At 51.7% G+C, this 69,553-nt stretch overlaps 2 protein-coding genes and 3 long non-coding RNA genes across 6 annotated transcripts; 4 read left to right on the plus strand and 1 right to left on the minus strand.

Moving 5' to 3' along the window:
• The first annotated feature begins 9,462 nt into the window (after positions 1 to 9,462).
• On the plus strand, positions 9,463 to 15,639 carry LOC138843041 (uncharacterized). Its single transcript, XR_007915885.2, has 3 exons — positions 9,463 to 9,587; positions 13,638 to 13,848; positions 15,076 to 15,639. It is a non-coding gene; the product is annotated as an uncharacterized lncRNA (long non-coding RNA).
• A 1,423-nt stretch (positions 15,640 to 17,062) lies between these two features.
• LOC138842973 (UL16-binding protein 2-like) lies at positions 17,063 to 22,736 on the plus strand. Its single transcript, XM_017340553.3, has 4 exons — positions 17,063 to 17,188; positions 20,053 to 20,310; positions 20,692 to 20,967; positions 22,161 to 22,736. Exons 1-4 carry the CDS (start codon positions 17,101 to 17,103, stop codon positions 22,199 to 22,201), a joined length of 663 nt encoding a protein of 220 aa, XP_017196042.1. The 5' UTR covers positions 17,063 to 17,100; the 3' UTR covers positions 22,202 to 22,736.
• Positions 22,737 to 24,174: 1,438 nt separating this feature from the next.
• On the plus strand, positions 24,175 to 31,160 carry LOC138849569 (UL16-binding protein 2-like). 2 transcript variants are annotated; one of them, XM_070073422.1, is made up of 5 exons: positions 24,175 to 24,271; positions 27,138 to 27,395; positions 27,784 to 28,059; positions 28,877 to 29,008; positions 29,816 to 31,160. In XM_070073422.1, the coding sequence occupies exons 1-4, from the start codon at positions 24,184 to 24,186 to the stop codon at positions 28,999 to 29,001; spliced, it is 747 nt and encodes a 248-aa protein (XP_069929523.1). In that variant the 5' UTR covers positions 24,175 to 24,183; the 3' UTR covers positions 29,002 to 29,008; positions 29,816 to 31,160. The 2 variants fall into 2 exon arrangements, 1 of the variants encoding a protein (XP_069929523.1); XR_011388457.1 differs by lacking the exon at positions 24,175 to 24,271 and adding an exon at positions 25,135 to 25,370.
• Positions 31,161 to 34,375: 3,215 nt separating this feature from the next.
• On the plus strand, positions 34,376 to 38,426 carry LOC138849570 (uncharacterized). Its single transcript, XR_011388458.1, has 3 exons — positions 34,376 to 35,331; positions 36,052 to 36,152; positions 37,652 to 38,426. It is a non-coding gene; the product is annotated as an uncharacterized lncRNA (long non-coding RNA).
• Positions 38,427 to 48,183: 9,757 nt separating this feature from the next.
• Positions 48,184 to 51,158, minus strand: LOC138849777 (uncharacterized). Its single transcript, XR_011388937.1, has 3 exons — positions 50,964 to 51,158; positions 50,013 to 50,144; positions 48,184 to 49,211 (listed from the first exon to the last, which is right to left on the minus strand). It is a non-coding gene; the product is annotated as an uncharacterized lncRNA (long non-coding RNA).
• Positions 51,159 to 69,553: the final 18,395 nt, after the last annotated feature.

The following is a 69,553-nucleotide window of genomic DNA, read 5'->3' on the forward strand; positions in this document are numbered from 1 at the left end:
GGACAATTGAGACGATCGTCTCTGAGGAACACTGTGCACACAGCCTAGCGTCCCACGTGTGTGCTCTGTGGAGCCCAGAGGAGCAGAGAGGCAGAGGGGAGAGGCGATTCTCTGAAGAAATACTGGCTGAACACGTCCCAGATTGGAGGTCAGCCTTCCATATAAACGTGCAAGAAATCCAACGACCTCCAAGAGACTCCTGCAAAGACACACCACGACCAAACTGCAAGCAAAGGCAAAATCTTCAAAGCAGCGAGAGAGAAGTGGCTCCTCCCACACAAGGGAGCCCGAGTGAGCTCAGCAGCAGATTGCTGTTGGAAGCTTCAGGTCAGGAGAGGGACCCACCTGCTCAGGAGGCAAAGTGCTAGCAACCGTCCTCCAGGAATCCCACCTCTGGAAAAGCACTCCTTCCTAAGTGAGAGAGGAGTGAAGACATTCACAGGTCAACAAAGCTGAGGAAGGTCCGCCTCACTAGACTCGCCCTGCCAGGATGTGTAAGGGAGCCCAGTAAGGTGAAATAAAGGGACACTAAGTAATACGAAGCCACACGAGGAAACAAGGCTCTCAGAGAAGGTAAACACGTAAGCACTGTAAGAGTTCGTGTTGCTCTACTGTGTGTTGTAGCTCCATTTCTTGTTCTCTGCAGGATTTAAGAGGTTAACACTTTTTAAGGAAACTATTAGTAGCTCTAAAGCTGTGGTTGTTGCAACCTTGATTTGTAACTCTACATTTTGAGGTATGAAAAAGTGATCAGTAGTTGATGTTTCTGGACATACGATGTATAAATATATCATTTTGTGGTATCAATAACAAAACGATTGGAGATGGAGAAAATAGGAATGTGGTTGTAGGATCTTACTGAAGTTAAGCGGGCAAAAATTCAAACTAGAGTATTATATCTAACATGAATGAATTAAACTCTCCAATCAGCAAAGTGTCAAAAGGCAATGATAAAAACCTATGCTAGCTCCAGGAGACTTACTTAGATCCAGAGATAGAAATGGGCTGAAAATAAAGGGATATCCAATGGTGGAGCTAGAAATGTGCTGGGGATTCCAATTCAATCTTATCAAGGAGGCATGTACCAATGCCAGCGCACTTGGTAAAGTGATAAGTATAACCACATAACCGATCAAAAAGAAGGGTAAGTGTCAAAGATATTTCACAAATAAGACCAGTGTAAGCAAATAATGAAGGATAGAATTAAAAGGGAGAGAATGATCCTGCGGGGGAAGCAGGACACACAGCAGACTCATAGAATGGCAGCAGTCCTGCCTCAGAATCCACCCTTGGGGCATTGGGATCTGGATAAAAGGCCCATGAGAGTCTCACAGGCATGGAAAGCCATGACACAGTGGCAGAAACAACCTAAATGAAAGATCCTGGTGAACAAGGCCCCAGCAGAAGGAACAGGCCATCAAGGAGGGAGGCGCCTTTCTCTGAAGGGAGGAAGGAACCTCCACTGTGATATGGCCTTGACTAAAGTTCAGAGTCGGTGAACTCAAGGGGCTTCCATAGCCTAGACAGCTCATAGCAAGAGTCTCGGGTGATTGCTGACGTCATAAATAAGAGTGCCAATTGTTAAATCTACAACGGGGGTCACTGGGTACATTCTCACTACATAGGATCTCTGTCCTTAATGTGTTTTACTATGAAACTTAAAGACAACACTACTAGTCAAACAATACCTTATACCTTGTGCGGTTGTGTGAGTACAGCCTATTGAAATCCTTGCTTAGTATATACTAAGTTGATCTTCAGTATATGAAGGTAATTGAAAATGAAACTCGATGTAGGGCGGGATGGGAGAGGGAGTAGGAGAGGGGAGGCCCGCGGGAGGGAGGGAGGTTGGGGGGACACAACAATACCAAAGTTGCACTTTGTAAATTCACATTTATTAAATAAGAAAAAAGAGAATAAAAGGATAGAAACAGATACTTTGGGGGCAGGCACCTCCTGGCAATTAGGGCACTCATGTCCCTCATAAGAGGACCTGGGTGTGATGCCCCCTCCAGCTCCTGACTCCGGCTTCCTGCTAATGCAGACCCTGGGAGGCAGCAGTGATGGCTCATGTAATTGGGTTCCTGCCACTCTCGTGGGAGACCCAAACTGAGTCCAGTCCCAGCCATTGCAGGCATCTGGGGAGTAAACCAGCAGATGAGAGCACTCAGTGTGTGTCTCTCTCCTCTCCTTCTCTCTAACAAGTAAGTAAATAGATAGATAGATAGATAAATAAAACCCTAGGGAGGAGCAGGCATTTGGCCTAGGGGTTAAACCACCAATTATGATGCCCATGTCCCACACTGGAGTGCCTGGGTTTAACTCCTGGCTTCACCTCTTGATTCCAGCTTCCTGCTAATATGGATGCTAAAAGGTAGCAGGGATGGCTCAAGTGATTGGGTTCCTGCCACCCACGTGGAAGATCCAGATTGAATCCCCAGATCCTGACTTCAACCCCCTAGCTGTTGTGAGCACCCAGGTGATACCCCAGTCCCACCCTCAGACTGCTCCCCCCCTCTCTGGATATTCTACAAACAACCTTGGTTCTGGGATGTTCCCCTCCAACCTTGGCCCCTCACCCCACTGGCTACCAAGTTCTGCCTTCTCCCCAGGAGGACTCTGCCCATCCTTGGTCACTGGACACGTCCCACATCACCCAGGATATCCTGGCTACTCACTGTCTGGTGAGTGTCCAACAACTTTTTGGGATCCAGTGACTGCTGAAAACATAGATGGCCAAAGCTCAAGGTATCAACGTCAGCATAACCTAGTGCTTCCCACAGTGTCCAACACTGTGTGTCCCTCAAATAGTCCAATATCCCAGGTGGGTTTGCTCCATGTTTGTCCCACAGCCTCTTGGGAACCAAACCATGGGTCAAAGAGAGAACAAGGTCCCCTGGGTACTGATGGAGCATGAGGGGTCCACGCTGATACAAGGTGGTGTCCTTGGGGAGGGAACAGTGCTCCCACCCTGCAGTCAAGATGTTGTGTTGGCCAAAAGCAGACGGGTACCCTGATGGTCCAGCAGTTCAGCCCTGGGACAGATTTCTCTCTTTTTGATCCAGTGAAAGCCACTGGACCCTGTTCATCCTAGAGCCAAGGGGACAGGGGAAATATCACACTGAGGGACTGCCCAAGTATTCCAGATCGCACAGTCAGGTTGCTTTTACTGGCTTGAGAATCCTCTGTGTGCTGGGCCACAACCCCAGACGTCGTGACAGGTAATGGGGATATAGTGACTCCCTCAGTGTGAGTGTCTGTGTCTGTCTGTGAATGGTTCATTGATTTCCTGGTGGCTTTGTTGTGGATGGAGGCAGGGACTGCCATGGGCATTCTGTCCCTCTTCCCTTTTCCACCTCACCCCAATAAACAATGGCTGATTGGTCCCAAATCTAAGTATGTCTTTATGTCTCCAGGCCTCTTTTCTGGAACATGTGTCAACGTCTCCCACCAGGCCTTATTCTTCCTTCAAAAATGCCACCACCTGAGAAGCTTCCATCCAACTCCCCAGACCCAAACTCCCTCTCCCTCTCTCTCTCTCTCTCCCCCTCCTTCTTTCAAATAAGCAAATAAATAAATTCTTTTTTAAAAGACTCATAGAATGGCAGATTTCCTAAACAGCACTCTGGACTCAGAATCAGCCCTTAAGGCATGCAGATCCGGCTGAAAAGCTCGTGAGAGTATTTCAGGCAAGGAAAGCCAAGACACTCTGGCAAAAAAAAAAAAAAAATGACCTAAATGAAAGATCTCCACAAGTGAGATCCCAGTGGAAAGAACAGGTCATCAAAGAAGGAGGTACCTTCCTCTGAAGGAAGGAGAGAACTGCCATTCTGACTACGACCTTGCCTAAATATGATCAGAGTCGGTGAACTCAAAAGGCTTTCATAGCCTTGGATACTCATGACAAGAGCCTAGGGTGATTACTGATGCCATAAACAAGAGTGTCAATTTGTTAAGTCAACAACAGGAGTCACTCTGCACTTACTCCTCATGTAGGATCTCTGTCCTTAATGTGCTGTACAGTGTGATTTAATGATATAATTAGTACTGAAACAGTATTTTTACACTTTGTGTTTCTGTGTGGGTGCAAACTGTTGAAATCTTTACTTAATACATGCTAAACTGATCTGTATATAAAGAGAATTGAAAATGAATCTTGATGTCAATGGAAGGGGAGAGGGAGCGGGAAAGGGGAGGGTTGCGGGTGGGAGGGAATTTATGGGGGGGAAGCGATTGTACTCCATAAGCTATACTTTGGAAATATATATTCATTAAATAAAAGTTAAAAAAAAGACTTTATTTATGTATTTGAAAGAGTTACACACACACACAGAGAGAGAGAGAGAGAGAGAGGTGTCTTCCATGCTCATGGATTAGAAAAATCAACATCATCAAAATGTCCATTCTCCCAAAAACAATTTATAGATTCAATGTGATACCAATCAAAACCAAAGACATTATTCTCAAATCTGGAGAAAATGATACTGGATTTCATAGGGAGGCACAGGAGAACTTGAATAACTAAAGCAATCTTGTAAAACAAAAACAAAGCTGCAGCATCACAATACCAGATTTCAAGACATACTACAGGGCAGTTATAATCAAAACAACATGGTACTGTTACAGAAACAGATGGAAAGACCAATGGAACAGAATAGAATCACCAGAAATCAATCCAAATATCTACAGCCAACTCATATTTGATCAAGAGCTAAAACCAATTCCTGGAGCAAGGGCAGTCTATGCAATAAATGGTGCTGGGAAAACTGGATTTCCACATGCAGAACTATGAAGCAAGACCCTTACCTTACACCTTACACAAAAATCCACTCACAATGGATTAAAGATCTAAATATATGACCTGACACCATCAAATTATTAGAGAATATCAGAGAAACCACGCAAGATATAGGCACAGGCAAAGATTTCATGGAAAATCCCCAGAGGCACAGGCAATCAAAGGCAGAATTAACAACAAGGATTACATCAAATTGAGAAGTTTCTGTACTGCAAAAGAAACAGTCAGGAAAGTGAAGAGGCAACCAACAGAATGGGAAAATATTTGCAAATATGCAACTGATAAAGGATTAATAACCAGAATCTAAAATGAAATCAAGAAATTCCACAACAACAGAACAAACAACCCACTTAAGAGATGGGCCAAGGACCTAAACAGACATTTTTCAAAAGAGGAAATCCAAACAGCCAACAGACACTTGAAAAAATGTTCAGGATCACTAGCCATCGGGGAAAGGCAAATCAAAACCACAATGAGGTTTCACCTTGCCACACTTAGAATGGCTTACATACAGAAATCAACCAACAACAGATGCTGGTGAGGATGTGGGGAAAAAGGCATACTAACCCACTGATGGTGGGAATGCAAACTGGTTAAGCCACTAGGGACGACAGTTTGGAGCATCCTCAGAAACCTGAATATAGCACTACCATACAACCCAGCCATCCCACTCCTTGGAATTTACCCAAGGAAAATGAAATTGGCAAATAAAAGAGCTGTCTGCACCTCAATGTTTATTGCAGCTCAATTCACAATAGCTAAGATGTGTAACCAACCTAAATGCCCAGCAACAGTAGACTGGATAAAGTAATTATAGATATGTACTCTATACAATTATATACAGTGATGAAAAAAAGAAAAAGAAATTTGGTCATTTGCAACAAAATGGAGGAATCTGGAAAACATCATGCTCGGTACCACCACCCCCCACCCCGTCACTGGGAGACAGCTCCTTCAGGACACTCACCTGCCTGTCCCACCTGTCCTCCTGCCCACCCCCACCCCACCCCCCGTCACAGAGAGACAGCTCCTTCAGGACACTCACCTGCCTGTCCCACGTGTCCTCGTGCCCACCCCCACCACCCCCCGTCGCAGGGAGACAGCTCCTTCAGGACGCTCACCTGCCTGTCCCACCTGTCCTCGTCCCCCCCACCCCCCGTCACTGGGAGACAGCTCCTTCAGGACGCCCACCCGCCTGTCCCACGTGTCCTAGGGCTCTCCCCCCCACCCCGTCACTGGGAGACAGCTCCTTCAGGACGCCCACCCGCCTGTCCCACGTGTCCTAGGGCTCTCCCCCACCCCCGTCACTGGGAGACAGCTCCTTCAGGACGCCCACCCGCCTGTCCCACGTGTCCTAGGGCTCTCCCCCCCACCCCGTCACTGGGAGACAGCTCCTTCAGGACGCCCACCCGCCTGTCCCACGTGTCCTAGGGCTCTCCCCCACCCCCGTCACTGGGAGACAGCTCCTTCAGGACGCCCACCCGCCTGTCCCACGTGTCCTAGGGCTCTCCCCCCCCCACCCCCCGTCACTGGGAGACAGCTCCTTCAGGACGCTCACCTGCCTGTCCCACCTGTCCTCGTGCCCCCCACCCCCGTCACTGGGCGAGAGCTCCTCCAGGAATGCATTCTTCACGTGCCCACAGCACCCTCGGTGATGAAAACTGCAGTTGACCAAGTTACACATAACACAGACTGATGCTCCAATTCTGCTTTAAAAAAGAAAGTTTGTTTTTACTTACTCAAAAGGCAGCTAGCGAGAGAGAGAAACCTGCCATCCACTGGTTCACTCCCCAGATGCCAAGAACAGCCAGGACCAGCTGGACCAGGCCAGAGCCAGAATTCCATCCGAGTCTCCCATGTGGGTGGCAGGGACCCAAGTGCTTAAGCCACCGTCTGCTGACTCCCAGGTCACATCTGCAGGAAGCTGAACTGGAAACAGAGCAACCAAGACTCAGCCGGGTTCTCGGATACGGGATGCAGCCTCCCTGCACTGTGCCATGAATCCTCTGATGCCTCCCCTTGACTGCAATTGTGTCGTCCTTATCCCACTCCGGCTGAGTGCAGGCTGGGGTCCTGGGTGCAGAGGCAGCAGAGCAAATGCAGGCAGAAGGGCCGAGCACCGAGCTCCGCAGCACAGCCTTCCAGGCCGAGCAGCTCCGGGGCTTCCATCTCCTCTTGGAGGGCCGCCCACAACCCTCTTCTTGCATCTCCCCCGGAATTTCTGGCCAGGTGGGCACGGTTATGTTCACACACTGCTCAGATTCATTCAAGCTGGATTCTCTGCAAAAGCAGGGAAAATCCTTTTCCTAACGTCAGAAAGTCTTCAGGAAACTGGGCAAGCCACTCCCAGAAGGCAAAGCCAAGTTCCCGGGCACTGTCCCTGTTTCTTCCCTGTGTCCCTTTTCCTGTGAAGGCGGCTTTCAACCACTGCAAATCCCTGGCTGGTCTCCGAAGCCCAGTCTTGACCTGGCCCCCCCGACCCCGCACTGGGGATCCTTCCGGTAACTCTTCAAGACCAAGTCCTCGTCCCGTCCATTCCACAGCAGTCGCAGTGAATGAGGCTGGACCACCTCACTACAGAATTCAGAATTCCTCCTTCTGGCAACTCTTGTTATTTCTTCCTTTAGAAAACAGGCAACAACAATGACAACAAACCCACAAGCTCCATCATATGCAAACACCACCTGGGGGCATGGCCTGAGAAGGAGCAGCTTCAACAGACCTGTCTGGGAGGTTCTTGGGGGCCAGCTGCAACCTCACGTCCACTCAAGGCCACACACGGCAACTGCGCTTGAGCAGCACGAGGAAGCCAGCTCCTGGGGGGGGGGGGGGCATCTTCCAGCCTCCTGCACGTTTGCTTCCTGCCTCCCTCCTGAAACTAGCACTAGCCTACTGCTCTTTTGCTTCCCTCCCACCCCCATAATCACATTATCTTTTAAGGCACGTGGTCTTTTCTTAAGCTAGCCTGTCTAGGAGAAGAGAGCAGAAATACCCTAAATAATCCCTTCAGGGCCCAGGCATGGCCACAAAACTATTTCGGGGCTCCTTCGAGGCGGGGGCCACCTGGTCAGGGCGTGGGGACACGTGGTGGGTCCTAAAGCATCTTCCCAGGGCTGCTCGGTGTTGTTTGTTTCCTGATTACCAAAGCACCATACGTGCCTCCTGTCCAAAAATTAAAAAAAAAAAAAATTTGGGAAATTCATAGAAAACTGAAACAGCCCATAACCAGTGATTTGGAGTGGGGGGTGGGGCATGAATTCAGGACATTGACATGCAGATGCACTAGGTCTTCAACTCCCAACCCTGGTGGGCAAGTAGCCACCAGCAGTGGACCAGGCCGTGTTCGAAGGACTGTGACAGGTGACTTGAAAGTTGAAATTCTCTACAGGGTATAGCACGCCCGGCTGTCATACACTGTTGATTATTTTGTTTGGTTGTTTTAGTTACAGGGCCCGTTGTTCATAAACATAAATGCTGGTTTGTAACTGGCCGATTTATGACTTCTGTACCTCTGCTCGCTTGATGACAGCCAAGCCCACTGGACTGTGGCTCCTCCAGCCTTCTCCCAGCTACAGACACAGAATGACTCAGCCTGACCGCGACTGCAACAATGAAAAGAAAAGTTAAAAGAAAAAAACTGGCTGAGTGGCTAACCCCTTCTCACTTCTGTGCATTGCTTGGCTGCTTGCACACATGATCAAATGACAAATAAGAAGAGAGTTTGCCTGTAAAACCACCCCCACCAGCACTGCAGCTCTGGCTGTTCTCTCTGAACTTGCTCTGTGAGAAGGCAGTCCCCAGCTGGCTAATCAAGACTCCTAACTGGACCGCAAAAGTCTCGCTGTGTCTTTAGGCTGTGCACCCCAGCACAGGACCCATCAAGGCCATCTGGGGGCGTGCTCCTCATGGAGCCACCTAGGCAGGGACTGGGTGCCTTCCGCAGCTGGAGCAACTCAACTCCATCCCCGCAGAGTCATTGGCTCCTATACAGAAACAACCCAGGCGCTTTCCCACTGCCTAAAAACAGATCCCAAGCGGCCCCGCCCTTCCTCCACCTCTTTAATCTGGGCTACCAGTGAAGCAGAGGGAGTGCACAGAAGCGGCAGCCGGGCTGGGGCATTCGGGGGATCCCCCAATACCAAATTCTCCGGGTCTCGCTTCGGGTATAACACGCTGAGCAGCCAGACTTTCTTTTTTGTTGTTGTTGTTTTGAGAAGTTTGCTTTTATTCTTAATGAGTCTTTGTTTTATGAAGACGGGAAGGGGTGGGGGGCACATCTGAAGAAGAGGCTGCACCCGCAGCCTCGGGAACCCCATAACCCTAAGGGGGTGCCTGGGTGCAGTCCCTGCCACTCCCCCTGGATCGCGCTCCCTGCTGGTGAGAGCTCCAGTACCAGAGCCCCTGTGACCCTCCCGGGAGACCCACATGAGTTCTTGGTCCTGGATTCCTGGGCCAGCCCTGGCTGCTGCAGGCGCTGGGGAATGAGACAATGAATGCAAGGTCTCTGTTTCTCTGCGCGTACAATAAAAATAAACAATTCAAAAAAAAAAAGCCTTAAAAAAGCAGAGAGGAAGTGCGAGGCGAGGGCTGGCAGCGCTGGGCAGCTGAGCCCCGGGCTCTGAGTCACCACCTGTGAGCACGTCCTACAAGCCCCTTTCCTGTGCCTGGTGTGGAGAAGGCAACTCCAGGGTTCCGGTCCTGCGCAGCACTGGCTGGAGTAGGCAAGTTCATTCCTTGCTTCCGGTTTCCGCTCCACCTCTGGGACGGCACCTCGCGGCGCGGGCAGCAGGTGAGCTGGGCACTGGCGCTGCCGCACCTCCGCAGGGCGCTGGCGAGGAGAGTGGTACAGAAGCCAGCTGGCCAGAGAAATCCCCGCAAAATGTGACCTGGGGCACGAGGTGAAGCCAGAGCAATGGCAGCAGAAATCACGGGGCGTCCTGCAGCTGCAGCTGACTGAGAGCCAAGAGCTCACAGGCAGGAGCCTCTGACATAGGGACCCGGAGGGGAGCAGGCGACCAGAGTGTAGCTGTGGCTGCCTCATGTCTGTCTCATATTCACCTGCCTTATGTGCAGGTGCTGTGGGCCTGCGATTGAATCTTTACTCCCGGTGCTGGCCTCACAGAGCTAAGAGTTTATAGCAGAGGGGAAAAACAAAAACAAAAACAAAAACAAAACCACCAGGGTCACGTGCGAGTGGGATTTATTTAACAGAGAATATACACTCACACGTGCCTGTGGACCACCCCACACAGAGATACCTGTCACGCGTGGGCCCCAGTTACCTGTGGGGGGAGGGGAAGCCGGAGAGGGAGGGATTCACATGCTCCATCAGCCTCCTGTGAGATAGAGGGAGGCGCCCTAACCGAATGCCTAAATACAGTGAAATTGGGCTTGTGTGCCGCACTCTGGGGCTTCAAGGTGCCTCCAGGTGGAGTTTAATTTCCACATGGCCATCATGGTGTCTCCTGCTTCCTGGTCCTGGATGAGCCACAAGGGTGTGGTGGGAAAGTGGGCATCCTGGGCTGACAGGTGAGGGGCACAGAGACACAGTGCGGGGCAGGCAGAAACTCCAGCTCACCTGTCCCTGCCTGAGCTTCCTGCCGACTTCCCCCATTCCCAAGGCGGACAGAGACGCCATGCAAACAAATGGAGCCCAGAGTTGGCCGCCATCCTACTTTGCCTACCCCAGATGAGAACACCCGACTACTGGGTGCAACCCTGCCGTGGTGGCTTCAGGGGGAGTCCCTGCTGCCTGTGTAAGACGCGGCAGTGGGTCCTATCTTGCCTGTGGCTTCTGGTGGCCTCTAGGGATAGCAGTGGAGTCCTGTGGTTTGGGGCCTACTGTCCCTTCTCTCTTACCCAGCAGCCGCGTGGCTTACGTGGGCCAGAGGGTCAGTCCTGGAACTGCAGGTGTGAGCTGAGGGCAGGAGGTACTGCCTCAGTGCTGGTATCTCAGAGAGTGGGCCACCTGCCCCTGCAGTCGCTGAGTTCCCTCCGGCCCTGCTCTGCCAGCTGAGAATCCTGTCCATCTGTGGCTGCCGGGCCTTTCTCATGACCGAGGGAGTGAGGAGTCCGGCTCATGATGGCAGCCCTGAGGCTGGTGGTCACCGAGAGCCCATGACCAGAAGCCTCCTCTCTCCCAGGGCCCAGTCTCAAACCAGGAGTCACACTCAAATGGTATGCATGTCCCTGCTGCGAGTGTCACGGGACACTGGGAGCCCATGTCCTGATTCTCCATTAGGAATAGCCCTGGGGGCTGGTGCTGTGGTGCAGTGCATTAAGCCGCCAACTGCAGTGCCAGCATCCATATGGGCGCTAGTTCAAGTCCCGGCTGCTCCACTTCCGATCCAACTCCCTGCTAATGTGCCTGGGAGAGCAGTGGAGGATGGCCCAAGTACTTGGGTCCCTGCCCCATCTGCGGCCATTTGGGGAATGAGCCAGTGAGCCAGTGGATGGAAGATCTTTCCCTTTCCCTCTCTCTGTAACTCTGCCTTTAAAAAAAGGAATCACCATGAAATCCACACAGGATCTTTTGCCACCACAAATGCCTGCTGTTTTGAGTGGTCCTGAGTCAGGGCCACAGTAGCCAATGCAGCCTCACTCACTCATTCATGTACTCTCTCTGACTGCTTCTGTGCTACAAAACCAGAGGTGAGTGGATGTCAGTAGGACAACAAGGCTTGCAAAGTCTAAGAAATTTATAGAAACTTCTAGGGACCAGGGTGGGATCAAACATGAGAGAAGATAGAACACTAGTGTAGTGTCAGAGGTATTGGGTTTTTAAATGTACTATCCAGGTTATGGGGGAGGCAGTGCCCAACACTGCACGTGGCCTGCCTAGCAGGGCAGCCCTGATGCCCTGATGCTGCAAGTGGCTCACTTAAAGACTATTCATTCCTTTTTTTTTTTAAGATTTTATTTATATATTCAAAAGTCAGAGAGTTACACAGAGAGAAGTGAGGCAGAGAGAGAAAGGTCTTCTATCCACTGGTTCACTCTCCAATTGGCCGCAAAGGCTGGAGTTGAGCCAATCCGAAGCCAGGAGCCAGGAGCTTCTTCTGGGTCTCCCACAGGGGTGCAGGGGCCCAAGGACTTGGGCCATCTTCTACTGCTTTTCCAGGCCATAGCAGAGAGCTGGATCAGAAGAGCAGCAGCCAGGACTAGAACTGGCGCCCATATGGGATGCCGGTGCTTCAGGCCAGGGCGTTAACCCACTGCGCCACAGTGCCGGCCCTAAGACTGTTCATTCCTAATACAACTGCATGGAATGTGAACTGGCCATTGTGTGGGGTACTGACCCAGAAAAACTCCTGTGAGTAGAACCTGGACCAGGTGTCCACTCACTACCTGGCCACACTTGTACCACAAAATTACAAGGCAGCCACAAAACTGCTTCAGATACTTGGGTGTTATTAATCAATATACTATGCATTATATGAATGTCTAGGTGTTGTATTTTCTTTTAAATTTTTATTTATTTATTTTCATTTACTTGAATAACACAGAAAGAGAGAGGGAAAGAGAGAGATCTTCCATTCGCTGGTTCACTCCCCACAACAGCCAGGGCTGAGCCAGGCCAAAGCAAGGAGCCTAGAATTCTGTTTGGTCTCCCTTGTGGGAGCCAAGACTCAACTACTTGAGCCATCACCTGCTGCCTCCCCAGGTGCACAATAGCAGGAAGCCAGAATGCAAAGCTGAGCCAGAATTCAGCCCCAGGCCCTCCAATGTGGGGTGTGGGCGCTCCAAGCCACAGCTTAACCACTACTTCAAACACCCACTTTCCTGGGGTATTTTCTACTTTGCCACTGGTTAGCCAAGCAAATGGCCGTCCACCCCCTGAGAAGGGCCACCAGTGTCACTGCCCTTGCCATGGGGTTGAAGGGCCCTTCCTGGAGGGAACGTGACCTCTCCCCTCAAGTTGTGGGGTCTGGGTCAGAGCCATGGCTGAAGTCTGGAAACTGGACACAAGGATTTCAGAATTCTTGCTGGGGCGGCTGCATTTCAGCCTCCTGAGTGCTGGCCCTCGTGTTTTGTGGGTTTTGTTGTAATGATTTAGTCAGGCAGTTCCAGGTTGGCTGCACATCTGGTTTGCTGCTAGGTCCCCACAGCATTGTAATCACAGCACCTTCCTTAGTTCCGGCAGCTCGGCACGTGCACTTGGGATCTCTCGAGTCAGGATTCTTCACCCCCATTACCACTGGGAGCCCACTTTGGGGACACCTTCTGCTATGGCCAGTCCCAGGCGTGAGCAGGAGGCATGGCTGTGGCTCTGATGATGCGGGCGCTTTTCTCTGTTTGCTTGGTGAACCTGTGTCCCGTGGAGCAGAGGCCTGGACATTTCCTTGCACTTTTGTTTTATTTCCACCCTGGCACGTGTGCTTCTCTCAACATTTTGTTCCCTCCCTGAACAACCTACCATGGAGGTTCTGAGTTGTCCAGTGCATGTAGTATGGGACATCGCCTCCTGAGCTTCCAAGAGTTGTACTAGTACCACATCAGCATCAGTGTCCAAGGGACTGAACTGTATCCTGCACCTGGAACTCTCCCTCATCCAACTCTGATTGCACCCTGACCCTGTCCCACGATGATCCAGCACCCTCCAGGGCAACCCCACACACTCCCAGCTTCCAGCAATCTGTGTGGGCTGCATCTGCAGACCCTCTGCCATCCAGGCCTGGCACCTCCCCAACAGGGCCATGGGCTAGGGGATAGGAAGAGTGATGGTGGAGCCATATCTGAAGAGTGAGGTTTCTTTGTGGGCAGAGGCAAAAGGAGGAGCATTTGATTGATGAAGAGATGAGCCCAGGGAACTGTCAGCTTTTTGACCCCTGTCTTTTAGTAGGATTTTCTGCTGTCACAGAGCTGGTGACAGCTCTTTGACCCAGACACCAGAAAGTGGACAGAGGTTCATCCTGGGGCCAGCTGGATGAAGACGACCTGGGAGAATGACAGGCAGCTGACTGAGTTCTTGCGGAAGGTGTCCATGGGAGACTGCACAAGGTGGCTGGGGAACTTCTTGTTGCCCAGGGAGGAGGTGCTGGAGTCTACAGGTAACTAGGGCCAGGGGGGGCGGGAAGGGGTTTTCCCTGGAGATGAGGTGAAGCCACCATGTGCATGTGTGTGTGCAAGGTGTGGGTGCACTGTGCATGTGAGCGTGCTGTACCTGGGTGTGTGTGCATGTAAGTATTGGAATGTGTACATAGATGCATGGGCTGTGCCTGTGTGTGCATGCAAGTGTGTGGGCGTGTGCATGTGGGTGTGATAGTGTTGGTGCGATGGTGTGGAATCTGGCAGATGTACATGTGGGAATGTGGATGTGTGTGCCTGTGTGTGCATGTGAGAGTGTAGACATGAATGCATGTGTGTGTGTGTTGTACCTATGTGTGCATGTCTGAGTGTGTGTCTGAGAACGTGATCCAGTGTGGTGTGTCCTCCCTACAACAACAGCAGCATCTGGCGCTGTGCCTTCCCTCACGCCTCTCCTCCTCCTCCTGCTCATCTCTTCCTCACGGCTTGGATTTCAGTGCCCTCACCCTGCTCTGCTGGCCTCCACCCCGTGGCTGTCACTGTTCTAGAGCTGCTCGTTCGCCGTCCTCTCTTCCTAGAATCCCGGTTCTCCCGATTCTTCTGCTCTCTCTCTCTCTCTCTCTCCCTTGGTTCCTTCAGAACCATCTCCAATGCCAGCTCCTGCCTCCCTTCCTGGTGCCACCCCAGGACGGTCTGCATGGTCATCCCAGCTTCGTCTGGCAGATCTTTCCCATCCTCCCTCCCTTCTATCCTAGGACCTGGTTCTAGTCCTGGCTGCTCCTCTTCAGGTCCAGCACTCTGCTGTGGCCTGGGATAACAGTAAAAGATGGACCAGGTGCTTGAGCCCTCCCACATGGGAGACCGGGAGGAGGCACCTATCTTCTGGCTTCAGATTGGTGCAGCTCCAGCTGTGGTGGCCATTTGGGGAGAAACCAGCAGAGGGAAGACCTTTCTCTCTATCTGTTGCTCTCACTGTCTGTAACTCTACTGATCAAATAAATAAATACAATATTAAAAAAATGAACAAGCAAGGTCTGTTGTAAGCAAAGTCCACTCTCAGGGCAGGAGAGTGGGCGGGCAGGGGGAACAGCATCTGTGCTGAGGACCTGAGGAAGATTCCTTCTTTATTGCAATTGATGGGGTGTGTGTCTGTGTGTGTGTGTGTGGAGAATTCCTGAGACGGGAGGAGGACTCTAGGAGTAGCCGGGGCTGTCCTGGAGCAGGGCATCACCTGTCTTTTCTCTAACCAGGGCTTTTCCCAACTGTGATGCTGGAATCACAACCACAGTGACACACGGCTGACATGACGCTGCCTACCTGGGACATTCACCACTGGGTGCTTTTGGAGTTTCTGTACCATTTTGTTTTTATGTATTGATTCTGTATTTTAACCTGTCATGAGCCGTTAGCCCCAGTTCAGTAACACTGGTGCTATGACTTGGATCACATCTCTTCACTAGCTGTGCCTCGCCATTCCCTGTTCTAACTATGGCCCAGCAACCCAATGCAGCACACTCCACTGTGGGAGATCCCATGAGACTGCCTGCCTAGCCCATGCAGTTATCTGAGTGCTGGCAGGCCCAGGACCCCCAGGCACGTTTCCCCCAGCCCTGCCTCTGCCAATCAGGTAAACTGCTGCTGGGTGTGGCCCAGGCCCACCTGGAAAGCTAGGAGCCTATGTGACCTTCAAGCTGATTGAGAAGCATAGTGGCACCAATACCACCTTCATCTATAGAATTAGTGCTGCCCTGAATCAGTTAGGTGCCCTCTGCCTGCCCTTTACAAGGTGTGCTTGGTGCTAATAAAGCTGTCGTGTGCCCTGAAACTTGTCTCCGTTGCATCTTGTGGAAGAGTGTTGCTGCCCCACCCCAGTGCACAGGACTCCTGGGATGAGCCCACGACTGGCCCCCAACGTGGGGTCTGAACACGTATGGTGACCTAGGTTCAGGCTCACAGTGCCTCTCTGCTAGGTGAAGAGGGTACCTCGTTGTTTTAGGGACCACGGACACAGTCGTGGGCTCCCCGTGTGGACATGTGAGAAATGGCTGGCCATGTTTCTAACTTATCTTTCCACCTCCCACCCTGTCCCTTATCTTCGTACTCTGCCTGAGCCACAGCCCAGGGGTAGAGCTCCCATGGGGAAAGTGAGACAGCCCTGGGAGCCTGGTCCCAGCATGAGACCTGATCAGAGAGTGAGGGCTACTCCAGCCCTGCAGGCCGGGCCTTCCAGCTGCTCCAGCGAGGCGCCCTGGAGGATGCATGTATGGGGGTAGAGGTGGGGTCTATGGCAGTCAAGGTGGAATCCAAACCCCAGACCCCTCTATGGTTGCTGCTGGCATAGTGAGGGCACAGAGAGTCTGGATCCCAAGCATCAAAATGCACAACTTGATAGAAGATTTGTTTCCTAAATACTGTGTGCTTTATTTATGTACTAGTGTCCCTGAGCTGGCGCTCCATGCCATAGAGACAGCAGTGGAGAACAGCGGGTGCTCCATGGACACCTCTCACCCATCAAGAGGGAAAGGGGAGCCTGAGCTGTGCCCCACCCCGGAGTGGGGTTTTAACAAGGCCAGGAACCCAGGATGCCTGCCTGCCTGCCTGCCTGCCTGCAGCCCGCCCACCTGTTCTTCCTCTGTCTGTCCTCCTTCCCTCCTTCTCCTTCTCCCCATCCTCCTCTGCCTTTCCTTCTGTAGGTAGAGCAAGACACACACACACACAGAGAGAGAGAGAGAGGGAGAGAGAAAGAGAGAGAGAGGGAGGGTGGGAGGAAGGCAGAGAGGGAGAGAGAGAGCGCTCTCACCTGCAGTGTTCAGGCTTGTAGGTACTGGACTCACTCACTCCTGGCAACCTGCTTCCTGTGTGGCCTCAATGCCCTTTTAACACCAGGGCCCTTTTAGCATCCAGCGCTCAGGGCGGGACAGGGCAGGCCTAGTTGTCCCTCAAAAAGATTCGGGGGCGGGGGCGAGCTCACTGGCTGTCCCTTCGATTACTGAAAATAAAAAGAGACACCAGAAATCTCACGCACATTTAGCTAAAGCAGCAAACTTCAACGGGGAGAAAACATTTATAGCAATAGCGCTAGTTTTCCTTGGGGAAGACGGGTATCGGCGCAACTGCAGACGAAGCCTTAGTGGCAGCCGCAAAGATTAATCTATAACTTAGCTGTCTTGAAGCCACTCTCACCCCATCCTCCCTTCGACCAATAAAACCACTTGACATCACAATTCCTGTACTAGAATACCCAGTGAGCTCCGAACTGACTCACTCACACAGCCATGGAGCTGCTGGACGGGCACTGCTTCCCTTCCCTGCTGCTTCTGCTCCTGTGTCTGCTGGCAGCCGGGCTCGGGGCACCGCTGGCCGGTGAGTGCAGGGCACAGGGCAGGGAGAGAGGGTGGGGACCTCCTCGCAGGCCTGCGCTTCCCTGTGGAGGCTTCTCCCAGAAGTTACAGGAGGAGGATGGGAGGGGGCGGTGGAAAATGCTGGTGCCCCAGCCCTGGGCACGGATCCAGTGGTCACATGGAGGAGAGCGCACCCTGCACGGAGGCAACCTCGGCTATCCCCTGACCCCTCCTGCAACCAAAAACTCCCCTTCCAACCCATCAGCATCCACTTGCTGCTACACAGCTCACAGCCTCATCAGGCCACTTCACTCCTGAGTTGATGAGTCCTGTGAGCCCCGGGGCCATCTCAGCATGAGACCAGGAACACGGGGATTCCCTGCCAGTCTGCCTTTCTCATCCAGCCACCTCCCCCCTGAGTCGCCTAGTCACTGGAAGCCTGTAGACTAGTCTTGGCACAGGACCAGGATCCCCGGGCTTCGGGTCTAATCTGTCCCTCTCTCATTGGGCCGGTCCTGACTTTTCCCCTACCTGATGGCGTCATTCGCTGCCTGAGGTCGCCCCAGGCAGGCACACCCAGACCTCAGCCCAGGACCTGAATTCGAAGGGATGGGGCCACCATTCCAACACCACGGCACTGGGTTCAGGCACCTTCTCCTGACTTCCTCCTGGCTGCTGGGAGGAATCACTATAGGTGATGAGCCTTGTTTTGTACAGAACTGGCCAACTTTTGTGCAAAGGACGACTGTACTGGCTCTGAGTCATCTGTCTCCCCAGCTGCTCAACTCTTTCTGGGGGTGGCAGTGACACCACCAGCCAGGGACAACTTGCAAAGGAACTAGGGCCCAGATCTGAGCAGGGTCCCATTTGCCCACCCCAGGTTCGCGGCATCCTCAATGCCCCGGCTGTTGGAGCCCCAGCCCGCAGGGTGTCCTTCTCGAGTGGAGTCTCGGGGGTGTGAGAGTCAGCAGTGGATTCTGTCCTGCTGCAGCTTCTGGTGGCCGCAGGGAGAGGAGTGGGGTCCTGTGGTTGCAGCGTTACTGCTACTCCTGTGCTGTCCAGCGGAGTCCTGGGTCCACGTGGGGACACTCCCTGCAGCCGCTGTGTGAGCTCACCTCGGGGTGAGTGGTGCTGCCTCGTGCTGGCATCTGGGGACAGGCTCCCTGCTCCTGCGGCTGCTTTGCTTCATCTGGCCCTGCCCCCACACCCCCGGCTCCAGAGAATCGTGTCCAGCGGCCACTGCCAGGCCTGTCACTTGAATGACCTCGTGGGTGAGGAGCCCTGCTCATGATGACAGCTGAGAGGCTGTGTGGTCCCCCCCAGCCCATGGCCAGATGCACCCCCTCTCTCCATTGCCCGCACCCATACCAAGAACCACCCTGAAATGGCTGAACGTCCCTCTCAGAGGGAATTCTGGGAATCAGCCTGGTATGCACCCACCGTTCACCTGCATCACTACCTGTCCAGGAGACTCAACTATGTTAGTTAGAGGGTGACTCCCCCATAATCTGTGTTCAGGTTCTTGCAGGAGGAAATTCTTCCACACTCAGGGGAGGATGACTCACACCCTGTGTTTGGAGGGCTGCCAAAAAACTGTTCATAGCAGTGAAAACGTTCTGTTGGATTAAGAGAGGCAGATGTCCAGGTATTCCCCAACCCCTCTTGACAGGCTTCCTGTGATCTCCAGCCATGGAGCCTGCGATGACTGTGAACTAAACAGACCTGCTGCTCTGCCACCCTCCAGAGGCCCCTCTGTGGCCCAGGGTCCCTCTCCAACACCCTCCCTGCTCACTTCCTTCCAAATCCACAAGCGAGTAACCTCCAGAAGAGGTAACAAGACGCCTGCCTTTCACAGGGCGTCCACCAGGAGTTCCTCACAGGCGAGGGGCACATGTGGCTCCAGCTCAGGAAACTGAAGTTCTGGGCTCGAGTTCTGTGTTTTACCCAGGACCGGCATCCATGGCATGTACGTGGAGATCTGCGGTCTCTGGTGGTGAACGTTGGTGTCCTCGTGTGCTCATTGCCCGAGTTACCCAGGCTTTTCTACAACCAGAGTCCTGCAGTAAAAGCTGTTGCTGTCTCTCACTGTAAACCTGTGACTGCCTTGACCTTTCCTGAGAAAGTTTCCTCTCCTCTCACTGGGTCCCGCTCAGTGCTGCTGTTTTCAGTCCTCGTCTGGACAGGAGATTTGGCCTCAGGTGCGGGTAGGGGAGGCGGTCATCATCCAGCCACTGTGCTAACTGCTTCTGCCAGCTGCTTCCCGGTGTGTGGTGTCAGCCCTGGTTGGGTCCACGTAGGTGCATGTGTGCATGCACTCAGGTGACAGGTGCACTCCTGTATGTCCACCTGTCTCTTCACACTCTTCCCTGTAGGACCCCCCAGCTGACTGATCAGCCCTGATCGCGCACTCCTGCCATACTCTGGAAACCGTGTTTCTCAATCCTGCCCTCCTATGCACAGCTGTCTTGGTCTTTCTCTTGCCTCTTGGAGTCAGTTCTGCCAGATGCTCCCAGAAGACAGTGGCTGCCCAGGGACCATGCACACCATGGTTTGCACTTTCTAAGCACGTGGTGTCTGAGTTTCTGTTAAGATGCATGTAGGCTTAGGTACTGTGTGTGCTTACACAGGACTCCTGTCACCAGCTCCCTCCGAGTCTCGGGGGCATGCTGGGACCCTGTGTACTTGGTCAGAGAACCTGAATGAATCACAAGGAGCACAGGTGGGAGAAAGTCAGGAGCCAGTGATGGAGTTGCCATGGCGGGAAGTGATTTCCCTGCGTCCCAGCCCCGCCCTTCAGGTGGGCTCCTGAGTATCTTGGAGCTGGGGGAGAGGTTGAGTGTGAGCCCTTTCTCATCCCCACACCTCACTTGTGTTTCTCTTCCACAGATGCTCACTCCCTCTGCTATGTCATAACTGTCAATCCCAAGGCCAGACCTGGACAGCAACGGTGTGATGTTCAAGGTCACGTGGATGACAGGAGGATTCTGCACTGTGATTGCAGCTTCACTCAGATCAGCTTTTTTGACCCCCTTGGGAGGGAAGTGGATGCCATTGACAACTGGGCAGAGCAGACAGAAATGCTGCGAGATGTGGTGGACGCCCTCAACCAGCAAGTGGCTGAAATGAAACATTCCACAAGCAAGGGTGAGCCTGAAAGACCCTGGGCAGAGGACAGGTATTGTGAACCAGGACTGAGGATTTCCATGTGCAGAACTGGTCGCTGCTCTTCATTTGGAGGCCCAGTGGCAGGGCGGGAGAGGTGGGACATCAGGGCCAGGCGATGCTAAGTGGAGGATCCCAGGTGGGGCAAAGGATCTGTCAAGACTGATCTGGGCATGGGGAGTTCCTTATGTTTCTGTGAAGTTGCAAGTTGGCCCCACGCAAGTGCTCCAGGAGGAAGTGCAGGATGCAGAGGACAGAGCAGGGCCAGGAGACACCAGAGGGACGGATGGGAGAAGTGGATCCCAGGTGGGTCAGGGGATCTGTCAAGACTGATCTCTGCCAATGTCTTTCCAATGGGGGCAGATGCCCGGAGCCTGCAGGGCAGGATGTGCTGCTGGCGTGGAGACAGCGGCGGCAGGCACGGGTCCTGGCAGTTCAGCTTCGATGGAAAGATCGGTCTCCTCTTTGACCCGGATGCCAGAAAGTGGACAGAGGTTCATCCTGGGGCCAGCTGGTTGAAGACCACCTGGGAGAATGACAGGCAGCTGACTGAGTTCTTGCGGAAGGTGTCCGTGGGAGACTGCACAAGGTGGCTGGGGAACTTCTTGTTGCCCAGGGAGGAGATGCTGGAGTCTACAGGTAACTAGGGCCAGGGGTGGCGGGAAGGGGTTTTCCCTGGAGATGAGGTGAAGCCACCCCAGTGTGTGCGTGCACGGTGTGGGTGCCGTGTGCACGTGAGTGTGCTGTACCTGGGTGTGTGTGCATGTAAGTATTGGAATGTGTACATAGATGCATGGGCTGTGCCTGTGTGTGCATGCAAGTGTGTGGGCGTGTGCATGTGGGTGTGATAGTGTTGGTGCGATGGTGTGGAATCTGGCAGATGTACATGTGTGTGCCTGTGTGTGCATGTGAGAGTGTAGACATGAATGCATGTGTGTGTGTGTTGTACCTATGTGTGCATGTCTGAGTGTGTGTCTGAGAACGTGATCCAGTGTGGTGTGTCCTCCCTACAACAGCAGCATCTGGCGCTGTGCCTTCCCTCACGCCTCTCCTCCTCCTCCTGCTCATCTCTTCCTCACGGCTTGGATTTCAGTGCCCTCACCCCGCTCTGCTGGCCTCCACCCCGTGGCTGTCACTGTTCTAGAGCTGCTCGTTCGCCGTCCTCTCTTCCTAGAATCCCGGTTCTCCCGATTCTTCTGCTCTCTCTCTCTCTCTCCCTTGATTCCTTCAGAACCATCTCCAATGCCAGCTCCTGCCTCCCTTCCTGGTGCCACCCCAGGACGGTCTGCATGGTCATCCCAGCTTCGTCTGGCAGATCTTTCCCATCCTCCCTCCCTTCTATCCTAGGACCTGGTTCTAGTCCTGGCTGCTCCTCTTCAGGTCCAGCACTCTGCTGTGGCCTGGGATAACAGTAAAAGATGGACCAGGTGCTTGAGCCCTCCCACATGGGAGACTGGGAGGAGGCACCTATCTTCTGGCTTCAGATTGGTGCAGCTCCAGCTGTGGTGGCCATTTGGGGAGAAACCAGCAGAGGGAAGACCTTTCTCTCTATCTGTCGCTCTCACTGTCTGTAACTCTACTGATCAAATAAATAAATACAATATTAAAAAAATGAACAAGCAAGGTCTGTTGTAAGCAAAGTCCACTCTCAGGGCAGGAGAGCGGGCGGGCAGGGGGAACAGCATCTGTGCTGAGGACCTGAGGAAGATTCCTTCTTTATTGCAATTGATGGTGTGTGTGTGTGTGTGGAGAATTCCTGAGACAGGAGGAGGACTCTAGGAGTAGCTGGGGCTGTCCTGGAGCAGGGCATCACCTGTCTTTTCTCTAACCAGGGCTTTTCCCAACTGTGATGCTGGAATCACAACCACAGTGACCACACGGCTGACATGACGCTGCCTACCTGGGACATTCACCACTGGATGCTTTTGGAGTTTCTGTACCATTTTGTTTTTATGTATTGATTCTGTATTTTAACCTGTCATGAGCCGTTAGCCCCAGTTCAGTAACACTGGTGCTATGACTTGGATACCATCTCTTCACTAGCTGTGCCTCGCCATTCCCTGTTCTGACTCTGGCCCAGCAACCCAATGCAGCACACTCCACTGTGGGAGATCCCGTGAGACTGCCTGCCTAGCCCATGCAGTTATCTGAGTGCTGGCAGGCCCAGGACCCCTAGGCACATTTCCCCCAGCCCTGCCTCTGCCAATCAGGTAAACTGCTCCTGGGTGTGGCCCAGGCCCACCTGGAAAGCTAGGAGCCTATGTGACCTTCAAGCTGATTGAGAAGCATAGTGGCACCAATATCGCCTTCATCTATAGAATTAGTGCTGCCCTGAATCGGTTAGGCGCCCTCTGCCTGCCCTTTACAAGGTGTGCTTGGTGCTAATAAAGCTGTCGTGTGCCCTGAAACTTGTCTCCGTTGCATCTTGTGGAAGAGTGCTGCTGCCCCACCCCAGTGCACAGGACTCCTGGGATGAGCCCACGACTGGCCCCCAACGTGGGGTCTGAACACGTATGGTGACCTAGGTTCAGGCTCACAGTGCCTCTCTGCTAGGTGAAGAGGGTACCTCGTTGTTTTAGGGACCACGGACACAGTCGTGGGCTCCCCGTGTGGACATGTGAGAAATGGCTGGCCATGTTTCTAACTTATCTTTCCACCTCCCACCCTGTCCCTTATCTTCGTACTCTGCCTGAGCCACAGCCCAGGGGTAGAGCTCCCATGGGGAAAGTGAGACAGCCCTGGGAGCCTGGTCCCAGCATGAGACCTGATCAGAGAGTGAGGGCTACTCCAGCCCTGCAGGCCGGGCCTTCCAGCTGCTCCAGCGAGGCGCCCTGGAGGATGCATGTATGGGGGTAGAGGTGGGGTCTATGGCAGTCAAGGTGGAATCCAAACCCCAGACCCCTCTATGGTTGCTGCTGGCATAGTGAGGGCACAGAGAGTCTGGATCCCAAGCATCAAAATGTACAACTTGATAGAAGATTTGTTTCCTAAATACTGTGTGCTTTATTTATGTACTAGTGTCCCTGAGCTGGCGCTCCATGCCATAGAGACAGCAGTGGAGAACAGCGGGTGCTCCATGGACACCTCTCACCCATCAAGAGGGAAAGGGGAGCCTGAGCTGTGCCCCACCCCGGAGTGGGGTTTTAACAAGGCCAGGAACCCAGGATGCCTGCCTGCCTGCCTGCCTGCCTGCAGCCCGCCCACCTGTTCTTCCTCTGTCCTCCTTCCCTCCTTCTCCTTCTCCCCACCCTCCTCTGCCTTTCCTTCTGTAGGTAGAGCAAGACACACACACACACACAGAGAGACAGAGAGAGAGAGAGAGAGAGAGAGAGGGAGGGTGGGAGGAAGGCAGAGAGGGAGAGAGCGAGCGCTCTCACCTGCAGTGTTCAGGCTTGTAGGTACTGGACTCACTCACTCCTGGCAACCTGCTTCCTGTGTGGCCTCAATGCCCTTTTAACACCAGGGCCCTTTTAGCATCCAGCACTCAGGGCGGGACAGGGCAGGCCTAGTTGTCCCTCAAAAAGATTCGGGGGCGGGGGCGAGCTCACTGGCTGTCCCTTCGATTACTGAAAAAAAAAAAAAGAGACACCAGAAATCTCACGCACATTTAACTAAAGCAGCAAACTTCAACGGGGAGAAAACATTTATAACAATAGCGCTAGTTTTCCTTGGGGAAGACGGGAATCGGCGCAACTGCAGACGAAGCCTTAGTGGCAGCCGCAAAGATTAATCTATAACTTAGCTGTCTTGAAGCCACTCTCACCCCATCCTCCCTTCGACCAATAAAACCACTTGACATCACAATTCCTGTACTAGAATACCCAGTGAGCTCCGAACTGACTCACTCACACAGCCATGGAGCTGCTGGACGGGCACTGCTTCCCTTCCCTGCTGCTTCTGCTCCTGTGTCTGCTGGCAGCCGGGCTCGGGGCACCGCTGGCCGGTGAGTGCAGGGCACAGGGCAGGGAGAGAGGGTGGGGACCTCCTCGCAGGCCTGCGCTTCCCTGTGGAGGCTTCTCCCAGAAGTTACAGGAGGAGGATGGGAGGGGGCGGTGGAAAATGCTGGTGCCCCAGCCCTGGGCACGGATCCAGTGGTCACATGGAGGAGAGCGCACCCTGCACGGAGGCGACCTTGGCTATCCCCTGACCCCTCCTGCAACCAAAAACTCCCCTTCCAACCCATCAGCATCCACTTGCTGCTACACAGCTCACAGCCTCATCAGGCCACTTCACTCCTGAGTTGATGAGTCCTGTGAGCCCCGGGGCCATCTCAGCATGAGACCAGGAACACGGGGATTCCCTGCCAGTCTGCCTTTCTCATCCAGCCACCTCCCCCCTGAGTCGCCTAGTCACTGGAAGCCTGTAGACTAGTCTTGGCACAGGACCAGGATCCCCGGGCTTCGGGTCTAATCTGTCCCTCTCTCATTGGGCCGGTCCTGACTTTTCCCCTACCTGATGGCGTCATTCGCTGCCTGAGGTCGCCCCAGGCAGGCACACCCAGACCTCAGCCCAGGACCTGAATTCGAAGGGATGGGGCCACCATTCCAACACCACGGCACTGGGTTCAGGCACCTTCTCCTGACTTCCTCCTGGCTGCTGGGAGGAATCACTATAGGTGATGAGCCTTGTTTTGTACAGAACTGGCCAACTTTTGTGCAAAGGACGACTGTACTGGCTCTGAGTCATCTGTCTCCCCAGCTGCTCAACTCTTTCTGGGGGTGGCAGTGACACCACCAGCCAGGGACAACTTGCAAAGGAACTAGGGCCCAGATCTGAGCAGGGTCCCATTTGCCCACCCCAGGTTCGCCGCATCCTCAATGCCCCGGCTGTTGGAGCCCCAGCCCGCAGGGTGTCCTTCTCGAGTGGAGTCTCGGGGGTGTGAGAGTCAGCAGTGGATTCTGTCCTGCTGCAGCTTCTGGTGGCCGCAGGGAGAGGAGTGGGGTCCTGTGGTTGCAGCGTTACTGCTACTCCTGTGCTGTCCAGCGGAGTCCTGGGTCCACGTGGGGACACTCCCTGAGCTGCAGGTGTGAGCTCACCTTGAGGTGAGTGGTGCTGCCTCGTGCTGGCATCTGGGGACAGGCTCCCTGCTCCTGCGGCTGCTTTGCTTCATCTGGCCCTGCCCCCACACCCCTGGCTCCAGAGAATCGTGTCCAGCAGCCACTGCCAGGCCTGTCACTTGAATGACCTCGTGGGTGAGGAGCCCTGCTCATGATGACAGCTGGGAGGCTGTGTGGTCCCCCCTAGCCCATGGCCAGATGCACCCCCTCTCTCCATTGCCCGCACCCATACCAAGAACCACCCTGAAATGGCTGAACGTCCCTCTCAGAGGGAATTCTGGGAATCAGCCTGGTATGCACCCACCGTTCACCTGCATCACTACCTGTCCAGGAGACTCAGCTATGTTAGTTAGAGGGTGACTCCCCCATAATCTGTGTTCAGGTTCTTGCAGGAGGAAATTCTTCCACACTCAGGGGAGGATGACTCACACCCTGTGTTTGGAGGGCTGCCAAAAAACTGTTCATAGCAGTGAAAACGTTCTGTTGGATTAAGAGAGGCAGATGTCCAGGTATTCCCCAACCCCTCTTGACAGGCTTCCTGTGATCTCCAGCCATGGAGCCTGCGATGACTGTGAACTAAACAGACCTGCTGCTCTGCCACCCTCCAGAGACCCCTCTGTGGCCCAGGGTCCCTCTCCAACACCCTCCCTGCTCACTTCCTTCCAAATCCACAAGCCAGTAACCTCCAGAAGAGGTAACAAGACGCCTGCCTTTCACAGGGCGTCCACCAGGAGTTCCTCACAGGCGAGGGGCACATGTGGCTCCAGCTCAGGAAACTGAAGTTCTGGGCTCGAGTTCTGTGTTTTACCCAGGACCGGCATCCATGGGATGTACGTGGAGATCTGCGGTCTCTGGTGGTGAACGTTGGTGTCCTCGTGTGCCCATTCCCCGAGTTACCCAGGCTTTTCTACAACCAGAGTCCTGCAGTAAAAGCTGTTGCTGTCTCTCACTGTAAACCTGTGACTGCCTTGACCTTTCCTAAGAAAGAGTTTCCTCTCCTCTCACTGGGTCCCGCTCAGTGCTGCTGTTTTCAGTCCTCGTCTGGACAGGAGATTTGGCCTCAGGTGCGGGTAGGGGAGGCGGTCATCATCCAGCCACTGTGCTAACTGCTTCTGCCAGCTGCTTCCCGGTGTGTGGTGTCAGCCCTGGTTGGGTCCACGTAGGTGCATGTGTGCATGCACTCAGGTGACAGGTGCACTCCTGTATGTCCACCTGTCTCTTCACACTCTTCCCTGTAGGACCCCCCAGCTGACTGATCAGCCCTGATCGCGCACTCCTGCCATACTCTGGAAACCGTGTTTCTCAATCCTGCCCTCCTATGCACAGCTGTCTTGGTCTTTCTCTTGCCTCTTAGAGTCAGTTCTGCCAGATGCTCCCAGAAGACAGTGGCTGCCCAGGGACCATGCACACCATGGTTTGCACTTTCTAAGCACGTGGTGTCTGAGTTTCTGTTAAGATGCATGTAGGCTTAGGTACTGTGTGTGCTTACACAGGACTCCTGTCACCAGCTCCCTCCGAGTCTCGGGGGCATGCTGGGACCCTGTGTACTTGGTCAGAGAACCTGAATGAATTACAAGGAGCACAGGTGGGAGAAAGTCAGGAGCCAGTGATGGAGTTGCCATGGCGGGAAGTGATTTCCCTGCGTCCCAGCCCCGCCCTTCAGGTGGGCTCCTGAGTATCTTGGAGCTGGGGGAGAGGTTGAGTGTGAGCCCTTTCTCATCCCCACACCTCACTTGTGTTTCTCTTCCACAGATGCTCATTCCCTCTGCTATGTCATAACTGTCAATCCCAAGGCCAGACCTGGACAGCAACGGTGTGATGTTCAAGGTCACGTGGATGACAGGAGGATTCTGCACTGTGATTGCAGCTTCACTCAGATCAGCTTTTTTGACCCCCTTGGGAGGGAAGTGGATGCCATTGACAACTGGGCAGAGCAGACAGAAATGCTGCGAGATGTGGTGGACACCCTCATCCAGCAAGTGGCTGAAATGAAACATTCCACAAGCAAGGGTGAGCCTGAAAAGACCCTGGGCAGAGGGCAGGTTTGTGAATAAGGACTGAAGATTTTCTCGTGCAGAACTGGACAATGTGCTTCCTTTGGAGGCCCAGTGGCAGGGCAGGAGAGGTGGGACATCAGGGCCAGGCGATGCTAAGGGGACGGGAATGCAGGATCCCAGGTGGGGCAAAGGGTCTGTCAAGACTGATCTGGGCATGGGGACTTCCTTATGTTTCTGTGAAGTTGCAAGTTGGCCCCAACCAACTACCCCCAGAGAAAGTGTAGGATGCAGAGGACAGAGCAGGGCCAGGAGATACCAAGGGACAGACGGAGAAGTGGATTCCAGGTGGGGCAAAGGATCTGTCAAGACTGATCTCTGCCAATGTCTTTCCAATGGGGCAGATCCCCTGAGCCTGCAGGGCAGGATGTGCTGTCAGCGTGGAGCCAGTGGTGGCACACACGGGTCCTGGCAGTTCAGCTTCGGTGGACAGATCGGTCTCCTCTTTGACCCAGACACCAGAAAGTGGACAGCGGTTCATCCTGGGGCCAGCTGGTTGAAGACGACCTGGGAGAATGACAGGCAGCTGACTGAGTTCTTGCGGAAGGTGTCCGTGGGAGACTGCACAAGGTGGCTGGGGAACTTCTTGTTGCCCAGGGAGGAGATGCTGGAGTCTACAGGTAACTAGGGCCAGGGGTGGCGGGAAGGGGTTTTCCCTGGAGATGAGGTGAAGCCACCCCAGTGCGTGCATGCACGGTGTGGGTGCTGTGTGCATGTGAGTGTGCTGTACTTTGGTTTGTGTGTATGCGAGGGTATGGGTGTGTGTGCATATAAGGGAGTGGATGCTGGTGGGTGTGGCGTGGGAATGTGGGTGTGCATGTATGAGAGTGTGGGTGTGATAGTGTATGTGTGTTGAGTGAGCCTATGCGTGTCCTTTGCTGTTTGTGTGCATGTTAGGGTGCTGTGTGCATGTGTGTGTGATCCTGTGTGTCTAAGAAAGCAATCCAATATGTGTCCTCACATCCGGAGCTGTGCCTGTCCTCACGCCTCTCCTCCTCCTCCTGCTCATCTCCTCCTCACCCATGTATTTCAGTCCCCTTACCCGCCCCCTGCTGGCCTCCACCCCGTGGACATCACTGTTTCTAGCCCTTCTTCGCAGTCCCCTCTTCTTAGATTCGCTTTTCTCCCGTTTCCTCCGCTCTCTCCCTTGGTTCCTTCAGAACCATCTCCAGGTCCAGCTCCTGCCTCCCTTCCTGCTGCCACCCCGAGCCTCTCCCATCTTGGCCCCCCAGGAGGGACGGTCTGCATGGTCACCCCGACTTCCTCTCTGGCAGATCTTTCCCATCCTCCCTCCCTGCTCCCCCAGGACCTGTCCCAGCAGTTCACAGTACGGGTGCCAGCTGTGTGCATGGCTGCCTTTCCCAGGAGCAGGAGCTGAAAGATCTCTCTGGGGTTTGGGGTCTGGACAGGGCCTCCAGTGTTCGGCTTCCATTTCAGCACGGCCACCCACAACCTCAGGACCAGTCCCATTCAAGGCCACGGCCACCATGCCCATGCCCTGGACCATTCTCCTGCTCCTCACCAGCTCAGTCCTCCTTGTCATGCAAGGGGAGCCATTCTGAGTGACAGGTATGGAGGGCAGCATTGGGAGGGGAGCAGAGGGCAGATGGGATTGGGTGGGACGATGGCAGAGGGAATTCCCTGAGTCCAGCCCTGCCCCCTGGACTGCACTGTCTCATTCTGGAAGTGAGACAGGAAAATCAGTCCTCATGTCCCTCAGAAGCATTAACTGGGACCAGCTCAGCCCTGAGTTCTAAGAAATTTTCACTTTTAAGAGCCAGCCTGTTGGAGGGCGAGGGAGGGGCCCTTTCCTACACCAGGTTTCAGCAGCTGGTTCATGGCCTGTGGGTAGAAGAAGGCTTAGCCAGCTCAGGGTTGTGTAGCGCAGATTCAGGGCCCAGTCACGGGAGATTGGGGCACAGGAACACAGGCATAGGGTTTGTGGGCAGCAAGCAGCATGGACGCTCACTTGAGGAGTCGTTGTCAGAGATCCCACCCTCCAAGCAAAGAGGAGGCTGAGCCCATCCCAGGATGAGGGGTGGGAAGGCCTTTGGGAACCAACTCCTAAGGCAGAGCGCAGGGCGTTCCTGTTACCAGAGAACCTGTCCAAGGTCTTGGTCCCCCTGCAGGAAGAGAACTCTGGGATGCTCCAAGGTTAAAATTAACTAGCAAGGTCTGTTGTAAGCAAAGTCCACTCTCAGGGCAGGAGAGCGGGCGGGCAGGGGCAACAGCATCTGTGCTGAGAATCTGAGGAAGATTCCTTCTTTATTGCATCTGATGGGGTGGGGAGTTGAGAATTCCTGAGACGGGAGGAGGACTCTAGGAGTAGCCGGGGCTGTCCTGGAGCAGGGCATCACCTGTCTTTTCTCTAACCAGGGCCTCTCTCATCTGTGATGCTGGAATCACAACCACAGTGACCACAAGGCTGACATGACGCTGCCTATCTGGGACATTCACCACTGGGTGCCTTTGGAGTTGTTGGGCCGTGGAAAGTGCTTGCAGCCCTCTTGGGCCTCTGGGGTCTACTCACGTCGAGCTGTGTGCATTGAGAGCTCCCCTACTCAGGGACTCTGGCCCCTTCCTTCTCTACTGGGAAACAGGACGAGCCTCTGTCTCCTGTGACCTCATCAGGCTGAGGAAGGATATAGGCCCTGCCTAGCCCAGGAGCCCAGATTCCGTGCTGAGTGGCCCAGAGTCCTATTTGGAAGGGTTCCTTTGAGGGAATAGGGAAGACCTGGGAGACTTGGTCAAAGAGTCCTTTTTATTTATTTATTTATTTTTAGCTTTTTTCAATTGACACCTGGAAGAGCCCAGTTTAACATCCAAGTTATAAAGAGAAACACGGAATATAAGAAGGAGAGTGACTGCAAGCAGTCGTGCCAGTGAGAGTTTAGATCAGCCTGCAAGACACTACCTGTGCACTCCTTCTCGTGTTACATTTCTGTACCGTTTTGTTTTTATGTATTGATTACATATTTTCACCTGTCATGAGCCATTAACCCAAGTTCAGAGAGTGCGGGCTACTCCAGCCCTGCAGGCCGGGCGTTCCAGCTGCTCCAGCGAAGCCCAAAGCCCAGAATGGGCGCCCTAGAGGATGCATGCATGGGGTTAGAGGTGGGGTAAGGCAGTCAAGGTGGAATCCAAACCCCAGACCCCTCTACGGTTGCTGCTGGCACAGTGAGGGCACAAGAGAGTCTGGATCCCAAACACCAAAATGTTTGACCTGATTGAAGATTTGTTTCATAAATACTGTGTGCCTTATTTATGTGCTAGTGTCGCTGAACTCATGCTCTTCACCATAGAGACAGCAGTGGGCGGCAGCGGGTGCTCAATGGACACCTCTCAGCCAGCAAGGGGGAAAGGGGAGCCCAAGGTGTGCTGCACCCCACACCCCAGAGTGGGGTTTTAACAAGGCCAGGAACCCAGGATGCCTGCCTGCCTGCCTCCCTGCAGCCCGCCCACCTGTTCTTCCTCTGTCTGTCCTCCTTCTCCTTCTCCCTACCCTCCCTCCACCTTTCCTTCTCTAGGAAGAGCAAGACACACACACACACAGAGCAAGCAACAGAGAGAGAGACAGGGAGAGGGAGAGAGAGAGAGCGAGCCCGTTCAGGCGTGTAGGTGCTGGACTCTGACTCACTCTTGGCAACCAAGAGACTCACTCTTGGCAACTGGCTGTGCGGCTCTGCGCCCTTTTTTTTTTTTTTTTTTTTTTTTTTTTTTTTTTTTTTACAGGCAGAGTTATAGACAGAGAGAGAGACAGAGAGAAAGGTCTTCCTTCTGTTGCTTCACTCCCCAAATGGCCACCATGGCCGGCGCTAGGTGCTTCCTGGCCTCTCATGCGAGTGCAGAGGCCCAAGCACTTATGCGATCCTCTACTGTCTTCCCGGGCCACAGCAGAGAGCTGGACTGGAAGAGGAGCAACCAGGACAGAATCCAGCAACCCAACTGGGACTAGAACCCAGGCTGCTCATGCCGCAGGCGGAGGATTAGCCTTGTGAGCTGCAGCACCAGCCCTCCGCACCCTTTTAAAACCGATGCCCTTTTAGCTCCTAGCGCTCAGGGCGGGACAGGGCAGGCTGAGCTGTCCTTCAAAATGATTCGGAGGTGGGGGTGAGCTTCTCACTGGCTGTCCCTCCGATTACTGGAAAAAAAAAAAAAAAAGGCACCAGAAATCTCACACACATTTAACTAAAACAGCAAACTTCAAGAAGGAGAAAACAATTCCAACAATAGCGCTGGTTTTCCTTGGGGAAGACGGGTATCAGTGCCCCTGTCAGCGCCCTTGCAGACGAAGCCTTAGAGGCAGCCGCAAAGATTAATCTATAACCTAGCTGCCTTGGAGCCACTCTCACCCCAGCCTTCCTTAACCAATAAACCCGGGTACCTACACAATTCCTGTACTTAAATACCCAGTGAGCTCTGAACTGACTCAGTACTCTGCAATGGAGCTGCTGCCCGGGCACCCCTTCACTTTTCTGTAGCTTCTGCTTCTGCGTCTGCTGGCAGCTGGGCTCTGGGCGCCGCTGGCCGGTGAGTGCGTTCAGGGCAGGGCACAGGGCAGGGAGAGAGGGTGGGGACCTCCTCGCAGGCCTGCGCTTCCCTGAGGCGGCTTCTCCTGGAGTCCAAGGAAGAGGATGGGATGGAGCAGTGGGAACTGCTGGTGCCCTACCCCCCATCCTGCCGACAGTAGGCACAGAGCCAGGGGGCACGCAAATGAGTGCGAACCTTGCACGGAGGCGTCCCCGCTCGACACCCACAAACTCCCACTCCAACCCACCAGCGTCCACTTGCTGCCAGCCACTGACAACTGGGCAGAGCAGACAGAAATGCTGCGAGATGTGGTGGACGCCCTCAACCAGCAAGTGGCCGAAATGAAACATTCCACAAGCAAGGGTGAGCCTGAAAGTCCCTGGGCAGAGGGCAGGTTTGTGAATAAGGACTGAAGATTTCCATGTGCAGAACTGGACAATGCGCTTCCTTTGGAGGCCCAGCGACAAGGTGGAGAGGTAGGAAATCAGGACCAGGCGATGTTAAAGGGGACGGGAATGCAGGATCCCAGGTGGGGCAGAGGGTCTGTCAAGACTGATCTGGGCACAGGGACTTCCTTATGTTTCTGTGAAGTTGCAAGTTGGCCCCACTCAAGTGCCCCAGGAGGAAGTGCAGGATGCAGAGGACAGAGCAGGGCCAGGAGATACCAGAGGGACGGATGGGAGAAGTGGATCCCAGGTGGGTCAGGGGACCTGTCAAGACTGATCTCTGACAATGTCTTTCCAATGGGGCAGATGCCCGGAGCCTGCAGGGCAGGATGTGCTGTCAGGGTGGAGCCAGCGGCGGCAGGCACGGGTCCTGGCAGTTCAGCTTTGATGGACAGATCGGCCTCCTCTTTCACCCAAACGCCAGAATGTGGACAGAGGTTCATCCTGGGGCCAGCTGGATGAAGACGACCTGGGAGAATGACAGGCAGCTGACTGAGTTCTTGCGGAAGGTGTCCGTGGGAGACTGCACAAGGTGGCTGGGGAACTTCTTGTTGCCCAGGGAGGAGATGCTGGAGTCTACAGGTAACTAGGGCCAGGGGTGGCGGGAAGGGGTTTTCCCTGGAGATGAGGTGAAGCCACCCCAGTGTGTGCATGCACGGTGTGGGTGCCGTGTGCATGTGACTGTGCTATACCCGGGTGTGTGTGCATGCCAGGATATGGGTGTGTGTGCATGTAAGGGTGTGGATGCTGGTGCGTGTGAAGTGGGAATGTGAGTGTGTATGAATGAAGTGTGTGTGTGACAGTACATGTGTTCTGTGTGAGCCTGTGAGTCCTGTGCTTTGTGGGTGCATGGTAGGGTGCTGTGTGCAGGTGTGTGTGAGCCTGTGTGTCTGAGTTCACAATCCAGTGTGATGTGTCCTCCCAATGGCAACCGCAGCATCACCTCTGTGCCTGTCCTCACACCTCTCCTGCTCTTCCTGCTCATCTCTCCCACACGGCGTGGATTTCAGTTCCCTGACGCGCCCTCCTGCTGGCCTCCACCCCGTGGACATCACTGTTTCTAGACCTTCTCCTTCGCTGTCCCCTCTTCCTAGAATCCTGGTTCTCCCTTTTCCTCTGCTGTCTCTCTGGGGTCCTTCAGAACCATCTCTAGGTCCAGATCCTGCCTCCCCTCTAGCCACCACCCCCAGCCTCTCCCATCTTGGCCTCCCAGGAGGGACGGTCTGCATGGTCACCCTGGCTTCCTCCCTGCTATTCCAGGACCTGTCCCAGCAGTTCACAGTACGGGTGCCAGCTGTCTGTACGGCTGCTTTTCCCAGGAGCAGGAGCTGGAAGGCCTCTCTGGGGTTTGGGGTCTGGACAGGGCCTCCAGTGTTCGGCTTCCATTTCAGCACGGCCACCCACAACCTCAGGACCAGTCCCATCCAAGGTCACGGCCACCATGCCCATGCCCTCGACATTCTCCTGCTCCTCACCAGCTCAGTCCTCCTTGTCATGCAAGGGGAGCCATTCTGAGTGACAGGTATGGAGGGCAGCATTGGGAGGGAAGCAGAGGGTAGATGGGATTGGCTGGGATGATGGCAGAGGGAATTCCCTGAGTCCAGCCCTGCCCCCTGGACTGCACTGTCTCATTCTGGAAGTGAGACAGGAAAATCAGTCCTCATGTCCCTCAGTAGCATTAACTGGGACCAGCTCAGCCCTGAGTTCTAAGAAATTCTCCCTGTCAGGAGCCAGCCTGGTGGAGGGAGAGGGAGAGGGAGGGGCCCTTTCCTATACCAGGTTTCAGCAGCTGGTTCATGGCCTGTGGGTTGAAGAAGGCTTAGCCAGCTCAGGATTGTGTAGCGCAGATTCAGGGCCCAGTCACAGGAGACTGGGGCACAGGAACACAGGCACAGGGTTTGTGGGCAGCAAGCAGCATGGACGCTCCACTTGAGGAATCATTGTCAGAGTGGGCAGCAGCAGGTGCTCCATGGACACCTCTCGCTCAGCAAGAGGGAAAGGGGAGCCTGAGCTGTGCTGCAGCCACACCTCGGAGTGGGTTTTAACAAGGCCAGGAACCCAGGACGCCTGCTTGCCTGCCTGCCTCCCTGAAGACGGCCACCTGTTCTTCATCTGTCTGTCCTCCTTCCCTCCTCCTGCTCCTTCTCCTTCTCCTCACCCTCCCTCCACCTTTCCTTCTGTAGGCAGAGCAACACACACACACACACACATGCACGGGGAAAGAGGGAGAGAGAGAGAAAGAAAGAGAGAAGGAGGGAGAGAGAGAGAGGAGAGCGTTCTCACCTGCAGTGTTCCGGACCCTGCAGGTGCTGGACTCTTTCTGGCTCTTGGATGGCACAAAGCATCCCAAGGAACAACTCCATCCAATGCTCCCTGTGCAGCCTCTGCGCTTTTAGCTCAGAGCGCTCAGGGCAGGACAGGGAAGGCCCATTCTCCTTCAAAACGATTGGAGGGAGGCAAGTTTCTCACTTGCTGCCCCTCCGATTACTGAAAAAAAAGAGAGAGAGAGAAACAAGAGAAATCCACACACATTTAACTAAAGCAGCAGCTTCTACAGGGAGAAACAATTCCAACAATAGCCACTAGAGTTTCCCTGTGGAGGATGGGTGTCAGCGCCCCTGCAGGCAGCCTTGGTAAGTGCAGCCACAAAGCCAGCACGGGTAACTGCAGACAAGATTCAGGCGGCTACCTCAGAGCTGATCTCACTCCACCCTTATTTCCAGGGCACAGGGCCAGCAGCCAGTGGCGCGAAAAACTCCTTGTAACTGTATGTAAATGAGTTGGCTGTCCTTAAATACGCAGTCAGTGCTGAACTCACTCACTCCAGGATGGAGCTGCTAGCCCTGCGCTGCTTCACGTCCCTGCTGCTTCTGCTCCTGCCTCTGCTGGCAGCCGGGCTCCGGGCACTGCTGGCCGGTGAGTGCTTTCAGGGCAGGGGAACAGGGCCTGGGAGAGAGGGTGGGGACCTCCTCTCAGGCCTGTGGCTACCCTGAGGCCGCTTCTCCTAGAGGTCACAGGAGGAGGATGGGAGGGGGCGGTGGAAACTGATGGTGCCCCAGGCCCGTCCTGGGGTCACTGAGCCAGGGGGCGTGAATGAGTGAGGACCCTGCAGGAAGGCCATCCCCCGACTCCGCTCTGCAACCACAACTCCCCCTCCAACCACCAGCGTCCACTTGCTGCCAGCCACCACCCACTATCCACCACCGCTCACAGCCTCATCAGGCCACTTTGCTCCTGAGTTGATGAGTCCTGTGAGCCCCGGGGCCATCTCAGCACGGGACCAGGAACACGGGGATTCCCTGCCAGTCTGCCTGTCTCATCCAGCCAGTTCTGTCCTGAGTCGCTTAGTCACTGGAAGCCTGTAGACTAGTTTGGCACAGGACCAGGATCCCCGGGCTTCGGGTCCAATCTGTCCCTTTCTCATCTGGCAGGTCCTGACTTCTCCCCTACCTGATGGCCTCATTCCGCTGCCTGAGGTCACCCCAGGCAGGCACACCCAGACCTCAGCCCAGTGCCTGAATTTGAAGGGATGGGGCCACCATCCCCCCACCACCACCCTGGGTTCAGGCACCTTGTCCTGCACTTCCCCTCGCTGCTGGGAGGCAGCACTATAGGTGACAAGCCTTGTTTTCACAGGAGCTGGCCAACTTGTGTGCACACTGAAATGGGTGGACGTCCCTTGTGTAGTGGGTGTGGCCTTGCCTGTCCACACTGGAGGCCCAGGCTAGGATCTCCAGGTAGGAGTTGCCCTACACGGCCCCTTTCCCAGCACAGAGCTCTGGCCGTGGAGAATGGGGTAAATACAACCGCGTTCATTCATTCATTCATTCATTCACATCTTCAACCAATTTGTGGAGAGATGGGATGAAAAGGTGTCTAATTGGGCGCAGAAAACGTTTTGAAACCTGTGCACACAGAGTCCCTGTTTTCCTGGGAACATGTACTTTCTGTGAGCACCTTGAAGACCCATGTGTTGTCTGAGGTTCCTGTGGTGCTGGAAGCTCAGAGCGGGGTGGTTGCAGCTGATGCTACATGGCCTGCAAGCCCTTAGCTGGTTACTAGATATCCTCTCAGAGGGAATTCTGGGAGTCAGCCTGGTATTCACCCAGTGTTCACCTGCATCACCACCTGTCCAGCAGACTCAGCTACCTCAGAGGGTGGTCTCACCCATAATCTGTGTTAAGTTCCTGCAGGAGGAGTTTCTTCCACACGCAGGGGAGGATGACTCGCACCCTGTGCTTGCAGGGCTGCCGCTCAAACAGCTCCCAGCAGCTGAGAGGCCTCCCTTAAGGGAGGAATGTGAGCTGGCAGATGTCCAGGTCTTGCCCAACCCCTCCTGACAGGCTTCCTGTGATCTCCAGCCATGGGAGCCTGCGATGACTGTGAACTAAACAGACCTGCTGCTCTGCCACCCTCCAGAGGCCCCTCTGTGGCCCAGGGTCCCTCTCCAACACCCTCCCTGCTCACTTCCTACCTAACCTACAGCCAGTACCTCCGGAGCAGTTAACAAGACACCTGCCTTTCACAGGGCGTCCACCAGGAGTTCCTCACAGGCGAGGGGCACGGGTGGCTCCAGCTCAGGAAACTGAAGTTCTGGGCTCGAGTTCTGTGTTTTACCCAGGACCGGCGTCCATGGGATGTACGTGGAGATCTGCGGTTTCTGGTGGTGGACGTTGGTGTCCTCGTGTGCTCACTCCCCGAGTTACCTAGACTTTCCTTCACCCAGAGGCGTGCAGCGAGAGCCGTTGCTGTTTCCCACTGCCTGCCTCTCGGGAAACCTTGTTCTCAGTCCTGCCCTCCTAGGCACACCTGTCTCTGTCTTTCTCTTGCCTCTTGGAGTCAGTTCTGCCAGGTGCTCCCAGAAGACAGTGGCTGCCCAGGGACTATGCACACCATGGTTTGCACTTCCTAAGCACGTGGTGTCGGAGTTTCTGTTCAGATGCATGTGAGCTTAGGGACTGTGTGTGCTTACACAGGACTCCTGTCACCAGCTCCCTCTGAGTCTCGGGGGCCATGCTGGGACCCTGTGTACTTGGTCAGAGAACCTGAATGAATTACAAGGAGCACAGGTGGGAGAAAGTCAGGAGCCAGTGATGGAGTTGCCATGGCAGGAATTGATTTCCCTGCGTCCCAGCCCCGCCCTTCAGGTGGGCTCCTGAGTGTCTTGGAGCTGGGGGAGAGGTTGAGTGTGAGTCCTTTCTCATCCCCATGCCTCACTCATGTTTCTCTTCCACAGACAGTCACTCCCTCTGCTATGTCATAACTGTCAATCCCAAGGCTGGACCCAGACAGCAACGGTGTGATGTTCAAGGTCACATGGATGACAGGAGGATTCTGCACTGTGACTGCAGCTTCACTCAGATCAGCTTTTTTGACCCCCTTGGGAGGGAAGTGGATGCCATTGACAACTGGGCAGAGCAGACAGAAATGCTGCGAGATGTGGTGGACGCCCTCAACCAGCAAGTGGCCGAAATGAAACATTCCACAAGCAAGGGTGAGCCTGAAAGTCCCTGGGCAAGAGGACAGGTATTGTGAACCAGGACTGAGGATTTCCATGTGCAGAACTGGACACTGCTCTTCCTTTGGAGGCCCAGCGACAAGGTGGGAGTGGTAGGATCAGGGCCAGGTGATGCAAAGGGGACGGGAATGCAGGATCCCAGGTGGGGCAAAGGGTCTGTCAAGACTGATCTGGGCATGGGGACTTCCTTATGTTTCTGTGAAGTTGCAAGTTGGTCCCACTCAAGTGCCCCAGGAGGAAGTGCAGGATGCAGAGGACAGAGCAGGGACAGGAGATACCAGAGAAACGGATGGGAGAAGTGGATCCCAGGTGGGGCAGAGGACCTGCCAAGACTGATCTCTGCCAATGTCTCTCCAATGGGGGCACATCCCCTGAGCCTGCAGGGCAGGATGTGCTGCTGGCATGGAGCCAGCGGCGGCAGGCACGGGTCCTGGCAGTTCAGCTTCGATGGACAGATCGGCCTCCTCTTTGACCCGGACGCCAGAATGTGGACAGAGGTTCATCCTGGGGCCAGCTGGATGAAGACGACCTGGGAGAATGACAGGCAGCTGACTGAGTTCTTGCGGAAGGTGTCCATGGGAGACTGCACAAGGTGGCTGGGGAACTTCTTGTTGCCCAGGGAGGAGATGCTAGAGTCTACAGGTAACGAGGGCCAGGGGTGGCGGGAAGGGGTTTTCCCTGGAGATGAGGTGAAGCCACCATGCGCATGTGTGTGTGCAAGGGTTTTGGTGCAATGGTGTGGTTGCCGGTGGATATGCGTGTGGGAACATGGATTTGTGTGCATGCTGTGTGTCTGTGTGTGCATGTGAGGATGTAGGCATGAATGCATGTGTGTGTGTTGTGCCGGTGTGTGCATGTCTGTGTGTGTGTCTGAGAACGTGATCCAGTGCTGTGTCCCTCCCTATGACAGCAACAGCATGGCTGCCTTTCCCAGGAGCAGGAGCTGGAAGGCCTCTCCTGGGGTTTGGAGTCTGCATGGGGGCCTCCAATCTTCTGCTTCCATTTCAGCGCAGCCACCCACAACCTCAGGAGCCGTCCCATCCAAGGTCACGGCCACCATGCCCATGTCCTGGACCTTTCTCCTGCTCCTCACCGGCTCAGTCCTCCTTGTCAGGTAAGGGGAGCCATTCTGAGTGACAGGTATGGAGGGCAGCACGGGAGGGAAGCACAGGGCAGATGGCTGGCTTGGGAAATGGGAAAGGGATTCCCTGAGTCCACCCCTGCCCTCTGAGCTGGACCTGCTTGTGTGGAGATGAGTCCCGGAGAAGCAGACCTCATGTTCCTCAGTAGAAAGCTGAGCCCCACCCTCTGAGTCACCAGCACCTTCCCCAGGGACTCTTAGTGTAGTCAGAAAAAATCCACACTGAGCGTCTGAACATGCAGAGCACCATCCATCCCTCTGTCTCCTCCATCCCTACCCCACCCTTTTCCTTATCAGGTGATCTCCTGCTGTTTCTGCCTTTGTGCCTTAGGTGTCTTCACTAGCTTGACCAGTGCAGTTGATGCAAGATGTGATATGGAAGCTTGAAGAGCTTGAGGCAAATGGGATGGAGACATTGGGCTGCCAGAGAAGGCTGATGCACAAGTTTCTTTTTTTTTTTTTTTGGTCTTTCTTTCTTATTTAAAATTTCTATTTAATAAATACAAATTTCAAAATTACAACTTTTGGATTATAGTGGTTTTTCTTCCTATAACCACCCTCCCACCTGCAAACCATCCCATCTCCTACTCCCTCTCCCATCCCATTCTTCATTAAGATTCATGTTTAATTATCTTTATATACAGAGATCAACTTAGCATATCCTAAGTAAAGAATTCAACAGTCGATGCATACGTACTCATCACAAAATTTCTTTTATCCAGTCTTCAGTTAATGGGCATTGGGGTTGATTCCATATCTTAGCTATTGTGAGTTGAACTGCAATAAACATGAGGGTACAGATAACTCTTTCATATGCTGATTTCATTTCACTTGGTAAAATCCCAGGAGTGGGATGGCTGGGTCATATGCTTGGTCTCTATTCAAATTTCTGAGGTAACTCAATACTGACATTCCACAGTAGCTGTACCAGTTTAATTCCTACCAACCATGGATTAGGGTACGTTTTCCCACAAATCCACACCAGCCATGTTGTTTATTGATTTCTGTATGAAACCCATTATGACAGGGGTGAGGTGAAACCTCACTGCGATTTTGGTTTGCATTTCCCTGAGGGCTAGTGACCCTGAGCGTTTTTTAGGGTGTCTGTTGGTCATTTGGATTTCCTCCTTGGAAAAATGCCTGTTTAAGTCTTTAGTTCATTTCTTGACTGGATTGTTTGCTGTTGTGGAGTTTCGTGATCTCTTTTCATATTCTGGTTATTAATCCTTTAGCAGTTGCATAGTTGGTAAGTAATTTCTGCCATTTTACCAGTTGCCTCTTCACTTTGCTGAGCATTTCCTTTGCAGTGCAGAAGCTTCTCAATTTGAAGTAATCCCATTTGTCAATTTTGGATTTGATTGCCTGTGCCTCTGGGATCTTTTCTAAGAATTCTTTGCCTATGCCAATGTCATGCAGGGTTTTCCCCAATGTTTTCTAATAATGTGATGGTATCAGGTCATAGACTTGGGTCTTCGACAAATTTGAGTGGATTTTGTGTAAGGTGTAAGATAAGGCATTGTCTGTGTATACAAAGGTTGTTGATTTTTGTGTATTAACTTTATATCTTGTTACTTTACCAAACGCTTCTCTGAGTCCAATAGTCTGTTGGTAGAGTCTTTTGGGTCCCCCATATATACCCATATATAAAATCATGTCATCTGCAAACAGAGATAGTTTCACTTCCTCCTTCTCAACTTGTATCCTCTTGATTTTTTCTTTCTTTCTTTCTTTCTTTCTTTTTTTTTTCTTTTGACAGGCAGAGTGGACAATGAGAGAGAGAGACAGAGAGAAAGGTCTTCCTTTGCTGTTGGTTCACCCTCCAATGGCCACCGTGGCCGGCGCGCTGCGGCCGGCGCACTGCGCTGATCCGATGGCAGGCGCCAGGAGCCAGGTGCTTCTCCTGGTCTCCCATGCGGATGCAGGGCCCAAGCACTTGGGATATCCTCCACTGCAATCCCGGGCCACAGCAGAGAGCTGGCCTGGAAGAGGGGCAACCAGGACAGAATCCGGTGCCCCGACCAGACTAGAATCCGGTATGCCAGCGCCACATGCGGAGGATTAGCCTATTGAGCCGAAGCGCCGGCCCCTTTTGATTTCTTTTTCTTGTCAAATGGATCTGACTAAAACTTCCAGGACTGCACTGAATAGCAATGGTGAGAGTGTGCATCCTTGTCTGGTACCAGATCTCTGTGAGAATGCTTCCAATGTTTCCTCATTCATAGGACAATGGCCATGTGTTTGTCATAAATTGATCGGGTTGAGGAATGTTCCTTCTATACCCAATTGGCTTAGAGTTTTCATCATGAGAGGGTGCTGTATTTCATCAAATGCTTTCTCTGTATCTATTGAGAAAATCGTATGGTTTTTGTTCTTCAATTTGCTAATGTGATGTTTCACATGGATTTGTGAATATTGTACCATCCCTTTATACCAGGGATACATCCCACTTGGTCCTTGCGAATGATCTTTCTGATGTGTTGTTGGATTTCATTGGCTAGTATTTTGTTGAGGATTTTGCATCTCTGTTCATCAATGTGAGCACAGAGCCCTCTGTGACAACCCACCCCAGGCACTCAGGGAACTCTCAATCTCTGAATCCTCACATGATGCTTACCCAAAGACCCAGCCATACCCCACACCCTATCACACAGTCACAGAATTCCCACATTCATAGTGCATAAGGCCCCATGGTCTCAGGTAGAAGGGGATCTGCTTGCAGCCCCTTGGGCCCCCTCAGTCCAGAGAGAGCAACAGGATGAGCCAGCTTCCTGCCCAATAAAAGTTGGCCAGTGCTGTGCCTTAGCAAGTTGAGTTCAGCCACCACCTTGATTGAGTGAGGGAAGGTTAGTCCTTCATAGGCCTAATTGGCACCCTGCCCCCGACCAGTCATCCAGGCCAGACTCAAAGTCAGTGAGGACCACAGCATTTTATCCCTCCAGGAAAAATCCCCCAGTTGTGTGGCCCACAGCAGCCTCTGCCCACCTTATTAAGGTAGCATGTGCTTCCTGGTCGTTGCCAGGCACCCTTGTTGGTGATGGGAAGAAAGCAACATGCTCTGGCTTCACAGGATTAGGTGGGCACCACGGTCCCCATTAGTGCCCCAGGCTGGACTCAAAGTCATGTGGACCGCGAGTTGTCCCTCAGGCAATATCACCAGTGACAGAGCTGCTGCAGGTTTCTCTCACCTTGCTCCAAGGAGATGGCCTCTCCCTCACCACTGGCTGTGGGAGTCAAAGGTGGTGTCCTGGGGGCTGCATGACTAGCCCGCCCCACTGCCCCATGCTGTCCATCTTATTTTTGTAGAATATCTATTAAGGGGCGGTGCTGTGCCTAGCAGGTAAAGCCACCGCCTGCAGTTCCAGCATCCATATGGGCATCAGTCCTAGTCCCAGCTGCACCTCTTCTGATCCAGCTCTCTGCTATGGCCTCGGATACCAGTGGAGGATGGCCCAAGTCCTTGGGCCCCTGCACCCACTTGGGAGACCCAGATGAAGCTTCTGGCTCCTGACTTCAGATTGGTGCAGCTCCAGATATTGCAGCCTTCTGAGGAGTGAACCATCGGATGGAAAATGCTTTCTCTGCATCTATTAAGATAGTCATGTGATTTCTCTTCTGCAGTTTGTTAATATGGTGTATCACATTGATTGATTTGCAAATGTTGAACCATCCCTGCATACCAGGGATAAGTCTCCCTTGGTCTGGGTGGATGATCTTTCTGAGGTGTTGTTGGATTCTATTAGCCAGGCTTTTATTGAGGATTTTTGCACCTATGTTCATCAAAGAAATTGGTCTGTAATTCTCTTTCTCTGCTACATCTTTTTCAGGTTTAGGAATTAAGGTGATCTGGCTTCAAAGAAAGAATTTGGGAAGATTTCCTCTCTTTCAATGGTGTGTCAATTTTGTTTATTTTTTCAAAAACCAGCTCTTAGTTTTGCTGATCTTTTGTAATTGTTTTATTCAATTTTGTTGAATTCTTCTCCGATTTTTTCAAAGATTTTATTTATTTATTAAAAGGCAGACTTACAGACAATGAGAGAGAGAGACAGACAGAAAGATCTTCCATCTACTGGTTCACTACCCATATGGCTACAATGGCCAGAGCTGAGCCGATCCAAATCCAGGAGGCAGGTGCTTCTTCTGGTCTCCAACACGGGTGCAGGGGCCCAAGGACTTGAGCCATCTTCCACTGCTTCCCCAGGCCATAGCAGAGAGCTGGATTGGAAAAAGTGCACCCAGGACTAGAACCAGTGTTCATATGTGATGCCGGCGCCACAGGTGGAAGATTAACCTACTGTACAACAGCACTGGCCCTTATTTCTTTTCTAATTTTAATTATTTCTCTTCTACTAGTTTCAGTTTGGTTTGCTGTAGTTGTTCTAGATCCTTGAGAGGCATTGATAGCTCATTTATTTGGTGCCTTTCCAATTTCTTGATGTAGGCACCTATTGCTATAAAATTTCCTCTTAACACTGCTGTTGTTGTATCCCATAAGTTTGGTATGTTGTGTTGTTATCTTCATTTGCTTCCAGAAAGTTTTTGCTTTATTCTGTGACACACTGTTCATTCAGGAGCATGTTGTTCAGTGTCCATGTATTTGCATATGCTCTAGAGTTTCCTGAGTTGCTGATTTCCAGCTTCATCCCATTGTGGTCCGAAAATGCATGGTATGATTTCAATTCTTTTGAATTTGCTAATCTTGTTTTATGGCCTAGTATGTGGTCAATCCTAGTGTAGGTTCCATGCACTACTGAGAAGAATGTGTATTTTCTAAATGCAGTATCAAAATTCTGTAGATATTTGTTAGGTCCATTTGGTCTATAGTGCCAATTAAATTTGCTTTTTCCTTATTGATTATTGGTCTGATTGATCTGTCCATTGCCGAAAGTGGAGTATTGAAGTCCCCCAATACTATTGTGTTGTATTGTATTGTAAATCCCTTAACATATTTTTTAAATAGCCCAGTGAACTGTAATTAGGTGCATATACAGTTATAATGGTTGCATCTTCCTGTTGAATTGATCCCTTAACCATTATATAGTGCCCCTCTTTGATTATCTTAACAGTTTTTGCATTAAAGTCTATTTTGTCTTGTATTAAGATGGTTATTCCAGCTCTTTTTTGGTTTCTGTTGGCATGGAATATCTTTTTCCAACCTTTCACTTTCAGTCTGCATGCACCTTTCTTGTTAGCAGCAAATAGATGGGTTTTGTTCCTTAATCCATTCAGCCAGTCTGTGTCTTTGAACTGGAGAGTTGAGGCCATTTACATTCAATGTGACTATTGGTAAGTAGTGACTTTGCCCTGCCATTTGTCCAAAGATATCTTAATTTATACTTTGAACTTCCTATAGTCTTTTCCTTAGAGATTTTCTTCCTTTACCTTCTTTGGTATTGATGATCATTTTCTGTATTTCTGTGTGTAACACATCTTTAAGCATCTTTTGCAGGGCTGGATGGATGGTGACAAATTCTTTCAATTTCTTTTTGCTTTGAAAGGTCTTTATTTCACCTTCATTCACAAAATGAGAGCTTTGCAAGGTATAATATTCTGGGATGGCAGTTTTTTTCCTCTTAGTACTTGGGCTCTCCTAGCCTGTAGGGTTTCTGATGAGAAGTCTGCTGTGAGTCTAACTGGAGATTATCTGAGAGTAATCTGACATTTCTCCCTTGCACAGTTTAGAATCCTTTCTTTATGTTTCACTGTGCTGAGTTTGATTACAATGTGTCATGGCGAGGATTTTTCTGGACATATCTATTGGGAGTTCTGTGTGCCTCCTGTACTTGGACGTCTCTTTCATTCTCCAATGCAGGAAGTCTTCTGCTAGTAGCTCACTAAAAAGGCCTTCTAATCCTTTCTCTCTCTCCATGCCTTCAGGAACTCCTGGAACCTGAATGTTGGGTTTTTTAATAGTATTCTATAGATTCACAATGATATTTTTTGGATTTCTAATTTCTTCTTTTTCTCTTCAGTTTGTATATTTTCCTGTGCTCTCTCCTCTAATCTGATAGTCTCTCTTCTGCTAAACTAATTCTGTTTTTTTTTTTTTGACAGGCAGAGTTAGACAGTGAGACAGTGAGACAGAGAGACAGAGAGAAAGGTCTCCCTTCCATTGGTTAACTCCCCAAATGGCTGCTACGGCCGGCACACTGCGCCGATATGAAGCCAGCAGCCAGGAGCCTCCTCCTGGTCTCCCATGCGGGTGCAGGGCCCAAGCACTTGGGCCATCCTCCACTGCTTTCCTTGGACACAGCAGAGACCTGGACTGGAAGAGGAGCAACCGGGACAGAACCGGCACCCCAGCTGGGAATAGATCCCGGGCTGCCAGTGCCTTAGGGGGAGGATTAGACTAGTGAGTCATGGCGCTGGCCTCTAATTCTGTTTTTAAGGCTCTCAACTACCTTTTTTATTTGTTCTATTTAATTATTCATTTCGTTTTGATTCCTTCTAAGATTTCAATTTCATGAGAGAGAGTTTCTTTCGTGTCCTGCATGGATTTCTGTAGTTCGTGTGTTTGCTTTTGATTACTTCTAAGTATCATATCATCAATTTTTTGAGTTCCATTTCTTGCATTTCTTCTATCTCATCATCTTCATAATCTTGTATTGAAGTATTTTGTTCTTTTAGGAGTATCATGTTGTCTTTCTGATTTCTTATATTGTTGTGTTTGTTGTTCAGCATTTATGGCGATACTTGTTGTACTATGACTCTGTAGATAAGTGATTGTCTGCCTTCACAAATCTCTAGAGGCTTGTAGTTGGGTGTGGGTAGAGAGCTGTGTTCAGTTCTCCAGGATTAAGTGCACGCCTAAGGTGACACACTCAGGTTTGGAGCGATAAATCTTCTCTTTTTTTAATCTGAAGGGAAGTAATTGTGATCAGCTGAGCTCTTCTCAATGGAAACCAGTGCCTGAGCACTAGCCCCAGTGGGTGTAATATTCGTCTGCTCTGTCCCAAGGACCACACAAAGGATCTGTGTAGTCCTCAGTGTAAGTTCAGATTCCCCAATGTCTTTCACTGAGTAACCAGGACTCCCTGAGCTTGTGATGTCCCCTACCACGACTACTCAAAGTCACAGCCACACCGTGAGTTCTGACACACAAACCCTCAGTTTTTTTGTTTTGTTTTTGTTTTTGTTTTTTCATAATGCTGGTTCAGAAGTCCAACACAGTCACTAGGTCTTAGCCTCCTGTTATTACTCCCCACCAGAGTCAGTCCCCACAAGAGTCATGTTTCTACACTCAGCTGATTGCCAGGCACAGACACAAGCTGGCACAGCTCTTACGTATGTCCAAAGTGGTGCCTGCTCTATCAGCTTGTATGCCTTTGTAAGGTGATCAGAGAGAGAGAAATGTGTCCGTACTATGCCTTTTATTTTTTCTCTCCTCTAGTTAGGCAGGTATACTTTCCCCCACAGGGCTTCAAGCCTCATTCCCTCTAGGCACTTCCTGCCACTTTTTAAAAATTTATTTGACAGGTAGAGTTATAGACAGTGAGAGAGAGAGAGACAGAGAGAAAGGTCTTCCTCCAAATGTCCACCACGGCCGGAGCTGTGCCAATATGAAGCCAGAAGCCAGGTGCTTCTTCCTGGTCTCCCATGCGAGTGCAGCAGCCCTAGCGCTTGGGCCATCCTCCACTGCACTCCCAGGCCACAGCAGAGAGCTGGACTGGAAGAGGAGCAACCAGGACTAGAACCCGGTGCCCATATGGGATGCCGGCACCATAGGCAGAGGATTAACCAAGTGAGCCACAGTGCCAGCCCCTCCTGCCGCTTATTGCCAGTGTCTCCAGCTACTGCGGTGTCACCTCACCTCACTTTCCAGCGCTGGTGCAGAGGCACTCAGCAGCTGGAGTCCCGAGCTGTGGGTGCCCACACCCTCCACGTAGGTCCATCGTGTCCCTTAATTTCAGAATAGCTTCCTCTGCCGTTTTGTCCCTAACTCTTCCTTGAGACTATACTATCTCCACTTTTTGTATTATCATCTCCTGGACTAGATCAGTAAGCTCCCTCCCTATTCTGCCATCTTGGAACCGCGCCCAACCATTCCATATTAGATTGCCCGTGTGCATGCAGGAGTCCAACCAGTTATGTTTGCCCTCATTTTCCCTCTACGGTGCTACTACCTTCAGCATTTGCTATCCACCAACATCAATAGTTTTCAACTTCCCTCCCTTGGCAATGTGGTCTTAAGATCCTTTGTCATTTTTCTGCTTGTCCTACTGATTCTAAAATAATAAACTCAATTCTTATTGTATCTGCCATTCTGAGACACACTGACTAGCTCAAAATACATTTGTCGGCCCTTGGGGTCTATTTGATATACCATCTCCTATGTTGTCACACTAATTATTTTTTTCAGTCCAATGTTGGCAAAATCCTCAATCCCATCAAAATATAAATTTGTCAAAACGTAAATGAAGGCTGCTAACACAAATGATCCATCCTAGAGAGCTTGCTTAGAGTGGAAAAGCTTACAAGCCACAGAGCAGCCTCGCTTTTTCCTCTGGCAGGGTGAGGCCAAGCCCTTAAAAAGCCAGGTAGGTGTTCTGAGAGTGGCTCTGTCCTGCAAGGAACCCAAGCTAGCCTGAAACTGGGGAGAGAGGAGTCTGGGGTTTCAGATTTCACCTGGGCTCCCTAGGAATGCACCCCTCCCCCTGGCATGCATCCCCCAAGCTCCCTATCCAGCTTCCCTGGAGCAGCTGGAAGGCCCAGCCTACAGGGATGGAGTAGCATGCACTCTCTGATCCAGGTCCTATGCTGCGACCAGGTGCCCAGGGCAGTCTCACTATCCCCATGGGAGCTTCCTTCCTGGGATGGTGCTCAAACACAGTGCACACATAAGGGACAGGGTGGAGGTAGAAAGATAAGTAAAGTTAGAAACCTTGGCCAGCCATTATTAACCATGTCCACATGGGGAGCCAACGAATGTGTCTGCAGTCCCTAGAAGGGGACAGAGGTACCCTCTTCACCTAGCAGACAGGCATTGTGGGCCTGCACCTGCATTCACACCTCACATTGGGTGCCAGTAGCGGGCTCATCCTGGGAGTCCCGCACACTGTCGGCATGGGTGGGGCACCAGCACTCTTCCATATGACACACCAGAGACAAGTTTCAGGGCACACGACAGCTTTATTAGCACCAAGCACACCTTGTAAAGGGCAGGCAGAGGGCGCATAACTGATTCAGGGCAGCACTAATTCTATAGCTGAAGGTGGTATTGGTGCCACTATGCTTCTCAATCAGCTTGAAGGTCACATAGGCTCCTAGCTTTCCAGGTGGGCCTGGGCCACACCCAGGAGCGGTTTACCTGATTGGCAGAGGCAGGGCTGGGGGAAACGTGCCTGGGGCTCCTGGGCCTGCCAGCACTCAGATAACTGCATGGGCTAGGCAGGCAGTCTCACGGGATCTCCCACAGTGGAGTGTGCTGCATTGGGTCGCTGGGCCATTGGTAGAACAGGGAATGACAAGCACAGCTAGTGAAGAGATGAGATCCAAGTCATAGCACCAATGTTCCTGAACTTGGGCTAATGGCTCATGACAGGTTAAAATACAGAATCAATACATAAAAACAAAATGGTAAAAAACTAACACGAGAAGGAGGGCACAGGCACTGTCTTGCAGTCTGGATTCAAACTCTCACTGGCACGGCTGCTTGCAGTCACTCTCCTTCTTATATTCCGTGTTTCTCTTTATAACTTGGATCTTAAACTGGGCTATTCCAGGTGTCAATGATACAAAGCTTAAAAAATAAAAGGGTCTCTTCGACCAAGTTTCCTAGGACTTCCCTTGTTCCCTCAAGCCTAACGCTTCCATATACAGACTCTGGACCACTCAGCACGGAATCTGGGCTCCTGGGCTAGGCAGGGCCTACATCCTTCCTCAGCCTGATGAGGTCACAGGAGACAGAGGCTTGTCCTGCTTCCCAGAAGAAGAAGTCAGAGGCCAAAGTCCCTGGGTAGGGGAGCTCTCAATGCACACAGCTCGACGTGAGTAGACCCCAGAGGCCCAAGAGGGCTGCAAGCACTTTCCACGGCCCAACAACTCCAAAGGCACCCAGTGGTGAAGGTCCCAGATAGGCAGTGTCATATCAGCAGTGCGGTCACTGTGGTTGTGATTCCAGCATCACAGATGAGAGAGGCCCTGGTTAGAGAAAAGACAGGTGATGCCCTGCTCCAGGACAGCCCCGACTACTCCTAGAGTCCTCCTCCCATCTCAGGAATTCTCCACCCCCCCCCATCAGATGCAATAAAGAAGGAATCTTCCTCAGATTCTCAGCACAGATGCTGTACACCTGCCCACCCGCTCTCCTGCCCTGAGAGTTGACTTTGCTTACAACAGACCTTGCTTGTTCATTTTAACCTTGGAGCATCCCAGAGTTCTCTTCCTGCAGGGGGACCAAGACCTTTTACAGGTTCTCTGGTACCAGGAACGCCCTGCCCTCTGCCTTAGGAGCTGGGTTACAAAATCCTTCCCACCCCTCATCCTGGGAAGGGGTCAGCATCCTCTTTGCTTTGAGGATGGAATCTCTGACAACGACTCCTCGAGTGGAGTGTCCATGCTGCTTGCTGCCCACAAACCCTATGCCTGTGTTCCTGTGCCCCAATATCCCGTGACTGGGCCCTGAATCTGCGCTACACAATCCTGAGCTGGCTAAGCCTTCTTCAACCCACAGGCCATGAACCAGCTGCTGAACCTGGTGTAGGAAAGGGCCCCCCCCCCCTCCACCAGGCTGGCTCCTGACAGTGAGAATTCATTAGAACTCAGGGCTGAGCTGGTCCCAGTTAATGCTACTGAGGGACATGAGGACTGATTTCCTCGTCTCATTTCCAGAATGAGACAGTGCAGTCCAGGGGACAGGACTGGACTTGGGGAATTCCCTCTGGCATCATCCCACCCAATCCCATCTGCCCTCTGCTTCCCTCCCAATGCTGCCCTCCATACCTGTCACTCAGAATGGCTCCCCTTGCACGAGAAGGAGGACTGAGCTGGTGAGGAGCAGGAGAAAGGCCCAGGGCATGGGCATGGTGGCCGTGGCCTTGGATGCAACTACTCCTAAGGTTGTAGGTGGCCGCGCTGAAATGGAAGCAGAAGACTGGAGGCCCCCATCCAGACTCCAAACCCCAGGAGAGGCCTTCCAGCTCCTGCTCCTGTTAAAGGCAGCCGTGCACACAGCTGGCACCTATACTGAGCAGCTGCTGTGACAGGTCCTGGAGTAGCATGGAGGGAGGATGGGAAAGATCTGCCAGAGAGGAAGCCAGGGTGACCATGCAGACCATCCCTCCTGGGTGGTGGCCAGGAAGGGGGGCAGGAGCTGGACCTGGAGATGGTTCTGAAGGACCAAAGAGAGAGAGCAGAGAAATGGGAGAACTGGTATTCTAGGAAGAGGGGATGGCGATGGGAGAAGGTCTAGAAACAGCGACAGGCACGGGTGGATGCCAGCAGGAGGGCATGTAAGGGGACTGAAATACACACCGTGAGGAAGAGATGAGCAGGAGGAGGAGGAGAGGTGTGAGGGAAGGCACAGCGATGGATGCTGCTGTTGTCATAGGGAGGGGCACATCACACTGGATCATGTTTTCAGACACTCAGGCTCACACACACCTGCACACAGAACCCTACCCTGGCACACACACAGCACAGGACACTCACAGGCTCACACAGCACACATAAATCGTCACACCCACACTCTCATTCATACACACCCACATTCCCACACCACACGCACCAGCATCTACACCCTTACATGCACACACACCCATATCCTGGCATGCACACACACCCCGGTACAGCACACTCACATGCACACAGCACCCACACCTTGCATGCACACACTACGGTGGCGTCATCTCATCTCCAGAGAGCACCCCTTCCCGCCACCCCATCCCTAGTTACCTGTAGTCTCCAACATCACCTTCCAGGGCAACAAGAATTTCCCCAGCCACCTTGGGCAGTCTCCTATGGACACCCTGCTTAATTTGTCAGTCAGCTGCCTGTCATTCTCCCAGGTCGTCTTATTCCAGCTGGCCCCAGGATGAACCTCTGCCCACTTTCTGGCGTTTGGGTCAAAGAGGAGGCCGATCTGTCCACTGAAGCTGAACTGCCAAGACCCGTGCAGTAGTTGGAGGGGCAGCAAGTGAGAAGCTCAGTCCCCTGCCTGACAACTCAAACTACCCTGTCCTGCCCTGAGTGCTCAGAGCTAACAGGGCTCTGGTGTTAAAGGGGGGTGGAGGCTGCCCAGCGAGTGGCCAGTGGAGTTGCTCCTTGGGACGCTTCTGTCCAATCCAAAGGCCAGAGTCCAGCACCTGCACGGTGGCCCAGACCACGGTGTGCATAACAGAAAGCCTTAAAGCTGTTCTCCAAGTCAGATTCCGAAGTGATTTCGCTGTCCTGTTTAAAGCAGCCTTTTGCATTTTTCCACATTTCCATTTTCAAAATGCCTTCATGGTTAATCAGTGGTGGCTTTTTGGCACTAATTTGTTATCTTTTTTATTTTCCTGCCTTTTTCAAGGACGATAACTTAGTGGGAATGTTTGGGTTTAGCTGTCCAGAATATGTTTGGAGTTTATTTTTAGCTCTTTCAGCCTTGCACAGGTTTTATCCCCACCACCATTGGCTATTTTCACCACTTCTGCTGTTTAATATTATTATTAAATTAATGACATGAAAAAATGTCTATTTTTCCATGCTTATACATCCTGATAAAAGTGGTCTAAATGTGAATGGGGAAAACACACACTTTCTAAGTAGTCTCTTTCTTGAGTCTCTTTTGAGCCCTGGACTTCCTGAGGGACAGCAGTTTTATTCATTGAACTTAAATGTATGGTCTCAAGGGAACACCAGAGAGAAGAGTCATTGTAGTTCACAGTCAGATACTTGAAAAATAAACTACAAAGGGTACTTTTTGGTTAAAGTTATCTTTTTTTCCTTCAAAATTCCTTTTTAGATGTTCTTTGAAGATCATATTGATGATGCCAAATAGTGTGGTCACTTGCATGGCCTTGGTTCTGCTTCGTCCTATGCACAGAATGGCACAGGGAAGTTCATGAAGAGGAAGCCAACGAGCAGTCATGACACGAAACAGTCCTTTTATTCTCTCTGAGCTACACACATGCCTGTATATTCTAACAGCCTTTTCATATTTCCAGTCTTGCACTGCCAGCTTCCTGGGCACACCGCGGCTCTCCGCCCACGCGACCTTGACTCTGTGGTGTTGGGTGCCGCTGCCCCAAGGCAAGAGTGGCAGGTTACAGGAATTGAGAGACAGCGGGACTAGCTGCGCGTGAGCCAGGGCGACTAGCTGCGCTCCAGCCGCGCCCTCCCGTGCGCCAAGCGAGCTACCCTCCGCAGCACGATGCTCATTTTTGAAAATATAGCTACAGGCTCCGCTGTCGCTGGCTTGTAAATCAGAACAGTACGTCCTGAACATCCTCCAAGAACGGATTTACTTCTTTTCAACTCTGCCTGGCGTTGGTGGCAGCGTGACTGTATCACACTGTAGGTAATCCGTCCTCATCTGTTCATGAAGTGAAAGACTGTCGCCAGGGGCTGGCGCTGTGGTGTAGCGGGTAAAGCCGCCCACTGCAGTGCCGGCATCCCATATGGGTGCTGGTTTGAGTCCCGGCAGCTCCACTTCCCATCCAGCTCTCTGCTGTGGCCTGGGAAAGCAGTAGAAGATGGCCCAAGTGCTTGGGCCCCTGCAGCCACGTGGGAGACCTGGAAGAAGCTCCTGGCTCCTGGCTTCCATTGGCTCAGCTCTGGCTATGGCAGTCATCTGGGGAAGTTAACCAGGGGATGGAAGACCTCTCTCTCTGTCTCTGCATCTCTGTAACTCTGCCTTTTTAAATAAATAAACAAATCTTAAAAAAAAAAAAAACACCTGTCTCCAGTTAATTACTGTAACAAAAACAAAATGCTGCAATAACCATCCCTGGCTAAACCTCTAGGCAATTATTGAAAAATAATATAGATACAGAATTGATATAAGAATTGAAAACAATTTACAAACATGTCATTTCACAGGTTGAAACACTAGCCAAATACTTGTCACTATTAAGACCTAGCTTAGGCAGAGGACAGTGGAATATATACTTATAGTAGGATTAAAAATGATGTCACTTTTCTGAAAGACAATGTGACACTATTTTATCAAGAGCCTGAAATGTCAGTGTAAAATTAAGAACATTAATTTTTGTATGAAAAGTTCTAATCTTAGCCATGTGGCCCATGAGAATGTATGCCAATTACCTATTGGTTTGATTATGAAATGTGAATATACTAACATGAGGAAGTAAATATAGGGGCTGGTGTTGTGGCACAGTGGATTAAGCCACTGCTGAGACACCAGGATCCCATATGGACAACCAGTTCCCTGCTGTGGCCTGGGAAAGCAGCAGAAGATGGTCCAAGTGCTTGAGCCCCTGCACCCATGTGGGAGGCCCAAATGAAGCTCCAGGCTCCTGGTTTCAGCCTGGCCCAGCCCTGGACATTGTAGCCATTTTGGTAAGTAAGCTATCATAGGGAAGATCTCTCTCTCTCTCTCTCTCTCTCTCTTTCTCTCTGCCTTTTAAAAAAGTAAATAAATTTTTTTACAAAAACTAATCATTTTGAGATATATTTATTTATTTTTTTCTTTCTTTTTTTTATTTAGTAAATATAAATTTCCAAAGTACAGTTTATGGATTACATTGGCTTCCCCCCCACCATGATTTTCCTCCCACTCACACCCCTCCCATCTCCCGCTCCCTCTCCCATTCCATTCACATCAAGATTCATTTTCAATTCTCCTTATATACAGAAGATGGATTTAGTATATATTAAGTAAAGATTTCATCAGTTTGCACCCACACAGAAACACAAAGTGTAAAAATACTGTTTCAGTACTAATTATAGCATTACTTCACATTGGACAACACATTAAGGACAGATCCTACATGAGAAGTAAGTGCACAGTGACTCCTGTTGTTGACTTAACAATTTGACACTCTTGTTTATGGCGTCAGTAATCTCCCTAGGCTCTAGTCATGAGTTGCCAAGGCTATGGAAGCCTTTGGGTTCACTGACTTCGTTATTATTCCGACAGGGTCATAGTCAAAGTAGAAGTTCTCTCCTTCCTTCAGAGAAAGGTACCTCCTTCTTTGATGGCCCTGTTCTTTCCACTGGGATCTCACTCTCAGAGATCTTTCATTTAGGTCTTCTTTTTGTTTCCCAGAGTGAGACATGTTTATTGGCACAAAAATATGCAATCTAATGTTTAAAGGAAAAGTTCCCGCGTAAGATTTCCATAGCCTGCCAACATTTTTCAATGACTACGGTTCTACTCCTGATGATTCACTATCTTGCACTTCTCTCATCGGTTCCCAAAAACAGGTGATGGAAAACCAAGACAAACTTTCACAGTTCTTGAGAAAGTCCAGGTGCACTCCGTCTAGCCACAGGCCACCTTTTTCCCATAAAGCCTCTTTTCGCCAGTCTTTCTGGCATGGGCACCCATCATGTTGCTTCTGCCCAAGATGGCGCTTCTGTCCTCTTTCTTTGGTCTCACTTCTGCTCTTGGTGGTGGCTGGGCTCATACACGGGGTTCCCCCAAACCCCTCAGCACAGGTGTCCTCCCCTCTCCCACTCAGCCAGCACTGCCCACGTCCTGGAGTCCAGAGGAGGAGGTACAGGCGCAGGAGAAGGGCTCAAGGGAATTGAGCTGTGGTTGGGGCAATGGCCCATGAGCTTGGAGGGGTTGCAGACAATGAAAGCTTGTCAGGTCTGAGAACTAAGGGAGATCCCTTCTGCAGGACCTACAGCCTCCACGGTAATTCCACACTGCAAGTCCTCCATCAGGTCGTCAGGTCTAAGCACTTACTGTGTGCAAATGCTTCTCCGAGAGTCTCCCCTCTGCTCAGAGAGCTGGGCAGCCCAGTCCAGGAGGCAGACAGCTCGCGGGCACCCACATCACGGTGACGCTCTTAGCACCCAGAGGGAAGAAAGTCAATTCTTTCTGGGAAACACTGGGAAACTTGAGGGGGGATGACATTGGGCCTGAGCCTGAAGAACTATGACCACTTATTTGGGTGGGAAAAGAGATCAGATCGACAAAGGAATGAGAGGAAGTTGCTGCATACCAGTGTGGGGACCAGCAAGAAGAGGGAGGAAGGCAGAGGAGCTGTCCTGAGGGCGGGGCCAGGCTGGGGGTGAGGGAGGCCGTAATGGGGACAGTCTCACAGAGAGATGCTCACTCACTACGCAGTCTTTCCGCAGACTTAGAAGCTGGGCTTGTTTGAGCACATCTGCTTCTGTAAATTTGACTTTGGGGGTGTTTCAATATTTTACAGAATAAGACGTCAAATCAAATTTGACAAAAAGCGATCTCTGAATATCAAAAGCAAAATAAAACTAACCTCTCTACACACTAATTTCATTGCATAACCTCACACAGCGGTACTCGATGCTAAGTGAATCTTGTCGTAACCCCTCCACATTTTATATCCTTGCTGTTGGTAATCTCAGCTTGACTTTTGTAAATTTGTTTATTTGAAAGGCAGAGTTACAGACAGAAAGGAAGAGACAGAGACAGAGGGGTCTTCCATCTGCTGGTTCACACCCCTGATGGTCACAATGGCCAGGGCAAGGCGGAGTGGAAGCCAGGAGCTTCCTCCAGGTCTCCCACGTGAGTGCAGGGGCCCGAGCACTTGGGCCGTCATCCGCTGCTTTTCCCAGGCCATAGCAGGGAGCTGGGTGGGAAGTGGAGCCGCCAGCAAGAGGAAAGGAGGCTGCAGAGAGGAAGGAAGGCAGGACCCCAACACAGCCTTGAAAGTGGCTGCTTGCACTTGTCTGAAGCAGCTGCCCACAGTTATCCTGTCTAGGGAGGGAAGGTGTCCTAGGCTCTGCCTCTGTAACTCCAGTCATAAATCCGTCCTAGAAATCTGCCCCAGGTGTCTCCTTTACAAACACACGGGACCCACCAACATGGTCCTAAGTCACTTGGGCTGCAGTTTAAACCCACCAGTGCTGTATTGGTTACTGCATGAGGCTGATGAACCCACAAATATGGTGAGAAACCTGGGTTCCAGGCTCAGTCTCAGGAAATGATTCCCACCGAGGCGGCGGGCATTAAAAAGCTGTTTTCCCAGCACTCTGGCCTCAGAATCAGTCCTTAATGCATTCAGATCTGGCTAAAAAGCCCATGAGAGTATTTCAGGCATGGAAAGCCAAGACACTCTGGCAAAAAAAAAATGACCTAAAGATCTCTGTGAGTGAGATCCCAGTGGAATGAACAGGCCATCAAAGAAGGAGGTACCTTTCTCTGAAGGGAGGAGAGAACTTCCACTTTGACTATGACCTTGTCTAAATATGATCAGAGTCGGCGAACTCAAAATGCTTCCCTAGTCTTGGCAACTCATGACAAGAGCCTCGGGTGATTACTGACATCATAAATAAGAGTGTGAATTGTTCAATCAACAATGGAAGTCACTGTGCACTTACTCCTTAGGTAGGATCTCTGTCCTTAATGTGTTGTACTATGCGAACTAATGGTAAAACTACTACTCAAACAGTACTTTATACTTTGTGTTTCTGTATGGGTGCAAACTGTTGAAATCTTTACTTAGTATCTGCTAAATTGATTTTCTGTATATAAAGATACTTGAAAATGAATCTTGATGAAGAATGGGATTGGAGTGGGAGATGGGATGGTTGTGGGTGGGAGGGTGGTTATGGGGGGAAAAGCCACTATAATCCAAAAGTTGTACTTTGGAAAGTTATATTTATTAAATAAAAGTTAAAAAAAAAAAAAAAAGCTGTTTTCCACCCTCCGCTGTCTCGGGGCCAGTTTTCCCAGCCCGGGTTTCTGTAACACTCAGAATCCAGGCATTGCTCATGTGGGATCTGCGCACTGTAGGCCGCAGCTTTCCCTGCTGGGCCACAGCGCCGCCCCTACTTTAACTACTGCTGATGATGCACACTAATCTCAGAACAGGTTTCTCACTAAGGCTTTGCTCTGTGGCTTTTCAAGTTGGTTTGTTTTTCCTAGAAGTGCATAAGCCAATTGGAAAGAGGTTCATGGACCACTGAGTTTTCTTTTTAACAAAATGTGCATATGTATGTGCAAGTGCTTACTTTCAGAACGCAGAGAAGGTTCTGTGCACTCTGCCGTAACCAGGTGAGCGCTCACACTGCAGCACGAAGCTCCTCTCAATCACGGTTTTAGCACAACATTCTCTGGAACGACCACATCACAAGATATGCAAATCTCTGCTCTGCTTATGAGCAGCCCTGGCCATGCTTTTGTGGTCATCTGGGCAATGAACCAGCAGATGGAAGCTATCTATCTCTGTGTGTAATTCTGCTTTTTTTTTTAAGATCTATACTTTATTTGAAAAGGAGAGGAAGAGTGATCTCCCATCTGCTGTTTCACACTCCAAATGGCCACAATGGCCAGGGCTACGCCAGGCTGAAGCCAAGAACAAAGAACTTCAATTGGGTCTCCCACATGGGTGCAGGGGTCCAAGGGCTTGTGCCCTCCTCCACTACTTTCCCAGGCACATTAGCATGGAGCTGGATCAGAAGTAGAGCAGCTGGGACTCCAACCAGAGCCTGTGTCACAGGCAGCAGCTTAATCTGTTATGCTATAACACTGGCCCTGTAACTCTGCCTTTCAAATAAATAAATAAATCTTTAAAAAATGTATATAATGCTTAGTGAAAAAGTTATGTCATAAAGTATACGCATCACGGTAATTTTTAACTCTTTTTGGATTAATTTATTTGAAAGAGCAACAGGAAGAGAAAAAGAGAGAGCTTCCAACCATCACTTCACTTCCCAAATGGCCTTAACAGCCTGATCTTGGGCAGACTGAAGCCAGGAGCCAAGAACTCCATTTGGGTCTCCCACATGGGTGGCAGGGTCCAGGCACTTGGGGCATCTTCCACTGCCCTTGCAGGCGTATTTGTAGGGAACTAGGTCAGAAGCAGAGTAGCTGGGACTCTGATATAGGATGCTGCTGTCACAAGCAGCAGTGTAACCCACTGTACCGCAACTCCAATCCCTACACTAACATTTTTAAATAAATGCGTCCAGACTTGCGTGAGACCCCTGAAAGGAAATATAGCTCAGGTAACTGAGTTAGCTTACATTGATTTTATTTAGTTCTTTGATATGTGTAATGTTCCTTTTTTTAAGATTTATTTTATTTATTTGAAAGACAGAGTTACAGAGAGAGAGAGAGAGAGAGAGGTCTTGCATCCATTGGTTCACTCCCCAGATGACTGCAATGGTCAGAGCTGAGCTGATCTGAAGCCAGGACCCAGGAGCTTCTTCCTAGTCTCCCACACGGGTGCAGGGGCCCAAGGACTTGGGCCATCTTCTCCCACTTTCCCAGGCCATAGCAGAAAGCTGGATTGGAAGTGGCACAGCCAGGACTCGAACTGGTGCCCATACGGGAAGCTGGTGCTGCAGGCCAGGGCTTTAACTGCCTGCGCCACAGCACAGACCTCTAATATGTGTAATTTTCAAAAGGTCATGATGACCTCGTATCAATTTTATAATCATAAATACAAGCGGTTATAAACAGTCTCTTCTCATGTCTGGTTCTTGCCGTTAATCTTCACCACCACTCACGGCTTCAGAAATTCTGCTTCTCTGATGCCATTTGGATATTTGCAGCCTCAAGCATTGTTCACTTCTGCCTAAGGACAGTGTGGTCAGGAATTCTAGCTTGGGGCCGGCGCTGTGGCGTAGCAGATAAAGCCGCTGCTTGCAGTGCCGGCAACCCAAATGGGTGCCGGTTCCAGTCCTGACTGCCCCACTTCCGATCCAGCCCTCTGCTGTGGCCTGGGAAAGCAGTAGAAGATGACCCAAGTCCTTGGGTCCCTGCACACACGTAGGAGGCCTGGAGGAAGCTCCTGGCTCTTGGCTTCGGATCGGCGCAGCTCTGGCTGTTGCAGCCAATTGGGGAGAGAACCAGCAGAGGATGGAAAACACCTCTCTCTCTCTCTCTCTCTCTCTCTCTCTCTCTATTTCTCTGCCTCTCCTCTCTTTGTGTAACTCTGACTTTAAAATAAATAAATAAATAAATAAATAAATAAAGTCATTTTAAAAAAGAATTCTAGCTTTTAGGTGAGGGGAGTGACTCTGAAACTCAAAAGGACAGAACAAACCTTGTAAAGGGAAAAATGGAAATTCTCAGAGGGAGTAGCAAAAAGAGGAAGAATTCTCAGCGTTCTCAACTTCAGCTTTCTGGCTCAAGATATTCACATTACAGAACTCTGAGCACTCTGCAAATAGGAGTACTGAGCCACTGTGGGGAGTATGCTACGTGTTACACACAAGGTCTCATGGGCGCTGTATTAGGAACAAGGACAGCAGTGTTCCACAGTGGAATTAGGTTTCTGCACCTCTCACTATGGATATCGCAGGCTGGATAAAGTTGTGACTGCTGGTCTTGTGTTCTGGAGGATGTTTGGAGGAAAACCAAGCCCATCAGGTGCCGGTCACCCCTAATTGGAGGGCAAAGTGAAGCCCTGTTTGCTCGGGAGTATGCGAAGCCCACTCCTGTGAGTTTGATGGCAGTCCTAGAAGAGATTCCTGAACCGGCTTGTGAAGGCCAGTTTGGAGTGAGGTATGCAGAGGTAATAATTTTCATTGAAAAATTTTTCATTTAAATTATTTAAATTTTTACTTGTTTATGAGATTTATTTATTTGAAAGAGTGAGAGAGAAAGAGGGAAAGGCAGGCACACAACCACACACACACACACACACACAGAGAAAGAGAGAGAGAGAGAGATCTTCTATCCACTGGTTCATTCTCCAGATGCCCACAAAAGCCAAAGCTGGGCCAGGCCAGAGCCACCCTCTTCCACTGCTCTCCCAAGCACATTAGCAGGAAGCTAGATGGAAAGCAGAGCAACCGGGACTCAAATCGGTGCTAGTATGGGATGTTGGCATCACAGGCAGCAGCTTAACCTGCTGAGCCACAGCGCCAGCCCCAAGCTAAAATCTTTGGTTAAGGTGTAGTACTTGTTTCCTTTGATGAGGTACAGAACAATACTTCAGTGCACAGACGGCATAAGCCAGTCATGCCTGGCAAGCTGCTGTTTGTTCTCCTCATCCTTGCTCCATGTTTGGCCCCCACCGTCCCATTCCTTCTAGTTCTTGTATGCAAGACATTAGTCATCCCCCATGCTTGGGCCATAGCAACCGGCTCGCTCTGTCTGTGTCTTAGCACCTATTACCTGACCTCCTTCTAGCCCTCTTCCCCCACCCTCCCCAGCCTGTAGCAATCACTATGCTAAGTTCAGGTCAACTGTTTTGTTAGCTTCCACATATGAGAAAAAGCATACCGTATTCGTCTTTCTGCATCTGGGATATTTCACTTAACATAATGATCTCCAATCCCACCCATTTTGCTACAGATGTCAGCATTTCCTTCCTGCTTTTTATGACTAATACACCATTGTGTACATAGACCACATTTTCCTTATGCATTCACACATCAGTGGACACTTAGGTTGATTTCATAACTTGGTTTTCGTGAATACTGCTGCACTGAACATAGGAGTGCAGGCATTTCTTTTAAATGCTGATCTCAGTTCTTTTGGATATATTCCCAGATTTGGAATAGCTGGATCAACTAGCAGATCTACTTTTACTTAGGTACTTGAGGAAGCTATGAGAAAATACAGAAATTCACAACATATACACACACAGAAACGCAGAGTCTCAAAAAGGCCCTTACACCTCAGCCTGTTTCCTGTCCCAGAGAAAGGCGATCAAAATCAAAGAACAAACACCAGCAGACCCTGTGGAAAGGAGAGAATCCGACGTTCAGAGTTACTACATCAGTAGGTTCCACTGTCCCGTTTTTATAAGAACATCACAAGACATACAAAGAAATTAAAAAAGCCTCATTCAATGAAAAAAAATACACCATCTCCAAGAAAGATAGGAAGGCAGGCTTGCTATACAGACGTTAAAACAACGCTCTTAAAGATCAGAAAGACAAATAAAGGCACAGAGAGAAAGTTAAGAAAACAATGCGGGGCCCGTGCTGTGGCAAGGTAGGTTAATCCTCCACCTGCGCCGCCAGCATCCCATATGGGCACCAGTTCTAGTCCCGGCTGCTCCTCTTACAATCCAGCTCTCTTCTGTGGCCTGGGAAGACAGTAGAGGATGGCCCAAGTCCTTGGGCCCCTGCACCTGCATGGGAGACTGAAAGGAAGCTCGTGGCTCCTGGCTCCAGCCATAACGGCCATTTGGGGAGTGAACCGGCGGACAGAGACCTTTCTCTCTGTCTCTCCCTCTCACTGTCTGTATCTCTACCTCTCAAATAAATAAAAAAAATAAATAAAATATTGTTTTAAAAAAGGGAAAATGCATGAGAAATTGGAAGTTTCAATAAAGAAACAGAGAACCTCAAAAAGGACCAAAAAATGAATTCTAGAGCTTAAAAATACAAAAAAAAAAAATGAAAAGCCCCCTAGAGGGACTGGAACACAGATTGGAGAGGGCAGGAGAAGGAATCAGAGAAGTGAAAGTTGGACAATTGAGACGATCGTCTCTGAGGAACACTGTGCACACAGCCTAGCGTCCCACGTGTGTGCTCTGTGGAGCCCAGAGGAGCAGAGAGGCAGAGGGGAGAGGCGATTCTCTGAAGAAATACTGGTTGAACACGTCCCAGATTGGAGGTCAGCCTTCCATATAAACGTGCAAGAAATCCAACGACCTCCAAGAGACTCCTGCAAAGACACACCACGACCAACCTGCAAGCAAAGGCAAAATCTTCAAAGCAGCGAGAGAGAAGTGGCTCCTCCCACACAAGGGAGCCCGAGTGAGCTCAGCAGCAGATTGCTGTTGGAAGCTTCAGGTCAGGAGAGGGACCCACCTGCTCAGGAGGCAAAGTGCTAGCAACCGTCCTCCAGGAATCCCACCTCTGGAAAAGCACTCCTTCCTAAGTGAGAGAGGAGTGAAGACACTCACAGGTCAACAAAGCTGAGGAAGGTCCGCCTCACTAGACTCGCCCTGCCAGACTGTGTAAGGGAGCCCAGTAAGGTGAAATAAAGGGACACTAAGTAGTACGAAGCCACACGAGGAAACAAGGCTCTCAGAGAAGGTACACACGTAAGCACTGTAAGAGTTCGTGTTGCTCTACTGTGTGTTGTTGTAGCTCCATTTCTTGTTCTCTACAGGATTTAAGAGGTTAACACTTTTTAAGGAAACTATTAGTAGCTCTAAAGCTCTGGTTGTTGCAACCTTGATTTGTAACTCTACATTTTGATGTATGAAAAAGCGATCAGTAGTTGATGTTTTTGGACATACGATGTATAAATATATCATTTTGTGGTATCAATAACAAAACGATTGGAGATGGAGAGGAATAGGAATGTGGTTGTAGGATCTTACTGAAGTTAAGCTGGCAAAAATTCAAACGAGAGTATTACATCTACAGAATGTAGAATGTAGCCCCCAAGACAACTGCAGAATACATACAAAAGCAAATGAGAAGGGAATTAAAACATTTCACCTCAAAAAAAATCAACCAAACACAAAAGAAAGCAGGAACGCAGGAAATGAGTGATGAAAACTGATAGCACATACAGAAAACTAACAGCAGAAAGAAGTTGCTCTGCCTTATCAGGAATTACTGCAAACATGAATGAATTAAACTCTCCAATCAGCAAAGTGTCAAAAGGCAATGATAAAAACCTATGCTAGCTCCAGGAGACTTACTTAGATCCAGAGATATAAATGGGCTGAAAATAAAGGGATATCTAGGCTGGCGCCGTGGCTCACTAGGCTAATCCTCTGCCTAGTGGCGCCAGAACACCGGGTTCTAGTCCCGGTTGCCCCTCTTCCAGGCCAGCTCTCTGCTGTGGCCCAGGAGTGCAGTGGAGGATGGCCCAAGTGCTTGGGCCCTGCAACCCATGGGAGACCAGGAGAAGCACCTGGCTCCTACCTTCAGATCAGTGCGGTGCGCCAGCCGTGGAGGCCATAGGAGGGTGAACCAACTGCACTCTGGCCTCAGAATCAGCCCTTAAGGCATGCAGATCGGCTGAAAAGCCCATGAGAGTATTTCAGGCATGGAACGCCAAGAAACTCTGGCAAAAAAAAAAAAAATGACCTAAATGAAAGATCTCCGTGAGTGAGATCCCAGAGGAAAGAACAGGTCATCAAAGAAGGAGGTACCTTTCTCTGAAGGGAGGAGAGAACTGCCATTCTGACTACGACCTTGCCTAAATATGATCAGAGTCGGTGAACTCAAAAGGCTTCCATAGCCTTGGCACTCATGACAAGAGCCTAGGGTGATTACTGATGCCATAAACAAGCGTGTCAATTTGTTAAGTCAACAACAGGAGTCACTGTGCACTTACTCCTCATGTAGGATCTCTGCGCTTAATGAGCTGTACAGTGTGATTTAATGCTATAACTAGTACTCAAACAGTATTTTTCACTTTGTGTTTCTATGTGGGTGCAAACTGTTGAAATCTTTACTTAATACATGCTAAACTGATCTGTATATAAAGAGAATTGAAAATGAATCTTGATGTCAATTGAAGGGGAGAGGGAGCGGGAAAGGGGAGGGTTGCGGTGGAAGGGAAGTAATGGGGGGGAAGCCATTGTACTCCATAAGCTGTACTTTGGAAATTTATATTCATTAAATAAAAGTTTAAAAAAGACTTTATTTATGTATTTGAAAGTCAGAGTTACACACATACATACAGAGAGAGAGAGAGAGAGAGAAAGAGAGGTGTCTTCCATCCGCTGGTTCACTCCCAAATTGGCTGCAATGGCCAGAGCTGCACCAATCCGAAGCCAGGAGCCAGGAGCTTCTTCCAGGTTTCCCACAGGACGCTCACCTGCCTGTCATGCCTGTCCTCGTGCCCACCCCCACCACCCCCCTGTCACTGGGAGACAGCTCCTCCAGGACGCTCACCTGCCTGTCCCACCTGTCCTCGTGCCCCCCCCCCCCCGTCACTGGGAGACAGCTCCTTCAGGACGCTCACCTGCCTGTCCCACCTGTCCTCGTGCCCACCCCCACCACCCCCCTGTCACTGGGAGACAGCTCCTTCAGGGCGCCCACCCGCCTGTCCCACGTGTCCTCGTGCCCCCCCCCCATCACTGGGCGAGAGCTCCTCCAGGAATGCATTCTTCACCTGCCCACAGCACCCTCGGTGATGAAAACTGCAGTTGACCAAGTTACACATAACACAGACTGATGCTCCAATTCTGCTTTAAAAAAGAAAGTTTGTTTTTACTTACTCAAAAGGCAGCTAGCGAGAGAGAGAAACCTGCCATCCACTGGTTCACTCCCCAGATGCCAAGAACAGCCAGGACCAGCGGGACCAGGCCAGAGCCAGAATTCCATCCGAGTCTCCCATGTGGGTGGCAGGGACCCAAGTGCTTAAGCCACCGTCTGCTGACTCCCAGGTCACATCTGCAGGAAGCTGAACTGGAAACAGCAACCAAGACTCAGACGGGTTCTCTGATACGGGATGCAGCCTCCCTGCACTGTGCCATGAAACCCTCTGATGCCTCCCCTTGACTGCAATTGTGTCGTCCTTATCCCACTCCGGCTGAGTGCAGCTGGGGTCCTGGGTGCAGAGGCAGCAGAGCAAATGCAGGCAGAAGGGCCGAGCACCCGAGCTCCGCAGCACAGCCTTCCGGGCCGAGCAGCTCCGGGGCTTCCATCTCCTCTTGGAGGGCCGCCCACAACCCTCTTCCTGCATCTTCCCTGGAATTTCTGGCCAGGTGGGCACGGTTATGCTCGCACACAGCTCAGATTCATTCAAGCTGGATTCTCTGCAAAAGCAGGGAAAATCCTTTTGCTAACGTCAGAAAGTCTTCAGGAAACTGGGCAAGCCACTCCCAGAAGGCAAAGCCAAGTTCCCGGGTACTGTCCCTGTTTCTTCCCTGTGTCCCTTTTCCTGTGAAGGCGGCTTTCAACCACTGCAAATCCCTGGCTGGTCTCCGAAGCCCAGTCTTGACCTGACCCCCTGACCCCGCACTGGGGATACTTCCGGTAACTCTTCAAGACCAAGCCCTCGTCCCGTCCATTCCACAGCAGTCGCAGTGAATGAGGATGGACCACTCACTACAGAATTCAGAATTCCTCCTTCTGGCAACTCTTGTTATTTCTTCCTTTAGAAAATAGGCAACAACAACGACAACAAACCCACAAGCTCCATCATATGCAAACACCACCTGGGGGCATGGCCTGAGAAGGAGCAGCTTCAGCAGACCTGTCTGGAAGGTTCTTGGGGGCCAGCTGCAACCTCACGTCCACTCAAGGCCACACACGGCAACTGCGCTTGAGCAGCACAAGGAAGCCAGCTCGGGGGGGTGGGGGGGGCATCTTCCAGCCTCCTGCACGTTTGCTTCCTGCCTCCCTCCTGAAACTAGCACTAGCCTACTGCTCTTTTGCTTCCCTCCCACCCCCATAATCACATTATCTTTTAAGGCACGTGGTCTTTTCTTAAGCTAGCCTGTCTAGGAGAAGTGAGCAGAAATACCCTAAATAATCCCTTCAGGGCCCAGGCATGGCCACAAAACTATTTCGGGGCTCCTACGAGGCAGGGGCCACCTGGTCAGGGCGTGGGGACACGTGGTGGGTCCTAAAGCATCTTCCCAGGGCTGCTCGGTGTTGTTTGTTTCCTGATTACCAAAGCACCATACGTGCCTCCTGTCAAAAAAAAAAAAATTGGGAAATTCATAGAAAACTGAAACAGCCCATAACCAGTGATTTGGAGTGGGGGGTGGGGCATGAATTCAGGACATTGACATGCAGATGCACTAGGTCTTCAACTCCCAACCCTGGTGGGCAAGTAGCCACCAGCAGTGGACCAGGCCGTGTTCGAAGGACTGTGACAGGTGACTGAAAGTTGAAATTGTCTACAGGGTATAGCACGCCCGGCTGTCATACACTGTTGATTATTTTGTTTGGTTGCTTTAGTTACAGGGCCCGTTGTTCATAAACATAAATGCTGGTTTTTAACTGGCCGATTTATGACTTCTGTACCTCTGCTCGCTTGATGACAGCCAAGCCCACTGTACTGTGGCTCCTCCCGCCTTCTCCCAGCTACAGACACAGAATGACTCAGCCTGACCACGACCGCAACAATGAAAAGAAAAGTTAAAAGAAAAAAACTGGCTGAGTGGCTAACCCCTTCTCACTTCTATGCATTGCTTGGCTGCTTGCATACATGATCAAATGACAAATAAGAAGAGAGTTTGCCTGTAAAACCACCCCCACCAGCACTGCAGCTCTGGCTGTTCTCTCCGAACTTGCTCTGTGAGAAGGCAGCCCCCAGCTGGCTAATCAAGACTCCTAACTGGACCGCAAAATCTCCCTGTGTCTTTAGGCTGTGCACCCCACCACAGGACCCATCAAGGCCATCTGGGGGCGTGCTCCTCATGGAGCCACCTAGGCAGGGACTGGGTGCCTTCCGCAGCTGGAGCAGAGTCATTGGCTCCTAAACAGAAACAACCCAGGCACTTTCCCACTGCCTAAAAACAGATCCCAAGCGGCCCCGCCCTTCCTCCACCTCTTTAATCTGGGCTACCAGTGACGCAGAGGGAGTGCACAGAAGCGGCAGCCGGGCTGGGGCATTCGGGGGATCCCCCAATACCAAATTCTCCGGGTCTCGCTTCGGGTATAACACACTGAGCAGCCAGACTTTCTTTTTTGTTGTTGTTGTTTTGAGAAGTTTGCTTTTACTCTTAATGAGTTCTTTGTTTTATGAAAACAGGAAGGGGGGGGCATATCTGAAGAAGAGGCTGCACCCGCAGCCTCGGGAACCCCATATCCCTAAGGGGGTGCCTGGGTGCAGTCCCTGCCACTCCCCCTGGATCGCGCTCCCTGCTGGTGAGAGCTCCAGTACCAGAGCCCCTGTCACCCTCCCGGGAGACCCACATGCAGTTCTTGGTCCTGGATTCCTGGCCCAGCCCTGGCTGCTTCAGGCGCTGGGGAGTGAGACAATGAATGCAAGGTCTCTGTTTCTCTGCGCGTACAATAAAAATAAACAATTCAAAAAAAAAAAAAAAAGCCTTAAGAAAGCGGAGAGGAAGTGCGAAGCGAGGGCTGTCAGCACCAGGCAGCTGAGCCCCGGGCTCTGAGTCACCACCTGTGAGCACGTCCTACAAGCCCCTTTCCTGTGCCCGGTGTGGAGAAGGCAACTCCAGTGTTCTGGTCCTGCGCAGCACTGGCTGGAGTAGGCAAGTTCATTCCTTGCTTCCGGTTTCCGCTCCACCTCTGGGACGGCACCTCGCGGCGCGGGCAGCAGGTGAGCTGGGCACTGGCGCTGCCGCACCTCCGCAGGGCGCTGGCGAGGAGAGTGGGGCAGAAGCCAGCTGGCCAGAGAAATCCCCGCAAAATGTGACCTGGGGCACGAGGTGAAGCCAGAGCAATGGCAGCAGAAACCACGGGGCGTCCTGCAGCTGCAGCTGGCTGAGAGCCAAGAGCTCACAGGCAGGAGCCTCTGACATAGGGACCCGGAGGGGAGCAGGCGACCAGAGTGTAGCTGTGGCTGCCTCATGTCTGTCTCATATTCACCTGCCTTATGTGCAGGTGATGTGGGCCTGCAATTGAATCTTTATTCCCGGTGCTGGCCTCACAGAGCTAAGAGTTTATAACAGAGGGGAAAAAAAAAAAAAAAAAACAAAAACAAAAACAAAACCACCAGGCTCACGTGAGAGCGGGATTTATTTAACAGAGAATATACACTCACACGTGCCTGTGGACCACCCCACACAGAGATACCTGTCACGCGTGGGCCCCAGTTACCTGTGGGGGGAGGGGAAGCCGGAGAGGGAGGGATTCACATGCTCCATCAGCCTCCCGTGAGATAGAGGGAGGCGCCCTAACCGAATGCCTAAATACAGTGAAATTGGGCTTGTGTGCGGCACTCTGGGGCTTCAAGGTGCCTCCAGGTGGAGTTTAATTTCCACATGGCCATCATGGTGTTTCCTGCTTCCTGGTCCTGGATGAGCCACAAGGGTGTGGTGGGAAAGTGGGCATCCTGGGCTGACAGGTGAGGGGCGCAGAGACACAGTGCGGGGCAGGCAGAAACTCCAGCTCACCTGTCCCTGCCTGAGCTTCCTGCCGACTCCTCCCATTCCCAAGGCGGACAGAGACGCCATGCAAGCGAATGGAGCCCAGAGTTGGCCGCCATCCTACTTTGCCTACCCCAGATGAGAACACCCGACTACTGGGTGCAACCCTGCCAAGGTGGCTTCAGGGGGAGTCCCTGCTGCCTGTGTAAGACGCAGCAGTGGGTCCTATCTTGCCTGTGGCTTCTGGTGGCCTCTAGGGATAGCAGTGGAGTCCTGTGGTTTGGGGCCTACTGTCCCTTCTCTCTTACCCAGCAGCCGCGTGGCTTACGTGGACCAGAGGGTCAGTCCTGGAACTGCAGGTGTGAGCTGAGGGCAGGAGGTGCTGCCTCAGTGCTGGTATCTCAGAGAGCCGGCCACCTGCCCCTGCAGTCGCTGAGTTCCCTCCGGCCCTGCTCTGCCAGCTGAGAATCCTGTGCACCTGTGGCTGCTGGGCCTTTCTCATGACCGAGGGAGTGAGGAGTCCGGCTCATGACGGCACCCTGAGGCTGGTGGTCACTGAGAGCCCATGACCAGAAGCCTCCTCTCTCCCAGGGCCCAGTCTCAAACCAGGAGTCACACTCACATGTTATGCTTGTCCCTGCTGCGAGTGGCACGGGACACTGGGAGCCCATGTCCTGATTCTCCATTAGGAATAGCCCTGGGGGCTGGTGCTGTGGTGCAGTGTGTTAAGCTGCCATCTGCAGTGCCAGCATCCATATGGGCGCTAGTTCAAGTCCTGGCTGCTCCACTTCTGATCCAACTCGCTGCTAATGTGCCTGGGAGAGCAGTGGAGGATGGCCCAAGTACTTGGGTCCCTGCCCCATCTGCAGCGATTTAGGGAGTGAGCCAGTAAGCCAGTGGAAGGAAGATCTTCCCCTTTCTCTCTCTCCCAAGTGCCCCAAAAGGAAGTGCAAGATGCAGAGGACAGAGCACGGCCAGGAGATACCAGAGGGACGGACGGGAGAAGTAGATACCAGGTGGGGCAGAGGATCTGTCTAGACTGATCTCTGAATTCTAAGAAATTCTCACTGTCACGAGCCAGCCTGGTGGAGGGCGAGGGAGAGGGAGGGGCCCTTTCCTACACCAGGTTCAGCAGCTGGTTCATGGCCTGTGGGTTGAAGAAGGCTTAGCCAGCTCAGGATTGTGTAGCGCAGATTCAGGGCCCAGTCACGGGAGACTGGGGCACAGGAACACAGGCACAGGTTTGTGGGCAGCAAGCAGCATGGACGCTCCACTTGAGGGGTCGTTCTCGGAGAGATTCATCCTCCAAACAAAGAGGAGGCTGAGCCCATCCCAGGATGAGGGGTGGGAAGGCCTTTGGGAACCAACTCCTAAGGCAGAGCGCAGGGCGTTCCTGTAACTAGAGAATGTGTCTAAGATCTTGGTCCCCCTGCAGGAAGAGAACTGTGG

The sequence above is a fragment of the Oryctolagus cuniculus genome, chromosome 5, assembly GCF_964237555.1.
Source record: "Oryctolagus cuniculus chromosome 5, mOryCun1.1, whole genome shotgun sequence".
Lineage (NCBI taxonomy): Eukaryota > Metazoa > Chordata > Mammalia > Lagomorpha > Leporidae > Oryctolagus > Oryctolagus cuniculus.

Excerpts from the sequence above, each read along its gene's own strand:
- LOC138842973 (XM_017340553.3), top strand. The coding sequence starts at position 17,101 with ATGGAGCTGCTGGACGGGCACTGCTTCCCTTCCCTGCTGCTTCTGCTC. Across the intron at positions 17,189-20,052 it reads GCTCGGGGCACCGCTGGCCG|ATGCTCACTCCCTCTGCTAT; the intron begins GTGAGTGCAGGG and ends TCTCTTCCACAG. Across the intron at positions 20,968-22,160 it reads GGAGATGCTGGAGTCTACAG|GGCTTTTCCCAACTGTGATG; the intron begins GTAACTAGGGCC and ends TTCTCTAACCAG.
- LOC138849569 (XM_070073422.1), top strand. The coding sequence starts at position 24,184 with ATGGAGCTGCTGGACGGGCACTGCTTCCCTTCCCTGCTGCTTCTGCTC. Across the intron at positions 24,272-27,137 it reads GCTCGGGGCACCGCTGGCCG|ATGCTCATTCCCTCTGCTAT; the intron begins GTGAGTGCAGGG and ends TCTCTTCCACAG. Across the intron at positions 28,060-28,876 it reads GGAGATGCTGGAGTCTACAG|CACGGCCACCCACAACCTCA; the intron begins GTAACTAGGGCC and ends CTTCCATTTCAG.